At 34.2% G+C, this 70,034-nt stretch overlaps 7 protein-coding genes and 1 pseudogene across 7 annotated transcripts in view; 3 read left to right on the top strand and 5 right to left on the bottom strand.

Annotated features, from left to right (window-relative positions):
• Positions 1–113: 113 nt before the first annotated feature.
• Positions 114–6,908, bottom strand: LOC21387790 (uncharacterized protein At5g08430; the record flags this gene model as incomplete). The annotated part of the gene is made up of 6 exons (XM_024163215.1): positions 6,753–6,908; positions 6,098–6,573; positions 2,902–3,086; positions 1,245–2,174; positions 1,039–1,154; positions 114–173 (listed from the first exon to the last, which is right to left on the bottom strand). Coding segments are annotated over exons 4-6 (930 nt in total), but the record flags the coding sequence as incomplete, so codon positions are not given.
• Positions 6,909–22,866: 15,958 nt separating this feature from the next.
• On the bottom strand, positions 22,867–24,621 carry LOC112090897. The gene has a single exon (XM_024163214.1). It carries the CDS (start codon positions 24,619–24,621, stop codon positions 22,867–22,869), a length of 1,755 nt encoding a protein of 584 aa, XP_024018982.1.
• Positions 24,622–24,791: 170 nt separating this feature from the next.
• Positions 24,792–28,866, top strand: LOC21387788 (annotated as a pseudogene).
• A 4,294-nt stretch (positions 28,867–33,160) lies between these two features.
• On the bottom strand, positions 33,161–34,722 carry LOC21387787 (xyloglucan endotransglucosylase/hydrolase protein 15). Its single transcript, XM_010094471.2, has 3 exons — positions 34,492–34,722; positions 33,646–33,839; positions 33,161–33,275 (listed from the first exon to the last, which is right to left on the bottom strand). Exons 1-3 carry the CDS (start codon positions 34,720–34,722, stop codon positions 33,161–33,163), a joined length of 540 nt encoding a protein of 179 aa, XP_010092773.2.
• A 3,968-nt stretch (positions 34,723–38,690) lies between these two features.
• LOC21387785 (ATP-dependent Clp protease adapter protein CLPS1, chloroplastic) lies at positions 38,691–42,412 on the top strand. The gene is made up of 3 exons (XM_010094469.2): positions 38,691–38,999; positions 41,268–41,415; positions 41,980–42,412. Exons 1-3 carry the CDS (start codon positions 38,933–38,935, stop codon positions 42,239–42,241), a joined length of 477 nt encoding a protein of 158 aa, XP_010092771.1. The 5' UTR covers positions 38,691–38,932; the 3' UTR covers positions 42,242–42,412.
• A 970-nt stretch (positions 42,413–43,382) lies between these two features.
• On the bottom strand, positions 43,383–44,859 carry LOC21387784 (putative pentatricopeptide repeat-containing protein At1g53330). Its single transcript, XM_010094468.2, has one exon. The coding sequence runs from the start codon at positions 44,772–44,774 to the stop codon at positions 43,383–43,385; it is 1,392 nt and encodes a 463-aa protein (XP_010092770.1). The 5' UTR covers positions 44,775–44,859.
• A 6,434-nt stretch (positions 44,860–51,293) lies between these two features.
• Positions 51,294–53,281, top strand: LOC21387783 (protein ASPARTIC PROTEASE IN GUARD CELL 1). The gene has a single exon (XM_010094467.2). The coding sequence runs from the start codon at positions 51,340–51,342 to the stop codon at positions 52,822–52,824; it is 1,485 nt and encodes a 494-aa protein (XP_010092769.1). The 5' UTR covers positions 51,294–51,339; the 3' UTR covers positions 52,825–53,281.
• Positions 53,282–65,770: 12,489 nt separating this feature from the next.
• The window catches only part of LOC21387780 (protein CASP), a 38,990-nt gene continuing 34,726 nt past the window's right edge, over positions 65,771–70,034 (bottom strand). Inside the window, exons 13-19 of the mRNA XM_024163212.1 lie at positions 67,815–67,895; positions 67,423–67,530; positions 67,126–67,269; positions 66,930–67,031; positions 66,735–66,814; positions 66,261–66,353; positions 65,771–66,169 (exon numbers count right to left, since the gene is read on the bottom strand). Of these exons, the coding sequence (XP_024018980.1) occupies positions 66,115–66,169; positions 66,261–66,353; positions 66,735–66,814; positions 66,930–67,031; positions 67,126–67,269; positions 67,423–67,530; positions 67,815–67,895 (663 nt within the window). The 3' untranslated portion in view covers positions 65,771–66,114. The remainder of the gene's footprint in view (positions 66,170–66,260; positions 66,354–66,734; positions 66,815–66,929; positions 67,032–67,125; positions 67,270–67,422; positions 67,531–67,814; positions 67,896–70,034) is intronic.

Raw genomic sequence — 70,034 nt, 5'->3', positions numbered from 1 at the left:
GTTATTAGAAATTTCTTTTCAATTTCTGATGCTTCTAATGTCCTTGTACACACGAATACATGATTTATATGAAAGAGAGAAAAAAAAAAGAAATTGGGTTAAAAAATAATTACCACTTTAGGTCTTTCGAGAATACCATCTTTCACTCTTTGACGCAAATCCTCACATTCTTCCTTAACCCATTGCCATGACATTAGATGGTGTGCAGACAAAGAGATCTCAAAGTTAAATGGAAGCATGAAAAAAAAAAAAAGAAAAAAGAAAGCAGCGGAGTAGCAATATGTAACCACCATGACATCACTGCTCTCCCTATGTAACTTTGACCATATGCAAAGCAACCAATCATATCTGTAAATCTCAAACACACCTTCTAAATTTTACCCTGGACGTAAACTTACCACGAGCACAAAAATTAAATTTAACCTTTAAATGTTAATGAGGCCCAAGCCTCAAACGCATAGAGAGGTCAGAGGCTAAGCGTCAGCACTTAAACCTATATGCAAAAGGCAAATGAAGAATGCTACATAAATAAAACATTGATGTACTGTTAGAAGAATCATAAACACACCACACTTTCATGATTTTCATTTATGTCTTTAGAAACTCAATATAACACAGGACGTTTGGATCCAAAGACGAGTCTCAAAGTTCGGGAAAAAGAAAAAAGGGACAACAATTGAGGTGTCTCCCTCCAAGTGGCTTTATTCTTTCCACTCGACAACAGAAACAGCAAACAAATTACGTCCACTAACTCGGGAAGAAGATCCTCCAATAAGTCTTTTTTGTAACTTCTTACTGATTTCCATGTTAGCTTTGGAGTAAGTATCATCCTGGTTTTACATATAAAACCTTTCTAAGGTTTGTAAATTGTATAACTGTCGATTCCTAACTACTTCATAGTTAAAAAAACTAAAAGGATATTATTCTGAAAGCAGAACTTTTACCGAAATCAACAAACTACTCACTATTAAAGACCATTTCAGAAAGCCAAGAAACTGGGATTTGATAATTCACAAAGCTTTCTCATGTATAGATTACCTTAGAGAAATCTTCATCAGAAAGCATGCAAATAGGGACGTCCTTTATCACGCCGGAAACTTGAAGTAGAATCTCAGAATTATTACTACCACCAGTCCCAGAGGAGATCTTTACACCTAGAGAATGCAGAAATATTATACACATTTGCTATAATATTCAATCCACAACAGAGTTAAATGTCAAGCATTTATTGGAAAGTATATTACCTGCAACTAGGAGGAGGTTGTGAGAGTGTTTCTGACGATAGTCATTAGGATCAGACTTGGTCCTCACAAAGCTTCCCACTATTTTGGTTTCAATGGTTTTAGGGTCAACTTCCTGCTTCAAAATATTCTGAATTATACTCCTCTTCAAATAAATGAGCTTTATGTTTTCGGGAATTACAGCAGCAAAGCAACTTTTAGGTGTAGGATTAGCGTTACACGTTTCAACAACCAATCTCTTGTGTTTTTCCTGTTGTCCTTTAGCTTCTACTCCTTCATTGCCCCATGAAAGGTAGCCGTCTTCAGAATCACCTTGTTCATTGTCTGCAGCCAAGTGGGGTTCTAGCAACTTGTAAATCATTACTCGACTAAATGATTTTTTGCCAAAAAGGGCTCGCAACCTCTCATCACATACGACCCTCTTTTTCTTCTTCATATTTTCTTTATTCTTAACCATGTTCAGAAGATTATAGTGATTATTATTTGTGGTTGTTGGCTGGAGAAGATTTCTATTTATATACTCATTCACAATAGCGGTAATGTCGAACTGAGAGATGGGCTGGCTGGTGTCTCTACCGATGGACTCCAAGAACTCAATTAGGGGTCTTGATCCCCACCCTACAAACTCCATTTTCTTTCTTTTTCTTGTTAATGAAGTTTGTTGTTGATATTGCTGCTCTTGATTCCATCCATATCCAATTTCAGTATAGTCCTCAACCCACATGAAAGGTTCCAACGTTTTCTCTATTCCATCCATTTTCTTTTTTTTTTTTTTTTTTTTTTTGAATGAAACAAACTTTTTTAAGTAGAGGAAAAGGAAGAGAGTCCAGTCGAAAAACAAAAACTACAACAAGAAATTCCAATCCCTCGATAGCTCTGAAAGCACCATACAATCTGAATTCTTTTCACGAACAAATCCACAAAGCTACCCAACTGCATCAATTAACAACACCTTCCAAAATCACAAAAACTAGATGCGGAAACAGAGGCAAAAGCAGCAAAACAACAACATAGATAAGAGTCCCCCAGCTGTTTATTGGCCTTCCAAGCAATTAATTCTCTTTCAGTTCAACTTGTTAAATTTTGAGAAGCAAGATCACCAATGTCTTTTTTGAAACATAATTATGTTACTTTTGCATTGTCAAAAGGAAAAATTACACTGGAACCGGGTTGGGCAACGTTGTTCCTCCTACGGTCAGAAAACCCGCCCCCTCAAATCCCACCTCATCCTAAAATTCCGCTTGAAGGATAAAGATACATTTACAAACAATGTATGATCAATAACTACTCGGTGTACTTTGTAAAAATTAATTTGACTCAAATTTGTCAATCAAATGTGTGAGAAACTAACTCAACTTGGTGTATGATAATCGGCGTTCTATATACTTCTATCTAAATATGGTCGTCTAAGATTATACAGGCACTTAAATAAAATAGGTCGTTAAGAAACAATTAATATGAATTTCAATTAAACAGAAACAAGACACCCATTTTTCCAATTTGGAATAATTGAAAGAAAGAAAGTAAGAATTAGAAAATCACAAAAATAAGAGAAAGTAATCAGTGCCGAGTCTTACCTACTCGTTTTGAAATTGGAATTTGGATAATAGAAAGCGAAATGTCCAAAGTCTGAGAAGAGAAGAGAAAAGAAGAAACTTACATCACAGAGATTAGAGAGTTCTTTAAGCTCAAACAACGACGCACAATGAATGACAACTTTCACTTCATCTTCTTCGTCATCGTCGTCGTCGTCATTGTTATTTTGGGTTTTGGGTTTTGGGGATTCTTTCGCTTTGGAATTCACAGCATTTGCCACGTCCTAGAACTTGAAAAGATGCAATGTTCCTGCTTCAAATAAAAAAGTACACCATGTAACACCAGCATTTTAGGTTTTTATGTTTTGTACTTTAGTCTCTTCTTTTATTTGATAATTTAATCCCATAAACTAGATCATGTATTAAGACTTCTTTTATTTGATAATTTAATCCCATAAACTACATCATGTTTAATACATTGGATTCGAACTCAATATTGATTAGGAGCTCATCTTTAGCATCCAATTGCGAAATCATGAGTGAGATGACTCCTTGATTTAGCATTATGATGCTAAAGGTTTCTACTCTGTGCAAAGTGGGTACAGGTTGGCAATGGAGTTGAAGTCTGTGCACTTGCTCAAACATGTGGTCGTGGAATAAGCTGGGGAGGTTAAACTTGCCAAGTAAAATTAAAAACTTTTTGAGCAGCGGGCCTTTCATTCTATTATCCCAAGTTATAGTTTCTCTAAGTCGGCATGGAATCGACGTATCGACCACTTGCCCGAGATGTGGAGAAGGGGATGAACCATTTGGCATGCACTTTGGGCGTGCCCGAAGTCTACAGCAGTTTGGGATACTAGTGTTGTGTTGTCATTATTGAAAAAATCGAGGGTAAGGGCTGCTACTTTTGGTGGTTTGTTTTTGGAAGTAGCTAGGACGGGCTCAGTCTGTTATGGACTTGGAAGTCTTTATAATGATAGCTTGGTCATTATGGTGGGCGTGGAATGTAATGTACTGGTGTTTGACATGCGCGTACTAAGCTCTCTGGAATTTTTGGATATGGCGGGGAGATTCCTTAGGGACTTCTAGCAACGTAATGAATCAGAAACTGTTCGGAATCCCACTAGTTCCGGCGCTTTTTACTGAACTAGTTTGCTTTGCAACAGATGCTATTCCCATTTGTATTTTTTTTATTTATTTATTCTTTTTTGAGAAGAAAGTATCAAAAGATACAATCCATGGTGGAAAGAAATCCAACCAAATAATGTATTTTTCTATCCAAAGAGCATGTAAGTATAAATCACGTGATGTTAGGAAAACAACACATAAGATTTATTTAACTACCTAGAAGAAGAATAAAGACATAAACATCAGAAGATCAAGAGGCTATTGAATATACCATTTCGAACCTGCAACGTATGTAAATATATGAAAAAGTACAAAAAAAAAAGAAAAAGAAAAAAACTAGATTATTGAAATTTTAAGAAAACAAGACGGATGAACTTATCTTATATTGAGATAGGATTGCAATGACATGGGATATGAGTTAAGCAAGATTTTAATAAGGATATCGGGATTTATATTAAACCAAAGTTGAATGCTAAACCGCAGTAACATAGCAACGTATGTAGATAATTGCAGTATTCAACCAAGGTTGATATTGATTTTTTTATTTACTTTATATTAATATTTTCTTTCTTTATTATTCTTATTTTTATTTATGTAAGAGGAAGTAAGGAAGGAAGGCCTTCCTTACCAGCCTCTGTTTAACGCATAGCAAAGTAAAAAACATTTAGGGAATCAAATCCACTAAAAACCAGTAATAAAATTAAGACTAGTTGTGGTAAGATATAAGAGCCATTCAAGACTTTTGAAATATAAAAGTAACCAATAAAATGCAGTTATCCTAATGAGAGGGAAATTTTTCAAAATGATTAAGAATGAAACAGAAGGAAAATTTTTTAATAACTATTTAAAAGTAACTTTCTATATTAGCAAACATCTGTAATCAGGATGATAGTAATAAGATTTAACATTAAAAAGAAATTAAAATATATCTTTTGAAGAATGAGGAAAGTTATGTAATCTAGCATTTAAAAAATCATTAACTTTTCTGTTGTTTAATGATAAGAACTACATATAATTATAATATAATAAATTTTCATCATAATTACTAGATAATATGAATAAAACTTTAAGAAAAGAACTATTGAAACACCCATAAGGGAGACTATTTAAACTTTTACATGAAGAGACTAGTGAAACTCAAGAGAAAGAACATGATACAGACGAAAGAAAATTGTGATGTACGAGAATAATATCAGTTGCAACAAAACAGAGAGAAAATATAAGAGTAAAGTATAACTATGATACAAGACAATGGCATAGGTTATTACATACAGATAGACAGCTACTTGTGTAGCAGAATGTGAGTCAATTGGCAAAATCAATTAGGTAAAGGAACAAGCAAAAAACCTTGGCATAATGCAACAAATACAGAAACTAACTGAAGCAAAACCGAGATAAACAAGGATAAACTCAAAGATATTTCAAGAAAAAAAGCCATATAGTTGAAAATAGTCCGAATCTATACAAATCATCAAAAACCATTCACACAGTGCTTAATACAAACACTTGATCTATAACATATTCAGGTCAGTATCGATACTACTATACTATTATAGTACAAACATAAATTAGTAAGGAAAACATAAAAGAAATTGTAGAACTTCACTGCTTTCTAAAGTAACGGGAAGATAATCAATGCATCATACTAAAACCATCAAATTATGCAAACAATCAAATTTACATAAACAAATTTATACATATATATATATAGACACACACTTGTAAATCTCCATGAGATGAGACTCAAACCGAGAGGATCCAATTAGTGATTAAAGGCAAATGCTGCGTTAGAACAGTACAGAATCAACTTCCAATCAAACAGAGATCGGAGATATCAAACAAGAGTTGAACACAACTTTCAAGATGGGAGGTTCGTTGAACTCGTCGATTCAAATTAGAAAGCGGTTACAAATGATTCGACAAACAGAAAAACCATCACAAAGGTTATAAGAAAACGGTTATAAATGATTCCACAGACAGAAAAACCATCACGAAGGTTATAAGAAAACGGTTACAATTGATTCTACAGACAGGAAAACCATCACAATGGTTATAAGAAAACGGTTACAAATGATTCAAATATGAAAGAATTAAGGTTACATAATACACTTAAAAAGAGAGAATTTGTTAGATTTCCCAAACAAACATATAGAAAGTTTCAATAAAATCAGAGAGAGAGAGAGAGAGAGAGACCTTTTCGGAATAGAGGCAATCGAAGGAACGCAGGGACCAGAATGAGAGCAATCGAAGATGGCGTTACTCCCTCGGGGGTTTCTTTGAAACTCAGCAGAACTCTATCCCCAATTCTTCCGATTTGGGCGTGAACGGAAAGTATTATTCCGAGACCAAAGACGACAACTTTACCGGATTCTTAGACGAGAGAGAGAGCAGAGAAATCGAAGAAGAAGAAGATTTGCTGCTGCTGTATATGTAATGGGAACCTTTGTTGTTGTGTTTCTGAGTTTGGCTGTAAATGTAATGGAAACCCTAGCCCCACATCGAAAAAGGAAAACGCCAAACGGTAGTTAAAGTTCAAAACTTCAAACAAAATCCCCCCACCTCTGAACGCAATCTGGCTATTCTATAACCAAGAAAATGAATGTTTTTAGCTGATTTGCCTGCTTAATGAATGCCCTGAATTTCCAAAAAAATAAAATAAAATAATAAAACTAAATAAAAAAAGAGCAAAAAAAAAAAAAAACACCCGTCACTTCACCCATTTTTTTCAACCAAATCACTAATTAACGATTTATCAAACACATTGAAAATCACTAGAATGGGAACATGTCCAAAGCACGAGAATCTTGGGAATAAAATGATCAAGAAATAGTTAAGGTCTTAGGCATACCGCTGAGCACAATAGCGGCGATAGTGGGCAGAGCGCCAGCGACTTAAGCATGGAAACGACGGCGTGGGCAACGCAGAAGTGGCACGGTGAGTGGCCACAGCACTGATCGGTTAGCACAATGAAAGGACGCTAGGTGAATTGTGTTTTAATTTTGAGTTTTGATCGATATAAACCATAAAGATGGCTGAGTGAATATAAGTTTAGCTATTTGGTGTGCTAGGCTGTAGTTTATTAGTGTGGAACTGATTGGGTACATTTTATTTTTGCCTCTAAATTTTGGTCATTTTGTCCCTTTGTCCCCAAACTTTAAAAATTAGTTTGCACGTCCCCTAAACTTTGAAACATTATTCACTTTAAATATCCTATTTATTTTATTAACGGATTTAATGATTTGACAATTATTAGAGAGATAATTTAATGCATAAATACTCCTGAAATATGTATCATATTTCAAAATTCTCCATGATCTATCAAAACACATATATTAGATCTGTTTTAAGCCTCGTGTTGCAGTTAATAGTTAATTAAGCTCTTTAAATGTAGAAACGTAAATTAGCGTTCGGTTAAAAACCTACATCATGGGGTCATGCCTAGACATTGAATTGAACAATCCACTCAGTATCAATGATTGCAATCATCAATCGGACATATACACTCAAAAAGTCCCTCTTTGACAATGTTGTCGGTTAGTAAAATCTCATTAATGGCCTTGTTCAGTAAGCACCACTCATATTCAAAAACCGCACGACGAACTCTCTTCAGCTAATAGTGCGCTTCCTCCCGAAAGCTTCTAATTCTTCTGCCAAAGAACGATCTTTAATAAACTCTTCAAGGTTCTCAAAAACTGACATCCTCTCTTCTAAAAATATTCTACAAAACCCCATACTCCAAGTGAGCTACCTTGAGCTCTATTTATATAGAGCTTGTAAACCATCACTTATTCGCGTTAATCTCAACCTAAGTCAAACTCGGATAACTTCAAGTGTTCCAATGATTATCTCCTCTTTATTCAAACTGCTCATGGGATAAAACCTTTAGAATTTCAAATATCAAACTAAATCTGGATTTGCACTTTAACCTCTAATCCACTTCACGTACAAGCATATGTTATATATATATATATATATATATAGCAAAACAATCGTAATGCCTTTCAAATCTAAGTCAAACTTATAAATAATGATAAATCTTTACTTTTCGCTATATCAGATAATGTTTGTAATTATCCTTATTTTAATATTGCTGCCCTTCTAAGATAAACCCTCGTCATTCTCAAATCTTATTCATTTAGAATCTGGATATCTGTTGCACTTCTATGTTGATATTCAATTTTGAAATCTACACATCTTCACTTCAAAGAAACTAAATCAAGTGTCTCCAACTAGACTTCATCTTCCTCTGTGGCTTACTCTCCTTGTGTCTTCTCTGCATCTTACTCCCCTTAATGTAACATTCTCAAATGAGTTCTACTTTTATCACATGTCAAATGCTTAGAATAATCATTCACAAAGTGCCCAGAGCCAGTAAGTTCCGACTTCTTTATCCAAAATTTTTTACAAAATTTCATATCAATTTTCTTCTTAGGCATGCACCTTGATTTTGCAGAATATGGTGGATTAATATCCATACCACTATTTAGAGCATCTAAGTACATGTAGCATTGAGATCTAATGTGGCCTAATAAATGGCAATAGTGACACGTAGAAATGATCTTTTTACGTTGAGGATGTGAGGTAGTAAATTTCTTATCAGGGGTAGTCCAAGGCTTAAGGAAGTAGACTCCTTGACAAATATTGTTTTTGACATTGAACTTTCTCCGGTGTAACCTAGTCCATGATGATCACTACTTGCTTTTTCCATCAAAAGAATAGGATCCAATTTGGCGGTGCCAGAATTCATCATCTTCAGAATCTTTTAAGTGTTCTCCAATTTAGCCTTTATTTTTTGTAACTTCTTATCTTTCTTAGCAACAAGGGATTCATAATTAACAGCAGCTTTCTTCAACACAAAATTAAGGAGAGCGTGATTCACGTGCCTCGACGTCATCTTTGCCAATTTGGTTTTTCAAGTTTGGTAGAAGGTTGAATTTGTGTTGTAACAATTTTAAGACATTGTTCTTGCAATAAGTTGATATATATTGTTATTCTTTGTATTATCCATACTATAATACAAAGATGAAACTGTAAAAAAATTTACTCTCTACAAGCAAGAACTTAATAAAAAGATTAAGATGGTAAGAAGGGACCGAGGTGGTGAATATGTCGATCCATTTAGTGCATTATGTGCACAACATGGAATTATTTATGAAGTCACGCCGCCATATTCTCCTCAATTGAATGGCATTGCTGAACGGAAAAATCGTACCTTAACGAATATGATGAATGCAATGTTAATAAGTTATGGGTTGCCACTGAACATGTGGGGGGATGCCATCCTATCTGCTAATTACCTTTTAAATAAGGTTCCACGTAAGAAAGTCGATAAGTCCCCCTATGAATTGTGGAAAGGTAGGAAACCTTCCTACAAATACTTGAAAATATGGGGGTGTTTTGCAAAGGTAATGACACCAACACTAAAGAAGATGAAGATAGGTCCGAAAGCGGTTGATTGCATCTTTATTGGGTATGCTCATAACAGTATTGCATATCGGTTCCTTGTGCATGAGTCTAAAAACTCTGACATACACAAGAACACGATAATAAAGTCTAGGAATGCATCGTTCTTTGAACATGTATTTCCATGTAAGACCAAGGAGGATGAGCCAAGTTTGTTAAAACAAATTATTAAGACAATTGTAGAAGATAATAATCAAAACTCTGAAAATGATGAACTCGTGAAAATGGAGGAAAAGCCTAGATGAAGCAAAAGGGAAAGGATAGAAAGTCTTTCGGGTCAGGCTTTCTAACCTACTTGCTAAAGGCTGAACCTCAAATGTATAAAGAAGCTGTGAGCTCAACTGAGGGTCCTCTATGGAAAGAAGCCATAAAGAGTGAGATAGATTTCATCTTGCAAAATCATACTTGGGAACTAGTAGACTTTCCACCAGGAAATAAACTACTAGGTTCTAAATGGATTTTCAAATGAAAAATGAAAGCATATAGAACAATTGACAAGTATAAGGCCGGACTAGTAATAAAAGGTTATAGACAACGAGAGGGCCTTGATTACTTTGACACGTATTCTCCTATGACAAGAATAACATCTATAAGGATAATACTAGCAATTTTTGTGCTATGGAATCTTAAAGTTCATCAAATGGATGTGAAGACAGCCTTTCTAAATGGCGATCTAGAAGAAGAAATCTACATGGAACAACCTCAGCGTTGTGTAGCTCCAGGACAAGAGAAGAAAGTCTGCAAATTGATAAAGTCTTTATATAGTCTTAAACAAGCACCAAAACAATGGCATAAGAAATTTGACGATGTCATGATGTCAAATGGAATCAAAATCAACGAGTGTGACAAATGTGTTTATGTCAAGAATACAGAAGATGGTTATATAATTCTTTGATTGTATGTAGACGACATAATAATTGTGGGTAGTAATGATCAGCTGATGTAATTTTAGGAATCAAAATCAAAAGGTTGCCTGATGTTCTCATATTGACTCAGTCACATTACGTGGATAAGATACTTGACAAGTTTAACAAAGATGATTCTGATATAGCCAGAACTCCTATTGATGTAAGTCAACATCTGTCTAAAAACAGAGGAGAAATCATATTCAAGGTGGAGTATGGTAGAGTGATTGGCAGTCTGATGTAATTAATGAGTTATACAACACTAGAAATTGCATTCACTGTGAGTAGATTGAGCATATTCACAAGTAACCTAGGAGATGACCACTGAAAAACAATTGTGAGAGTACTGAGGTACTTAAGATATACTCGTGATTATAGACTGCATTACACAAGAGAACCTACTGTATTAGAAGGATACTCTGATGCAAGTTGGCTATCTGATACATAAGATTCTAAGGCTACCAGTGGATATGTGTTCTCCTTGGGTGGTGCAGCTATTTCATGAAAATCCTCTAAACAAACGGTAATAACCAGATGCACGATGGAAGCTGAGTTTGTTGCTTTGGAAAAATGTGGCGAAGAAGCTGAATGACTTAGACGTTTCTTGGAGGACATTCTGGATTGGCCAAAGCCTGTACCTGTAATTTGCATACACAATGATAGCCATTGGTAGAGCACATAATACGATGTACAATGGTAAGTCTTGACATATACGTTGTCGACATAATACCATTAGACAATTGATCTCAACGAGAGTCATGGTCATTGACTATATAAGGTCAAGAGACAATATTGCAGATCTGCTGACCAAAGGACTGAATAGAGATCAAGTTGAGAAAATATCGAGAGGAATGGAACTGAAGCCATGGAAAAAACATGTCGAAGCAGTGGAAACCCAACCTAGTTGACTAGAGATCCCAAGATCTAGGTTCAATGGGACAACTAAATTGTATAGACTAGTTGAGTTCACTGTGGGGGTTACCCCAGCTTATTCCTATGATGAAAACAGTGAAACCCGTACGATAAGAGGTTAAACATTTGTTTTTAATGATTCTTATGCGTCAGATGTGTTAGGATTCCGAGCGGAGTAATATGGGTTACTCTTCATTAAGAAATCACCTATGTGAGAGAGAAGTGGGGCCGCTTCAAAGGAGAATTGTAAGGGTTCAATTCTTTAGAAACTCTTGCAGAACGAGGTAGATGTTCATTACCAAAATGAACATGACCATGAGAACTGAACTGTGTTAGGAAGATGTCTGTGTGAGGTATATTAACATTTACACAATGGCATAACAGTTTAAGGACATTGCGTCTACTGGTGAGCCAGTAAAGTAAATGTATTCTCATAAGGGAAGGTTAAAGGGTTAACGCCTATCTATCATATGCTGGTATAGACCGCAGAACTCTATCATCGTGTTGAGTCTGTGTTTTTTCATCGTTGGTCAATTTTCATTCATGTGGTGCATTGCTGGAAAAATGGCTTAATAAGCCATGTTAAAGTCCCATTTTGGGGCCCATATTGGAATGCGACTTAATTGGATTTTGGGATGGGTCTCGATGGATTTACGTCTCCATCACGAGGAGATCAAAATTGGATATTCAAACACTCAAAATGGATATTGGGTGAGAAATTTATGCTCTAAGTATGCCACTCAGAATGGTTAAATTGGTTGGAAATTATAAAATCCCACATTGGCTAGGAATGAAGCCTTGGTGGTGTATATAAGTGATTGCATTTTGAAGCCTAGGTAAGCATGTATACCTGAGAGGTTCTCTTGCGTGCAAGGGGTGCAAATCACGGACCCGGTGGGTTGGAGGGCAATGTGTGTGCTTGCGGACACGAATGCTAGATCGAAAAGCTCACTCTGTGCGGGCCTTATTTTGCAATTTTTACTTTTATTTTTGCCGAAGACCTTCCACATTCTGCCAACCTTTTAGCCTGGTTAATGAGCTTAATGGTGTGTAATGGGGCTTAATAGTGACTAATGAAGGAAAACTGAATTTGCCATGGTTAATGAGCTTAATGGCTTTAGTTTTTCATCATCAAAATCTGAATCTAGTTGAGGAAATGTGGCGAGATTCATCTTGGAAAAATTAACAGTTCTTACTCCATTATGGTGTGTGTTTAAATCTCATGATTTCATGTCTTGTAACATCTTTTTAGAGAGCCTATGTAAGGCGTTCTTTACATGAAGAAAACACATAGAACACAGAAAATTAACACATTCTCCACTAGTTGTCTCTCGGTTTTTCGTGGGTTCTTTTGAAGTCTTAAGGTCAGTTTTGGTGATAGAGGGAAGGTGTAAGTTCTAGTTCGCCGGATAGTTCCAATAATGCTTCGTGCTACCGTCATTGTCATTGTATCCTGGGAGATGGACGTCTAATGTAACCTCAAGCACTCACCGGATGGGACAAATCTATTTTAAGGAGAGCGTGATTTACGTGCCTCGACATCATCCTTCCCAATTTGGTTTTCCAAGTTTAGTAAAAGGTTGAATTTGTGTTGTAACAATTTTAATGCATTGTTCTTGCAACAAGTTGATATATATTGTTATTCTTTGTATTATCCATATCATTGCCTAACATAAATTACTTCTCCTGAGTGCCTAACTAATATATCAAATCATCTAATTTATTACCAAATAAACTAGAAGCATTAAAAATAGGACAACACAAATAAACTATGAAAAATCTCTTAAAATAAATCAACACTTCATAATTAGGTAAAATCAAAACTCTAGTGAAACAACTACTCTATATCTAATATTAAACAAGTTAAAATTATGGGTTTCACGTACAAATCATAAAAATAAAAAGATGAGAATAAGAATGAAAAACCCATTTTAGAGTTGTCACATATTCTAAATTCTTCTTTCTTCTTCTCCTCTTCTTTTTTTTGATCTCCAAATGTTTTCTCCCTTGATGATTTATTGAAAGTAAAACATAAATCCAAACTAGAAATAAAATCCTAAATCAAAAGAAATAAAAACATAATATTTTTTTTTTGTATTTTTTCTCACTCCCAAAATATGACACAAAAGCCTTAGGGATTGTTCTTTTGCAACGAAACTCAGAAAAAATTTGAACTCGAGTTACAAATTTATTCAAGTTCATGTTCTTTTATAAAATTTGAGTTTGAACTCGAGTTTGAGGCTAAACTCAAGTTCAAGTTTCCTCTTCAACTCAAGTTCATAAACTCGAACTCAAATTAATGAACAATATTTTTTATATTCTTAAAAATGTTATAACTTTTTTGTTTTAATTTAGATTGAGATGATTTTTTTTTATGCATTCACAACGAAAAGACGAATAAAACTCTACCTATATACCCTATTAAATTTTTCATCACCATTGAGTTTTGATTAAAATATTATATAAATACAAATTTAAATTTTGACCCACCTAAACACAAACTCAAATAGATTCTCAATTTAAATCATAACTCAAATGTGCACATCTAAGCACAAACTCAAGTTACAACTTTAACTCAAGTTACAACTTTAACTCAAGTTATAACTCAAACTCAATTCAAGATCATCACTTAAGTCACCGTAACTCAAAAATGTAAAAGAACAACCCCTTATATATTTGCTCTCAAAATGCTTCCTTTTTTTGGTTTCAGTGCAGAGAGCTACGTTTGGTTGGACTGGTGGAATAGTAATGGTAATAATAATGGTAATGATAATGAAATGAAATAGGAATGCATTGAAAATAAAAACTGATTCATTTATTTGGTTGGAATAATGGAATGACTTCAGAATATAATGAAATTAATCATACTTTGACGAAAATACCCTTAAAGCAAATAAACTATCGTCTTCAACCAAACAAGCATATGTACTATCATATAACAACCCAAGTATGAACCAGGGAGAGTGAAAAAAAAAAAAATATGAAAAAACAATTACTTTTATCTAGAAAACCCCAAATCTAAAAATCATTGTTTCTGAGTTCTAACCATTATTCAAAGTTTATCCCAAATGTAAGAAAACCATCAATGAACAACCCCAAATCTTAAAAAAAAGAAAAATGTATATACATGCACGAACACAATATGAACGACACCAAATCTACAACTAAATAAATCCATATAGAAATCTGAAAAGCCCAATCAATAGAAGCAACCGGCTTCATGTGTTTCATCTCTTTCCATGTTTTCTTAGTTTTTGAAATTTGACGAATAGTGACAATAGAAACGAAGAATGGACAGAGGAAAGCTTTGATGGCGAGCGTCGATATTGATGGTGGACCGCCAACGGCGCACTATCCAGGCTTCGATGGTCTGGCAGGGCTTGAGAGCTCTATAAGGAAGCAAGCTCCGGCGATCTCTAGCCGCACTTGAGGTGGATTAGGAGGTGGACGTCAACTCCGATGATGGCCGGCGGCGCTTGACGGTAGCGTTAGAGATGGAATTTCAAGGTTAGCTTTGGCTGGATCTGAGAGAGATTCAGATGAGTTTTAATTTTCGTGGAGTGTTTAGAAGACAAAAAGGGTAGTTAGGAAAAAAATAATTCCACCAACATTAGAATAACAATTCCATTGCCCTGGATGAATGACTTTTCCACTAAAATAGGTGAATGAACTTTCCATTGGAAATACCTTTCTTAAGTGATTTTGTTAACCAAAAAAGAGATTTGAGTTTTAGGAAAAAAAATTGTCTTTTCTTTCTATAACGGAAATGGGGAGTCTGGTTCGTGGAGCTCAAGGAATGAGCTGATGAAGAATGGGAACAAAAACCCCAAAAATTCACCCTTTTAATTCACGCCTAATGGGAGAAAGAAATAAGGAAAAGCAGGTTTTGAGTGAGTTACCACGTGGCGAATTCCAGTTGGGGATGGGAGAGACTTGGAGACGTGGCAGTGTGCAATAGAAGAAAAGAAGGGGCACGAAAATCTCAATGAGCGCACGCGAGCAGAGAGAGGGAGATAGTGGGGAAGAGCCACGCGACGTGGCGCGCGCTAATTGGTTGTTCCGTGCTTCTTTGTCTGCTTGAACGCGTGGAGAGGCACATCCTGGTCCTCCGTTTGACAATCCTACGGCTCAGGTAGAGATTTGCTCGATTATTTCACTCGCGCACTTGGTGGTCTTTTTTATCCGGATCTGATCTTCAACTTTTTGTTGATAAATTTGACCCATTTAACTTTGTGACGGTACGCCTTGCCCGTCAGTAAATTTATTTATTTTTTAATTTTTATACAATTTTATATAAATTTAAAAAAAAAAAAATTAATTTATTAATATGTTAGTGTATAGAAAACGTCTCAAGTTTCAAAAATTATTAAAACTAAACTAAAAAACTAAAATAAATTCAATAAAATCTAAAGTAAAATAAAACTAATAAAATGAAATAAAAACAAATAAAATTAAATGAAATTAAATAAAACTAAAATGAAAAGTAAATTAACTCAAAATAAAATAAAATAAAATAAAAATTTCAAAAATTAGTCAATTTAATTAAATGCATAAAATAGTGAAAATAACTCTATTTGATAGAGTTATCGTAAACTTGTACCGCTAATCCTACACCTAAAAGTTTCTTTGCGGCTGTAATTCCCGAAACATAAATTGCTTGTTTATCTGAAGATCAGGAGTATAATTCAACATATTTTGAAGTAGCATGCTGACACTAAAAGTCTCGAAATAAAAATATTGGGAAGCTTTGTGAGGACCAAGTCTGATCCTAATGATTATCGTCAGAAACACTCTCAAAACCTCCTCCAAGTTACAGGTAATAATCTATTGCCCGATAGATGTTTTTGCGTTTTTAACACTGCTGTAAATTGAATATAACAACAAGTTGTATTGTTGATATTGTGCATTCTCTAGGTTTGAAGGTCTACCCTGAGATTGATAGTTAGTAGGCACGTTTAATTTGTTAATTTGAATTTTTAATTTGAATTAATATGTAATTTTATGTGAAAATTTTTTATTGTAGTAAAAAAATTAAATGTGACTGTTTCTGAGAATTTTTTACTATAATAAAATTAAAATTTTAAATTTAAATTGGTGAAATAAACGGGATCGTAGTAATAATACTGGGATTCTACTTCAAGTTTCTGGTGTGATAAAAGGACATCCCTAATTGCATGCTTTCTGATGAAGATTTCTGTATAGTAATCTATACATGAGAAAGCGGTCCCGTTCACTTTGTTGATTCGAGTTTAAAATTTAAGTTGAGATGTGACTTTATGTGAGAGCTTTTTATTGTAGTAAAAAAATTAAATATGATTATTTATAAAAAATTTTTATTGTAAAAAAATTTAAATTCTAAATTTAAATCAGCGAAGTGTACAAACCTTTTAAATCTATTGAATCCCAAAATTTTGGTTTTCGTAAAAGGCCTTTAATACCGAGTAATGGGTATGAAATTTTGACTGATCAATCTGACCATTAACATTTGACTGAGTCAAAAGGTAAAAGAGGACAAAAACTCCCACTTATTTAACGATTCCAGACAGAAACACTTTTCTTAAAAGAAAGAGAAATAATAATAATAATCACAACATTAAAGTCGATATAAATGACTCTTATTATAATATGGCCAATGTAGAAGGGATTTAAATAGTTCTTTGCAAAGTGATGAGTATTGAGGTAGCAAGTTTTTACTTCTATCCACGTTGAGCAAGTATTCGGTTTTTTTTCATTTTTTTTTTAAATACGAATCACAACTTAAATTTTTTATTATAGTGTTTCTCTTATATCAATTCAAATTCAACTATTTTTTACAATATTTTCTTTCTCATAAATTTATTTTTCAACTTAAATTCTTAAAAAAAAACAAACGCACTCTAACCTAATGTTATATTCATTTCATTCACACCCCTGAAGAAGGAAGAAGGACTTCAATAATGGCCGTTTCAGTGGCATTTCTCATGCATGCCTCTCCATTTTCAGCGCTTGACCCAAAAATTGGTCCACTAGTTAATCTAGCTAGTGTGAACATAAACCTTGGGAAGAGAAAATTTGATAAAAGAGACCGGAGCAAAACACAAATTGAGAAAGTAGACCAGTTTTTTTTATAACAAAAAAATCATGATGAGTATTTTACGTGGTAAAAAATGGGTCCTATTAGTCCAAGTGTATGGGTCATTTTCAAAAACTATCTCCTCACAAAACCGACTGCTCGACCCTCTCTCCACCCGAAACTGACCGCTCGACCCTCTCTCCCCCCGACTGAGCTCTCCTCACGACTGACCGACCCTCTCTTCGGTTTTTCTCTCCGATCTCCTCTTACCAACTGCCGGCTTTTCTCTCCGATCAGTCACCAACCTCACAACTGACCATCACCGACCGCCGGCTTTCCTCTCACCTGTTTCTCTCTCTCACCGAAGTTCTCTCACCGGCCGATCCACTCTCTCTGATCTCCCTCGTCGGCCGACCGACCAACTCACCAAAAACTGACCTTCCTTCCCACTAAAACAGACCAAAAATCGAGCCCGAGCACTCACCAAACACCCGACCACAAAAACCGACCACCTCTTCACCAAAATCTGACTAAAAATTGGTGACTTTTAGACTGAAATAGCATCACAAAACAGCTCTTCTTCCTCAACTAAAACGGCCATTTCCCGAACACTTGTCGACGAGGCAACAGAATCTGCTCAGGTAATATTCTTGTTTTACTTTTTCTTATACATTTTTGCAAGAACAAAAACTTAATATAAGCAACTTTGGTCTGTTCATAGTCGGTTCTTAGTCTGTTTTGGTTCTGGTCTATTCGAAGTCAGTTCTAGGTCAGTTTTTAGTCGGTTCTTATCGAGAGGAGTCGGTTCTGGTCGATTTTGGTCAGTTCTAGGTGAAGGTCGGTTCTTGGTCGGTCGTTGGTCGGTTCCTGTGTCGGTTCGGGTCGGTTTTTGGTCAGTTTTGGTTAGTTTTGGTCAGTTTTAGGGTCGGTTCTGTCGGGACATGGTCGGTTAAGTCAGTTCTTGTTTGGTTTCTTGGTTTCTAGTCAGTTCTGTCGTCTTGGTCGGTTCTGACCGATGTGTTTTTTCTTTTTTTTTTCAATATGACCTCCCGAAGTACAACACAGATGAACTTCCTGGGATTGGACATCTAAGGATGATCATGGATCCTATGCGGGAGTACTTCCCAGTGAAAGTCACTATGAAGTCAAAGATCGAGGCCCTGGAGGTAATAAGGTAGAATCTAGACCCCGAAACGGAAATGCCAATTTTCAAGGAATCTGCCTTCGGACATTTTATTTCGATGTCTGAAAATATGATCTATTTTGGAGTGTTGACACACTATCTGCTTTTGAGGCAGATAGAAACATAAAAGAGACATGAGTTGTGGTTCATGGTTAATGGAAACCTAACTAGGTTCGGAATGAGAGAATTTGCTTTAATCACTGGATTGAACTGCGGGGAAACACCAGAGTCGGACGTGGTGTTGAAAGCTTTGAAGAATATAAGATTGTTGGAGCATTTTAAGTCCCACGTAGTACTTGTTGCTGATTTAAAGAAATTGCTCACAGGGAAGAAGATAAAAGGTAGCGATAAAGCAAAGATCGCTATCATTTATTTTTTAGCACGAGTATTACTATCTGGGGACGAGAAGAAGACCGTCCCACTGGATTGACTGTCTTACGTCGACGATTTAGAATTCTTCAACAGCTATCCATGGGGCAGGGTGTCTTTTGAATGCATTCTGTGGGCTTTGAAGAAGAACTTGAAATAGAAATTCCAGAAATGGGTTCGGAAAGGATGTAATAAGAGCATCAAGGAAACTTACTCAATATGCGGGTTTCCTTGGGCCTTCCAGGTATGTCATACAGTTATATGCATAATTTTTCATGGCCTTATAGTAAATAATACCTTGTTTTTTGTTTTACTAGACTTAAAAAAATTAGTTTAACGCATGTTTGGGCATTCGAAACATTTCCAACCATCGGCACCACGTTTGCAAAGATGGTTGATGGACGTCTTCCCAAAATCCTCAAATGGGAGGCACGCGGGGTTTCATTGGTCGAGGTTAGACAGATAGACGACCTCATGCAAAGTGGCGAGGTAAGGGTTTAAATACAATATTTTTATAGGTATTTTTTTTATAAAATAGGCATATTTGTTTTTTTTACAATATGTTTCCACCTAAATAATCATTGAATGTATGTTCTTTTAATATAAAGGGAATGGCCATACCAATTCTTTATCCCACTGAGGAGGAAATAAATAGTATGTGCATGAGGTTGTATCTGCCTTATGCCGACCATGAAGATCCTGAGATTGACCAGTTTGCATCATTTTTGGACTCTGGTGCAAGAATGGTCCGTGTCCAGCAACCGAAGCCTCCCAAACAATTGGCTCGTCTCCAACTACTTCCCTAACAACAACAACAACTTCCCCAACAACAACAACAACAACAACAACAAATATAACAACAACAACAACAACAACAACAACAACAACAACAACAACAACCTCGTCCGCAGGATGGTATGTCTATTGATTACATACTTGACATACTCTATCACATGATGGTAGAGTACAATGGTAGACATTTTGAAGCCATCAACAAGAGGTTAGACTCGCTAGACCAATCTGTTAGAAAAATTAAGGACAATATAACATGTCTAGCAAAATAACAATAACAGCCACAGCCAGTGCCTGAGGAAGAACCTGAGATACAGGTTCAGCTAAAGCCTGAAGAACAACTTGAGCCACAGGTTCAGCCAGAGCCTGAGAAAGAACTTGAGCCACAGGTTCATCCAGAGCCTGAGGAACAACTTGAGCAACATGTTAATTCAGAGCCAAATTCTGAATCCAAGAATGAAAAGTGACTTAAAACGCCCAGTAAGTATTTTGAGTCACCTTACACAGATCCCCTGCGTAACGTGAGGAAGAAGATGTGGACCTTTAAAGATGCTGTCGAGGCCTTCAGCAAGTGGTTCGCTGATACTAGTACAGACTCTGAGCTGATTGAGTGCGGTTTTGGAGATTGGAAGAAAGACTTCTTCCGTATCATCTTGAAGCCAGGTGAATGGCTGTTAAATGATGTAAGTAATCACAACATATTTTCTAAATTTATAGTCTTATTTTTTATACCATTATCATTATACTGAATTTATTTTTTATGACTTACAGCAAATTGACGAGGCATGGGGTCTTCTATATATGAGAAGGTCACGGGCACCCGAAGGGTTCAATAACGATATTATCATCCTAGATGATGTATTTTGCTAAAAATTGAGAGGGCGATTCATCACCAACAAAAAGAACTTGGCAACGTATACATTTGACAACGACCTGGATGAATATGTTTGTGGAAAAAAGCGCATAATTGGCCAGAAATGGGATGGAGCGCAGGGCTTCACTATGCCTCTTAACATTGAGAGGAAGCATTGGGTTGCGCTTTATGTTGATTTATCTGAATTCAACATAAAGGTGTATGACTCAGCTGTTATGATGTACAGAGATCAACAGATGTAAAAACACGTGGAGCCAATCTCTGTCATGATGCCAAAGTTCTTGAAGTACACAAGCTTATTTAACCATCTGGGCAATAAACTTGACTGTGCGTGGCCAATTGTTCGTCCCAAGTGGTTGGTCCACAACCTTAGATCAGGTGACTGCGGACTTTACATATACAAATTTATCGAATACCTTGTCCGCAGAATCCCGTTAGAAGACCTCGCTGAAGAACAAGTAGAAACTTACCGGTTGGAACTTGCGGTCAGAATTTGGAGCGAGTACAAGCTTAAGAGGCCCGTGAGTAGTAGTATATGAAATGTTGGTTGTGTTGCTTGTTGTAAAATGTATACACAATATTATTAGTGTTGCAATATTTTTCTTATTGTCGTTGCAATGCATTTATACTTATTATCATTGTACAAGTTATTTTGGCTTTGGGGAAGCTTATATTTATGGGGAAATGCTGCCCAAATTTTTACACAATGACTTTTTTTTTTTTTGGAAAACTTCGACCAATCCCGAAGATGGCAAAACGCATGTTTCATTGTAAAATCGGGGGGCACTAGTGCACGGTAGGGGGGGTGGCACTGACGCGCACGCGCAGGGTGGCACGGGCGCACGGGGTGGGGCATTGGCACGCGCGCGCGGGGGTGGCATGCCGGGGCGGGCCTTGGGTCCAAAAAAGGGGCAGTGCCCTGCCTCCGATTCATGAAATAAGTTAAATAACGTTAAAATAACCAAGAACAGACCATTAACCGACCAAAAAGACCAAGAATTGATCAAGAACAGACCAGAACCGACCGAACAGACCAAGAACAGACCAAGAACAGACTAGACCGACCGAACAGACCAAGAACAGACCAAGAATAGACCATAAACAAATTGTAATAAAACATTAAAAACATACATTTTTTTACATATTTTTTGACTTTTTGGGTATTAATAACCATTGTAATTTATAAAAGAGAAAAAAATTGGTAAAAATAGAAAAAACCTAAAACAGACCAAGAACAGACCAATAACCAACTTTAATAAAACATTAAAAACATACATTTTTTTACATATTTTTTTTTACTTTTTGGGTATTAATAACAATTTTAATTTATCAAAGAGAAAAAAATTTGGTAAAAAAAAAAAATCCTAGAACATACCAAGAACAGACGAAGAACCATCTTTTTCTTTTCTTAGTCTGTTTTTTTTTCTTTTTTTACCAATTTTTTTCTCTTTTATAAATTACAATGGTTATTAATACCTAAAAAGTTAAAAAATATGTAAAAAATGTATGTTTTTAATATTTTATTAAAGTTTGTTATTAGTCTGTTCTTGGTCTATTTTAGGTTTTTTCTTTTTTTTTACCAATTTTTTTCTCTTTTATAAATTACAATGGTTATTAATACCCAAAAAGTCAAAAAATATGTAAAAAAAATGTATGTTTTTAATGTTCTATTAGAATTTGTTTATGGTCTGTTCTTGGTCTGTTCTTGGTCTGTTCGGTCAGTTCTAGTCTGTTCTTGGTCTGTTATTGGTCTGTTCGGTCGGTTCTAGTCTGTTCTTAGTTTGGGAGTCTGTTCTTGGTCTGTTCTTGGTCTGTTCTGTCGGTTCTGGTCTGTTCTTGGTCAATTCTTGGTCTTTTTGGTCGGTTAATGGTATGTTCTTGGTTATTTTAACGTTATTTAACTTATTCCGTGAATCGGAGGCAAGGCACTGCCCCTTTTTTGGACCCAAGGGCCGCCCCAGCATGCCACCCCCGCACGTACGCCAGTGCCACCCCCCGCGCGCTCGCTAGTGCCCCCCTCACGCGCGCGCCTGTGCCACCCCGCGCGCGCGTCAGTGCCACCCCGCGTGCGCGCGCCCGTGCCACCCCTACCGTGCACTAGTGCCCCCCCGATTTTACCCAATTTTACAATGAAACACGCGTTTTGCCATCTTTGGGATTGGTTCTAAGTTTTCCAAAAAAAAAAAAGTCATTGTGTACAAATTTGGGCAGCATTTCCCTATAAATATAAGCTTCCCCAAAGCCAAAATAACCTGTTGAATATAATAAGTGTAATTACATTGTAATGATGAAATTTTTTTTTCATGACTACATCGGTGCGTTTTTACATTTCTTCTGATAATGTCCATATTGCCCACACCTAGCACATTGGTTTTGTCTTCGTGTGAACTCACCTATGCTGGGAATGCGTTTTTACTTTGGCTTACCCCTCTTTGGTACAACTCGCGGTGGAAGAAGGTGAACTTCCTTTACGTGATTCAGAATATCCCATTGCGCCGTATCCGGCATAGGATAGATTGTCTCAGTATATGCAAGAGCCCAAACTTCTGTCCTGTAGTATTTTGAGCATAAATCATAGAGAGATATTCCTGCTTCTCTACAACATGATATTGCTTGTTCGCATTGTATCTGCTTAAGGTCGAACACACGACAAGTGCCATTCCTCGCTCCAATATTGACAATTGCAGTGGCCTCTCCACTTGTCACTTGGAACTCAACAGTATTAAGTCTTGTGGCCGTTAGAAATCCCGCTTTGTTGTGCCTCTCACGAAGAGTTTTTTTCACACTTGGCGTTAATAATGTTTTAGTTTTAGAAGCTTCGACCCGCCTGTTATTAAACCACTCTGACATCTTCGCTTGTATAAAATTAAAGAGGGTAATGACAGGGTAATCTCGAACATCTTTGAGCATTGTATTAACTGACTCAGACATGTTTGTGGTCATAATATTATATTGATTTCTTTTAAAATGAGCACGAAACCACATTTCAAAACGTACCTGCTCCTGTAGGTATCTGGCAATTCTAGGATATCTTGCAGACAACTCGTCAAACAAGACAAAAAACTCATCAATGCGGTAGGCCTCAGCGATTTTAAAGAACAATGGCAGAACACCGCTACATCTGAAATTACTCTTGATGTTTTGAGACACATGCCATGTGCAACAACCGTGATGTGCTAATGTATAAACTGTAGACAATGCATTACTTATACTTTGATTCCTATCAGAAATAAAAACTAATTCCTTAGAATCAGTGATAATTTCCTTCAAGTTCGAGAAGAACCATGTCCAGGATGCATCATTCTCTGAGTCTACAATGGCCCATACGATGGGATAACAATGACGTTCACTATCCTGTGTAGTGGCAACTAACAACGGACTAACTTTCCTCATGCAACCAAAACCTCGTATACAAGGTCCATATGCTAGGAAAAGATAGATAAACTGGTTATGTTCATCAAAATGAATATTGGTGATACTGTCGTGATTAGTAAGAGACACCATATGAAAGTATGATGGGAGCTTAGTGAAGCTTTCTTCGGCCGTACCCCTTAGGAGTTGAAATGCATGCTCATGAGCCTTCCATCCTTTGTAATAACCGAAGTCCGTCCCGAATTCGTCACGGGCATATTTCTGAATTGATTTGGGAACCGGACCTTGTTTGACGCCTATAAATTGGTTTTTCATGCAACTTCCAATAACGGAGTACGTTGCTTGCCTGTGCTTCGCTGAACGCTTTTCTAACGAGCAAGAGTGAACACTATTATACTTACGGATTACAAACATGTTCGATAGTCTCAGTTTGCAGGCTCGAATACGCCCCACACATTTCGGATCCACACACTCTACTACAAGCACGTCTTTATTTGATTTTGTTGTTCGAAATTCAAACTTCCCCTTCAAAGCTGTTAAATGCAGCTTTTCCTTCAAATCATTCTTACTTGTAAAGTACTGACCAACTTCTAAACTAGATCCGTCACTGAAGGTAGATCCATAAGATGATCCAAACTCAGCCTGGTCGATACAAACTAAAGGACCAGCAACTTGTACTTCATTTAAAATGGCAAGTGGTTGTGGCTCTAGCTGTGGCTGTGACTTTGGTTGTGATTGCGACTGTGGTGGAATATTATTACGAGTTGAAAACTCATCTGGAGCTACAATACCCATAAAATCACGATAAAAAAAATCGTCATGCAAAGGATTTCTCCTAATTTTGACAAAATCAATATGTTCTTCTGGATTTATAAACTTCTCATCCACTATCACGTGTAGCGGTACCTCATGGGCTATATCCCTGAAGAATAACAAATCATCATTGTCTTTTATTACAACGGGCAATGATTTCTGTTTCAAATTTGGTACCACGATAACTGCAAAGAATGTTTTTGTCCATCAATTCCACATTTTCTACAAATCTTATCAACGAAGGTTTCGAGGGTATCCTTCTCATCCATATATATGCTAATTAAATTACAGTCTGTATGCCACACCCAACAACTTTCATTCTCCTCCCATTTTCCTCCAATGTAAAAAAAAAATCCTCCACTGAGGCATTGTTTAGGTTTTAAAACTGCAAAAATTTAATCAACATAATAATATGTCATTAAAGCAAACCAAATATACCACGAACAGACTAAGAACATACCATAAAATGAGAACAGACCAAGAACAGACCTTAATTAATAAGAACAAACCAAGAACATACCAAGAACAGACTATTAACCGACCGAACAGACCAAGAACAGACAAAGAACCGACCTTCAGACCAAGAACAAACCATTAACCATCCGAACAGACCAAGAACAGAACAAGAACTGACCCCTAGACCAAGAACAGACCAGAACAGAGCAGAACTGACCGAACAGACCAGAACAGACCGAACAGACCAAGAACAGACAAAATTGACCATATTATAAGAACAGACCAAGAACAGACTAAGAACCGACCATATTATAAGAACAGACCAAGAACAGACCACGAACCGACCAAGAACAAACCTTTTTTTTTTTCTAAACCCAGCATATCTTCATCATATCAGACAATGTAAACTGGTCTTTTACCATGTAAAATTACTATTTGAATGGATTTTAAACATTTTTAACTACATTCTCATCTTAAAAACATATGAACAACTACGAAAAACACCATGAGAGATATAGAAAAAGAAAAACTTACTTAGTAACTCTTCTTCAAACTTCGTTTTTGACGAGAAAAAAATGCTGAATAGGCAATATAATAATGTTAATAGGTTATGCGACGACGATGTCTTGAGAAGAGGAGAGAAGAAATGGAAGGCTGATGGGAGAAGAAAATGACGCGAAATGGAAGAGGAGGAGAAAGAAAACCCTAAAACTATAATTAATGACGTGGAATGCTGATGTAGAAGTTGAGCTACTTATCCAATTTAATTTTTTGGTGGTTTATTTACTTAAAAATACTTTTTACTTAAACTATTTATACAAAGTGCCCCCTTGGGAAGGATATACCTTTTCTGATCAACAAGGGCAAACGACGTGTGGAAAGAATATAAAAGTCCATACGCTTCTACATTTCCCCAGATACAATTTGTTTTTTAATCTAAAGCACAAAATAAGAGGAGAAAAAAAAAGGTCCCTTACGTACGACTTAGAAAACTAACATTGAATTTGATGCGACAAAATTGAATAAAGAATGTGGTGGCCTGTGGCTTAAGCTAAACAAAATTGGAATTAGTCCTAGGTATAATTAATATAAGGTGCGTTTGATAGATGGATTTAAAATTATAATTCTAGATCATGATTCATCATGATTCAGAATTAATATTTAGTTTGGATGATTCTGAATCATGATTCATAATTTGATGTGATGTTTTAAACTAGCTTCAATCATGATTCTAAAACCACTCCCTCTTGATTCAAGGTGATTCAAACCCCTGATTCTAAATCATAGTTTTAGAATCATGATTTAAACCTAAAATCACGAATCATGGTCCTGGTTCTAAAATCATAATTAGAATCATCCTAGTTTGAATTCTCATATCAAATGAATCCATAATTGTCCTTATTTTATGTATTATTTCTGCTTTATATAAAATTACTCGCCCGTGTGGGTTAGACAATCAGTAATTGTATGGATAGATATTAATTAGAATACTCAACACATAAATATTAAACTATAAACACGAAAATAGAATGTGGATGGTGTGACTCAAGCTAACAAAATTGAAAGAGTCATTACAACAATTTGTCTTCTGAGTTCCCAGTATAAACTAGAAGCATATATATAATTGGCCTCAAATTTATGTTACTTGTTATTTGTTTTATATTATAAAACTAACACTCCCCTGTATGTGTGTAATGGGACATGGACAATTACATGAGTAAATATTAATTAAAATATTCAATATATAAATATTGAACCACATGAAACATATTAATTAATACCCCAACAATTTCATTGATACGATATTAGTTTACTAATTTTTCTAAAAACTTAAGTTGTTTGAAGCAAAATAATTTTATATTCTAACATTAATTAAAAAAAAAGAAAAAGAAAAATATGTTTACTTGATAAGGAATTAGTGACACATTTAAAATCTAACATCTAACTCATGTGACTATTAAGGTCTTGTTCGTTTCGCTTGTTTGAATTGAGAATTTGAGTTCAAGAGTAAATTTATACAAAAGAAAATAATGTAACAGAAAAAGTTGAGTTTGAATTTTTATGAGATTGAAAATAATGTCACAAAATATTTGAGTTGTAATTCGAATGGTGAAACAAACGAAGCTTAAATGTGTAAAAATAACGACGATGCAAATATAGACAATATTCTTGGGGCAGTTGATGTGTATAGAGATATATAGATCATAATATCAATCATTCAATAATTCAACTCTTAGACCGCATAATGCATTAACGAGCGACAATTGTACAGTTAATAATCCTATCTATCAAAATTCAGTTAAAAGAGACGCAAAAAGAGGGGGTTATTTAGAAGTAATTTTTAAATGTGGTGACATGATATTTTCATTTTATTTTAACAGAAATTCAGGAAAACCGCGTAACAATACTTAACTCGTTAGGGGAGCAAATTATGAGAGCTAGATACTTTATTGGAGATTAACGTAACAACACTGACGGAAATTCTAACAATTTGTCTCATAATTTGGGGGAGAAAAGTAGAAGTTTTTAAATTTCACGGGCAAAGTAGAAATGACTAATATTTGAAGGGTAGGTGTGGAAATAATCCTTTATCGGTTTGTGCTCAATTCTATGTAGTCTTAAAATTATATATATGTATATGTATAAATATACATATATATGCGTAGAGGAATAAGCATAGGTTTCAACGATGTGTAACTCCATGACGCAATGTTTTAGAACTTATATGGCAGCATGAAGCAGCACGGTAAGCTGACCAAGAAGATTTATTAGGATCGCATCAACATCATGTAGTAATATTATTACGTACCCTAAAGTACTAAAATCCAATATCTTAAATCTATAAATAGGCAGAAAAAAAACTAAACATTTCGACGACAGCGAAAACAAGCACAAAAACCAACTAGCTATTCATTTCTCATCCACACAACACACATTCTCACAACCTTCAACAGACTTTTCACCAATGGCTTCCCTCCGACCTTCTCGTAGCTCGCGTCATGCAACTCCATGCAAGCATCTTGAAACTCGAGTCGCTTCGACCTTCGAAGCAAGTCAACACCCTCTTCACCCAGCTCGTCAACTTGTGCACTCTTCCTTGTTCAATAGACGTCAAGGACTTGCCCCAAGAGCTCCAAGCCAAGCGTGAGTCTCATTATTCTATGCGGCCAAGCCGAGGGGCTTTTGGAGCTTGAATTCTAAACTCCAAAAGCTATCAACAATCTCAACCTCTTTCCTTACTATAACAACTACGTCAAGCTAGCAAATTTGGAGCACAACATTTTGGTCAAGAACGGAGTGTTGAAGCCCAAGAATGTGGCCTTTGTGGGCTCAGGCCCAATGCCACTAACTTCCCTTGTCTTGGCCATGAACCACATGAAATTCACTCACTTTGACAACTATGACTTTGACGAGAAGGCCAACTCTTTGGCTAGGAAGATTGTTGCCTCGGATGTTGAGCTAGAGAAGAGGATGAAATTTGTTACTAAAGATGTTATGGAAGTGAAAGAGAAGCTTGGGGAATATGATTGCATATTTTTGGCTGCTCTTGTGGGGATGAACAAGGAAAAGAAAGTGAAGGTTCTTGGGAATGTGAGGAAGTACATGAAGGAAGGAGGGATTTTGCTTGTTAGGAGTGTTAAAGGGCCTAGGGCTTTTCTGTACCCAGTTGTTGAAGAGCATGCGTTCGTCGGGTTTGAGGTTCTTGACATCTTCCATCCCTCGGATGAAGTGGTCAACTCCATTATTTTGGTGCGAAAGCCTATCTTTTAAGTAATTTTTCGGGTACCGACCTAGTTGGCATGCGAATTTCAACCTCGATGCTATTTGTCCTTGCTCACCACTTTGTATTACTTTTTTATTAGCTTCATCCCTCTGCATAAGTGGGATTAATGTGAGCCTACGAGGGTTTTATATTTGTGTAAGGAACTTGATAAAACTTACTCTAGTTGTGTCTGTCATGATTGGAAAATTTGTCGAAAAAATTATTGTATAAGATAAAATTTCTTAGAGTTCTCTGCATTATAAATATGAATACTTTTATGATAAGTATTTGTTGATATTGATATTGAATAGCAAAGTATAAGTTAAAAGTCGGAAATTTATGAACTATGATATAATTACCGAATTTCAGATTGTAATCAAGAAAGAGGCAGGGAACGCTGTGTTATTCTCACAAGGGGACAAACACATGAAAAGGAATTGAAAAACATCAATTCTAAGTTTTTAGAAACAATCAGAACGAAGAACGAACAAAAAAAGGGTTCGGAAAGCCGAACCGAGAAAATTAGAATTTTTGACCGATTAGGGTTGACCGAGTTGAAATTTGTTGGCGAAGAGTCGACTAATACGTCACTCTTGAAAATTCAGTCAAGGTTGAGTAAATTTGACCAAGTTGACCAACCGTCTGAAAAACGCGGGTAAAACGCGCACCGGATAGAAATTAAACTAAACCGAAATAAGATAGTTATTAAAAATGAATGGTTGAGATTTAAGGTTATTAAATGGATGGAGGGATGAGATTAGGACACCAAGAAAGAGAGGATATGCCCAGCCAAGACTTAGGGGAGAAGCCAAATAGATATTTTGAGCTTTTTTTTTTATAAAAAAGACCCTAGAAAGTGTCCAAATTGCACCTAGGTCTCTCCTCTCTTTTTGTGAACAGTTTTAGAAGGGAAAAATACAAGAAAAATGTCAATTTTCATGCAAGAAAATAGAGAGAACTCAGTCAAAGAAAGAGAGGAAAAAAAATTTCCTAAAGTGAGAAAACCGAGTTCAAATCGAAATCAGCGGAAAACTATCGTTGATTAGCGTCACCGGAACTTGTTCTTCATTCTTCTAAGGTAAAATTTCAATTTTTCTCCTCATTTTTCACCATGGCTGCATGTCCATGAACAGAAGAAACTATGAAATTTTTTTTGCTAAGGATGATGATTGCTTATGGTTATTAATAGTATCAAAAACCTAATGTTTAGAGGATAAATTTTCGGTTATTGGGTTATGTTTTAAAAATTTTTATTTAGGGAGAAATCTTGTGAGAATATTGAAGAAATCATAGAGATTATGATGATAAAAAGGAATGAGAATGATTGTGGTATGTGGTTTAAAGGTTGAAATAACAAATAAAATGAGCTATGGTTAGCTCGGGAAACACGAAAATTAGGAGAAACTCTGTCAAAATTTAGTTTGAGAATTGAACTAAATCCGGTTGTAATGAAGAATAGGAGGAATGTGATGTGTAAAATAAGTTGATTAGGTGATTGAAGATGTGTAGGAACCTAAAATGATGAAAATTCTCAGTTTCAGACCAAAATATAAAACTAGGATAATGACCCGAAACTTGTACCCGAATTTGCTTAAGCTAGAGGACTAAGATAGAAGCTTAATTTTAAAAAGTCACTAACATCAACTTGAAGGAAATTTCATTCCAAACAACTTTTGTGAAATTGCTATTTCCTCAAAAACGACCCTATATGTCAGTTTCGAGCTGATTTCTGAAACAGGTTAAAAATGGTGATTTTAGGCCAAATATGCACGGCTTTGGTGCACATTGGTAATATAGAAGATGTTTTAGTCCAAATACCGAACGTAAAAATCATAGATCTTTTCAAGAATTTTAGACACGACACGCACATTCCGTGAAAATGACATTTATGAAACCACGAACTCGAGTCAAATTGTATTGCAATTTCTGATCTTAGATTGTGAATCTAACAATCGGGAATTTATATGATAGGATCAGTAGGCGATCAATGAAATAAGTTTGTGGAGACTCAAAAGTCGTAATTTTAGCAGAACTTCTGTAAGTACATCAGTCTTCCTTTGTCTATATCACGAACAAGCATATTTCTCTGTGTTGCACAAAATTGTGCATATTATAAATTCAATGTATGTTATTATGTGAAAGATGTTTCCTGAATCTTATTTGTTGCATTGAATGTGCTTATGGCCTTAGAGTAGCAGTAGAATTTTAATCTGTGAAAAATTGAAAGTCAAAGTCAACAAAAGTCAAACATTTGAATAAAGCCCAATTTCATAAGAAATTGATAGAAATGCTTAAAGATGCAAAAATATGACTAAAATTACTGTCATAATAAGAAAGAAAATGACAATAAAAAGATAAGATTAAAATTACTATCATGATAAAAAATGAGGACAGTAAAATGATGTATAAAGTAAAGATGACAAATGACAAAAGTTAATAAAACTGTTTGTACTAGTCTTCGCAAGGGAGGTTATTATGAATAAAACCATGGGTGAGTTGGTTTTGGGTAGCTCCCCCACTTCTCATTGGGTATGTGAGCAACGGTACAACATGTATGGGGCCCATAAGAAGTAAAAGTTAAAAATTAAGATTAAAATTACTTCATGATAAAAAAGATGATAGTAAGACGATGTATAAAGTAAAAATGATGAATGTCAGAAAGTTAATAAAATTGTTTATACCGGCCTTCACAAGGGAGGTTATTATGATTAAAACCATGGGTAAGTTGGTTTTTGGTAGCTCCTCCACTCCTCATTGGGTATGTGCGCAATAGTACAACAGGTACGTGTCCCATAAGAAGTAATTATGAGAAACGAATGACACAAGAACGAAAGTTGTAAAGAAGCATGAAATGAAAGAAAAGAAAGCATATATAGCATGATAAAATGAAAGAAAAGAAAGCATGACACGATAAAATGATAGAAAAGAAAGCATAACACGATAAAATGAAAGAAAAGAAAGCAAAACACAATAAATGAAAAGAAAGAAAGCATAAAACGATAAATGCTTTACATGTTTAGAAAATGTGTTAGGGTGTATGACATGAATGCATATATGGGTATGCATTATTGATTGCACTTGTTGTGGTCTGTTGTTCCTTGCTGAGCGAAAGCTCATCCCGTTTGTATGTGTTGTAGGAAGCTCAGGTAAGGTACCAGTTCTCTGAAACCTGTTTGATGGGCGCGCATAAAAGAATGAAGCAGTGGGATGTGGGCAGGTGGGTGATGGATGCACCATGTGTTTTGAAAACGCTACAATGTGTATAAAGTAAGAAGTATTTATGGATGTAAAAGTAAATAAATCATGTAATGAAAGTAAAGTATATGAGACAACAAGGCTATGCTTAGCAACCTCAAATCACAAAGGATGTTGATGTACCTAAAAGTATATCATGTTAATGGCATGTGAACGACAATGGTATGCAAATGGTAAGTCGAATGTATGACCGCGCCTAGAAATAGATTTTGAAGTTTTAAAAGAATTTTATCTACAAATTATTCAACGTGAAGAAGTTGAAAATATTTTCGAAAAAGTATTTTTAATATTCAAGTTTTACTATGGAATAATAATCGAAGTTTTATCCCGACAAACTATATTAGTACTTATTTCACTATTGAAGGAAAAAAAGTAGCCTAAATTTTAAGAGTCTATAATTTTAAAGTAGTAGAAATTAAGAATATAAGTTAAGTATGAACATAATAGTGATGACAAAAAGTAAGTATTGTCATAGTCTCCACTTCTTTCTCTATGTGTTTGAATTTGTAAGATGAATAACAAATATTGTACTATCTCATGAATTATATATATGTGTGTGCGTGCAAAATTAATCATGGCCGTATCGTTGAACTTCTTGTTTGATGGTTTAAAGTATGCACATTTATTGTAAGAGCAAGGTGGAAATGCGAAGTGGATAAGTAGCTTTTGGTTTTGAGGTTGTACTTTTGTTATCATTAAAGCTGTTAGTTTAGCTTTGAATTAGCAATGGGATAATCTATGTTTGAGCTAGATTGACTCATGTTAATAACCTCTACTGTAAGTTATTCCACAAAATTTTTTCATGACCACCAGATACACATAAATATTTTCCAATAAAAAGCCCATATGGAAGCAAGGCACGGATCAAATGTATCATCAATTCATGACTGTAAAGGGAAATCTTTTTGTTTCGTTACAAAATAGACACTTGATCAAAAGGAAAAAAAAAATGGCAAATAGAGAAGACAAAAAAAAAAAAAAAATCTTGCGAATTAACGAAATAAATGAAGAATCGTCGACATTGGCAATGGACGGTGTTTGTTCCTTCTAATATTTGAGATCATCGTTCAGGTAGCATTCCTTGGGGAGGCCTTGAGGGAACCGCTTTGTGTCTTTGCAATAATCACAAGGCAAAACGTTTTTTTGATTTGCCACGGTGAATCTGACCACATTTTTAATGATTTATGATTTGAACCCAAACGTTTTTTTAATTTTAGAACTAAAATTATGATTTATGATTTGAATTTGGGGTCCAAACCATAGTTCTGGAGCCGGAATCAGAACCAGAGGTTTGAACTATCCAAAATTAAGGGGGAGGTGGTTTTATTTTTTGGAGTGGTTTTGGTTTAAAACATCACATCAAGATTCAAATCTTGAACCACATAAGGATTCAAATCTTGAACCAGAACCATTCAAACCAAATACTGATTTTCAAAAACTATATTTTACTTTTTACAAACAAATAATGGTTTGAACCACAATTATAGTTATGGTTCTAAAATACTCATATGAAACGCAACCTATATACTTACAGAATGTGCTTGGGATTCCAGAGGATGGAGTAAGTATGGAAATCGGCAGCCGGGTCGAACCAAAGGCGGAATTGCTGCTCTCTGCTGCCCTTTCCTTGGCAGAAAACATTAGTATGAAGCGTGTACGGATGACCGGTTTCATTCCCCAAGAATTCAAAGTCTATCTCATCATGGTATTCCCCTTTGGATGATAACTGATTATAAAAAATATACAGGCTATTTTTGCATGGATATCTCTCTAACTTTGCGAGTTTGGCAATTTAGTTCCTTAACTTCTTTATTGACAATTCAATTCTTAAACTTTGAAATTTATTACAATATTGGTCAAATTGAAAACAAATTTAAAAATTTAGATGATATATCTTCCATGTGAGTATTTAATAAGGGTAATTAATATCTTTCTGCATCAAATTTATCCTCATATACTCATCACGAGTGAAATTTTCTTTTGAAATTAGGAATTAATCGTTTTGGGAGAAAAATTAGAGGTCCCCCGATTTCAAAAAAAAAAAATCATTTATGATGTGTGTAAAGGTTTCAATTCGATGCAAAACAATTAGAATTATCCTTAATAAACACCCACGTAGAAGATACTGTCTAAATTTTTAACTTTATTTTCAATTTAACTAAAAATGCAACAAATTTTCAAATTTAAGTGATGAATTGCTAAGAAAAAAAGTTAAGAGACCAATTTACTAAACTCGTGAAGTTGAGGTGGTATCCGTGAAAAAAAGACAAATGTACAAGAGTCAGAATTTGGATTGTAAAAGCTAATATTACATTAAAGACGACTAAAATTTAAGGCAAAGTCACAAACTATAATCAATAATATCGTTTTAAACTCACATAAAATGCCGTGACAGTGCCAGCGGAGTTTCCAGCGACGAGCTTGATTTGCATTTCTATCTTTGCATACAGGTATGTTTTCTTTGACTCAAATCCTGAGCCTGAAACTTTGTCAAGTGTGACCTTCAGAAGCTCTCCATTGTTGACTATCTTACATCGATTATCGCCCCATGCAAGGCGGATATCATCGTAGAGGTTGCCGGCAGAGACGACGATAAAAATGCTAAGCATAAGAGAGAAAAGCAGCGAAGCGGTCGAAACATTGAAGGAAGGAAAAGTAGAAAAGCTGAGAGGTTGGTTCTTCATGGTTGGGAAATAAAACATACACAGAAATAAACACTTAATTTGCTGTTTTTGTTTATACGTTTGAGTATCTTTTATGCATATTAATTAGCCTGTAAAGTATAATATTGGAACGTCCAGGACTTTAATGTTGGAACGTCTATGTCTAGAGTTTTGTTTTCGTTTTTGTTTTTGTTTTTGTTTTTTCTGGTGATTGAATGTCTATGTCTAGTTGGAGGGCATAAAATGGAACCAAAAATTGACTTTTATTTTGTTATATTTTTTTAAAATAGTTTTGCCACCCAAAAATGCACGACCTTGGGATTCATTCCCTTAATATCCAGCTATGTAATTCCTTTGGAATCAAATTTGTGATTTAAGATATACCAACATTAGGCAATAAAGGACATGGCAAAAAATTTCAAAATTAATAATATCCTATTTTGTCCGCAAGTTAAGTGTCAACTTGAGAGGAAAAAAAAAAAAAAAAACAAATGTTTGACTTGATTTCACAAGTTCATGAACTGGTAAACTCAAACTCAATACCAAATAATAAAACTCTCAACGTGATGGACACCCAACTCAAGAGTCGGAAGAGGAAACTTCCACCTTGCTAGGCACCCACCAACTTTTCTATAACAGCTCATTTGATTGTATGCAATTACAACTATATGGGTTACTTGGTCTTTGTTTCCTTTACCACTTAGCTATTTTGGTCTTTAAAATTTTCTTATAGTATTAAAAGCAGTCCTTTTAAAGTGAGTTTTGAACTCAATTCAACTTCTTGGGATTTTAGCACAAATGGTTGCAAAAGGTGCAAAGACGATGACAAACGTTAAAAATTAGACAGAAAAGCGCATTGAGTCTTAATTTTTTTAACCGAATTCAATAAGCCAACGCGGATACAACACATTTTGCATTTGGATGATAAGAACTTTAGGACGCTACTAGTCTTTTTCTATCTAAATTTCTTTTTTTTTTTTTTTTTTCTTTTTTTTCCTGTTGATCCACTGAATCACTCTTAATCCATCTGCAATTAGTTGCCGCATGACCAATTCATTTGCAAGAGTAACAAAATAATGGAAGTTGCTCATTCTATGAAGAGAAGAATGAGAAATCTTGACACGAGCTCGAATAGAATTGAATTAGGTAAATGAGATGCCGAATCAATATCACTTAATACTCAAGCAAAGTGTCTCTAATATCCCTCACTAGTGACTTTTACGCCAGTGTTTTTGCGTGCCGGTACTATTTCATACCAAGGCCACAAAATTCAACACGTACTTGAGTGCTTGTTGTTTTTTGCTTGTATGAATTAAAATCTTGTTACTTTGTTACCATGATGTAAGGGCGGTAGCCCCATTGACCTTTAATTTGAAATCTCATTACCTAAGGGCGAAATGAAAACGTAGAGGAGTATCTTGTAGCAGGAGATTCGATGGATGTGCAAGTAAGCCCACGAAACCGGAATGGCGATGTTGAGGTCGACAAACATAGTATCCTAGGTAGCCACGTACGAGAGCTTGCGGTGAAGTTAGCGGCGACCACAAAGGGAAGCACACTCTGTGGGAGTAAAACCTTTGTAGAGTTTGTTACAGGCTTACAACGTATTGGGCTTGGAATTGAATAGGTACCTTAATTGTAAAAAGGTTAAACGGAAATAGTAAAAAATAGGCCAATATGAAAAGTTTAAGAAAATATATAGGTCAACTTTTAGATATAGAAATTAATAGGTCATAACTTATCAAGTTATGGTTCATAACCAGACAAGTTATGGACAAAAATGGATAATAACTTGAAAAGTTATGGTTCGTAATCAGACAAGTTATGGACAAAAACAGTAATTTGACCTATTTATTAATTTATGTAAACTATTGGCCTATTAATTTTAATTCATCTCAAGTCTTGGCCTATTTCTCTCTTTCTCCCAAAAGTTAATTACATAATACATGAAAAAATTTGATATCTTATTGAACCTCAACAAAATTTTTAGAATATTACAAAAATAACAAAAATGACTGTAATTATCAAAATGAGTCACATTTTGTACTATATAATAATATAGTCATAACTGATATCAAATTTTGTTATTATTCGTGTCATATTCTAAAAGTTTTGCTACATTAAAACTTCACTTTATGTGTAAAGAGGCCCTAATTCTAAGATCAATCTTTAACGAGCTTACGTAAGTACTATGAAACTTCTCTCCGCACTCAGCTCAAATTCACCATTAGCAACACCATCAGCATTGGCACATTTGGCATTGCTTTCGTTTTTGCTATTAAATAGTAAAGAAAAGAAATAAAAGTTGTCACATTTTAGTTAATTGTTTGAACTATATTTTTCAAAAAGCTTAAAAGAAATAAAAATATTGAATTGTAAAACTATGATATTGCCTTTTTCCATTGAGATGTGAATATTTATATAAAAATTACAAGATGAGATTGGGTAGGTTTTCCAACCTAATTCAAATCAAAGAATCTTCCTAAACTAGATAATTGCACTTTTTACAATTTAAATAAAGATAAAATATAATCTAGGAAACTAATAATTTAGTAAATATAAAATTTAAATTTCCCTTATACGCCCCCGCACGATGGAGCGTAGGAAGCGAGTCCAATCTTCTCCTGAAGAAGAAGAAATCGCATGCTAGGGAGAGGCGATTTCTCAAAATACCTTGAAGCAATTAAAATTTTGAGAAAATAGTAAGTGTTGTTTTAGATATATATCAAGTGTTGTTTTAGATATAATTTAACTAAAAGGTTAAATAAAAAAAATTAAAATGTTTAAATAAATATTCCAACTAAACAAATATTTTGATTTCATAATGTTTTAAATTGTATTTAAGAAAGAGAGGGAAGAAAATCTCAGTATTTTTAAAAAAAATAATAATTGTTTTAGTTTAAGTATGATTTTATAAACAAAAAAGGTATTTTAGATATTTGCATAACATAGGCCTATTGAAATAGTATTTAGACAAAACACTCAAAACACTCTCATGCTTTGTGTTTCGTATTTTATTTTTATTTTTATTTTTATGGTACGGGTGTAGCTGTTGTCCAACTTCAAAATATTTTGTGATCAATGGTAGTACTAGACTCCCCTTTAAGACACCTTCTAACTTCTCCTTACTTTACTTTCTTTCTGCGTTGGCACCGTAATAGACGAACATAACAAGTTGGGCGAATACGAACGCACAGGGTAAAATTATTTTGGTTACTTTACTCTTGTAGATTTCCATACGAGAGACTTGCATGTTTTATTAATATATAATTTTTAGGAATTAGTGCAACAAGCGGTACTATTTTTTTGATGAATGTTCTATTTTTTATGATTTTTTTTATTTTTCGTCTTTAAAAAATATAATAAAATAAAAATTAGATAAAAAAATAATAAAATTTTGCAGACACAATCCTTACATTTTTCTAGGCACGCCAGAAAAACATGGCTACCAGAAATGGTAAACAAAATATTAAAACATTGTCAAAAAGCCCCTGCCCACGTAGTGGGGCATACAAGGGCCACCTTAGGGGCCGGGATGGGTCTAAAATTTACATTTTTATTTATATTTTGTATTCTAAAATTAATATATGATTTTTAGAAATTAATGCCACATGTAGCACCATTTTTTAATGAATATTCTATTTTTTATGATTTTCTTTATTTTTCGTCTTTAAAAAATGTAATAAAATAAAATTGACGTAAAAAAATAATGAAATTTTACAGACACGATCCTTACATTTTTCTAGGCATGTAAGAAAACAATGGCCTCAAAAAATGGCAAAAATAAGTAAAATACTGTCAAGTTGGCCGGCGTACCCAAAAAATAACCTTTTTCTTTGACGAAACTCTTTCAAGAGTAAAGGGCAGCAAGCAAGCAAAAAAAAAAAAAAAAAAAAAAAAAAAAAAAAAAAAAAAAAAAATCTTGTAAATTGCGACTGAAAATGTCTTACCACCACAAGATTTTTATTTTTAAGGAAAAACAGAAAACACAGTAGAGAGTTAAACTGACTGACTCAGTAGCCAAATTATAAATTAAAAAAAAAAAAATCTCAGTAGCCAAATTTGGTAATTGGTAAGAGAGAGAAGTAAGAGAGAAAGGTGTGGCTTTGGTTTTCTGGGTTTCAATTGGTGGTAGCAGAGAGAGAGAGAGAGAGTCATGGCAACTGCGATACGCGGTCGAGTCCCTCTTTCTCCCAATCACGCTTTCAATCCTCCCAAATCAGGTATGTTTTCCTTTTTCTTAGGATTCTGTCAACAGATTTAAGTACTGAAGGTCTATAAATTATTGTATCTTGTGATTGTTTAATTACTTATCATTCGGTATTGTGATTATTGGGTAATTCTGTTTGTAATTTGGGTTCTAAATGAACTCGCTGTGCTTTGTTGATATAATTGTAGAACAAGGATTCTTATTTCTCAGAGAATTTTCTGCAACTATAAATTAAAAAAAAAAAAAAAAAAAAAACAGTGAAAAATAGTATTAGACGAAATATTGAAAGAGTTCAAGTTTTCTCTTTGATAGCAGTATGTAAAATCTCTAAATTAAAATGGGGGTCATTATAGCAAACAAATGGGCATCATTTAAATTTGCTAATTAATTTTTTGATTATTTTGGAATTCAGCATGTTTTAGATCCTTTAGGTGGTGAAGACTTACAAAATTCTATCATATCATGCAATTTGTGAGAAGGAATCGATTATTTATTTTTTTTGTTTATCAAATAATCATGTATACGCCCTTTGTGGTCGATCTGTCCATAGGTTTTGTAAGTTTAATTAAAAAAATAATAATAACCATATAGATAGAAATAAAAATAATGTTTCTTTGCTTATCAGATTTTAATTTAGTTTTTTCCTCCTTTTGTTGTAGATTACACAGTAAAAAAAAGTTTAAAACATTTCTGGTAAACCATCAGGCGTTTGGTTTTGTTGCATTATGTCTTTTAGATTATTTTCCTGAAAAAGCAAATCAGTGTATCAAATGCATTTGATAGAAATTCGAGGGAGAATTTTGTTTTCGTTGCTAATGGAGGCTCATGAACATTAACAAACTAGGCTCTTAAACTTCTCTCTTTGTTTGGTTATTACCAGAAATACCCTTCAAAATCATTTCTATGTTTGTGTAGTATCTTGGATCCACAGCATTTAGATCATTGCGACTAACATGTACTATAAGTCAATAACATGAGAACTGGAATTTTTCCTCCAAGTAGAATATGTTGAAGATGAATCCTTACTGTTTGTGTTCCTGACATCCCTTGCATGTTCATTACACCGAGCTTTCTTTCCTACACTTAGCAAGCATGTCATAAGAGTTCGAATGAGTGACAACACAAAGATGTACTAGAGTAACATTACATGCAAAATCATGCCTTTGCTCAAAGTTTGTTGCTTCAAAGTCATTTAAAAGTGTTGAATTTGTGGAGCGTAGTTATTTCCTTCACATATAGTCAGCACGCATATCGGCCTTAGGTATAGGTCGTGGGATTTTTTGGAAATTTTTTTTGGGCATCATAGTGAAATTTTTGCAGCAGCTAAAAGTGGATGTAGCTATCTTGTTGTTAAGGAGCAACTTCCCTGTAGGCTCGATTTGTTGGGGGGAGTGTGGGTGTGGGGTCTCCCCGACTAGATGACCTGGGCCTAAAGAAGGGCATCCCAAAAACATCTGGGTCAAAATTTGTGTGTGCTTGTTTGTTTGTTTGTTTTTGTTTTTGTTTTTTTTTTTGTTTTTGTGTTTTTATATTTTATTTTATGGAGAGGAATTCCAGAATTTTTTAGGAGAAGGAAATGGGGTTGATGGACATTTTTGAAAGGCTAAATTCTTATCCTCCTTACAGGCTTTGACGTGGGGTGGTGGGGGGAACCCCCTCCCGACTAGATGACCTGCGCCTAAAGAAGGGCATTCCAAAAACATCTGGGTCAAAATTTGTGTGTGCTTGTTTGTTTGTTTGTTTGTTTTTGTTTTTGTTTTTGTTTTTTTTTATTTTATTTTATGGAGAGGAATTCCAGAATTTTTTAGAAGGAAATGGGGTTGATGGGCATTTTTGAAAAGGCTAAATTCTTATCCTCCTTATGGGCTTCGACGTATTAGGCATTTAGAGATATTTTCTTCTATTTGACCATTTTAAATTGAAAGGATGTGATGGGAAAATAGCTAGTCTGTGTTGTTTAGACTGATTACATTCCTTTGTTTTTGAGGTTCTTTTGAGACTTTTGTCTCAGTTTTGTGTTTTGTGCTTGAGTCTTTCTTGAGGATGTGTCATGCTCTTTTCCTTGTAATTGATTAAATTATCAATGAAAGGGTGTATTAAAAAAAATAATTGTTGCTCTCAGTAGTAAAGGATTAGGGCATCTAATTCTGAACAGAAATTATTGGAGTTTAATTTAATGTATACATTCCCAATTTTTTTTATGAATGAATTGATCATTTTACGCCTTTCAAATACTTAAGTGGTCTATTTTGATTCCCTGTTTTACTGTAATTTGTCACAGGGGACAGATCCTATTTTCATAAACAATGCTCAATCCGGAACTTCTTAATGACATTATCAACCACGGCCCTCGGGAAAGGTGGCGGGTTGTTGGAGAAGCCAACCATAGAGAAAACAAAACCAGGCCGCAAGTCTGAGTTTGACAAAAGGTAGTAACTCAATAGTTTCTGGAAAAGTTTTGGGATAATCACCCCTTTGAAATTTCTGGTTTACTAATTTACTTTGGCTCCTTAGAACTATGGGAAGCCTGGATATTGTGAGCCATAACCTTGTTCTACACTAAATTTGAATTGTATTAGACCACGGTCTTTTCCAATGTCATTGTGTCTTGTCTTGTTCACGTTGGAGTTCTTGGGTTATCAGGACTCCACAATGTTAAAGTGACAATAACATTAAATATCAAACTAAGAAATCAGTTTATAATTGGAACAGGCACATTCATTGAGTCCTTTTTTGACCAATACCTTCTTCACTCTTCTGACTCCGCAATTTTGATTGGAATTTGGAAACTGGAAAGGATTGTCCATCCCTGCCGACATGATAATTAAATAACGAGTATGGATGTAATAAAGTATGCAATTGCATGTGGGAAAATAGGAAGATTAGAAGACTAGAAAATATGTCCACTGAAAGGGGATTTTCTTTTACTATTATTTTTTTTTTTTCTGTTATTTGCTGGAGAAAATTGAACTCTATGATTTCTTGGATTTCAGGAGATCAAGGAAAATGTCACCACCTTACTGCGTGCTGCTGCACAATGACAACTTCAATAAACGGGAGTATGTTGTGCAAGTTCTGATGAAAGTAATCCCTGAAATGACCCTTGACAACGCAGTTAACATCATGCAAGAGGCACATTACAATGGCATGTCAGTCGTGATTATCTGTGCGCAAGTCGACGCAGAAGAGCATTGTATGCAGTTGAGGGGTAATGGCCTCCTTAGCTCGATAGAGCCTGCAAGCGACGGTTGTTGACATTTATGTAGAATGAGTGAATCATAGGTAACAGCAGCAGCTGTTGTTCCAAGTATAGATTTATGCTTATATGTACATAACTCATAGAATTATCAATGTGAAAATGTACTTTATTACAATGTCTGCTCACTAAGATGTGCGAAGTAGCATAGTTGTGGCCCATTGTGTTTCTCCCCCTATATCTTTTTGTTTTGTTTTTGTTTTTGTTTTTGTTGTGTTTTGTCTTTCTTTTTGTTTTTTTTTTTTGTTTTTGTTTTTGTTTTTTTTTTGTTTTTGTTTTTGTTTTTTTGTTTTTTTTTTGTAAATCTTCTCTTTCTGCATTAGCTGCAGGAAAAGCAAGATATACCTTTATAAGCCTTTTTTTTCCCCCTGAAACAGATACAAATTTCATTAACGGAAAAAGTATATATTATTGGTCTTAGTTGTTTTGGTTAATACGCTTTGGTTTTAAATTGAAAAATAAGGTTTTAAAGGACTTTGGTTTGTTAATTAAGGAGGATTCATAAATGGGAACTTTCCATGATCATCCACGGATTACTTGAGTTCCAATTTGTCCCGATAAAAATGTTGCATTGGTCAAGTCTTCTTACTAACGAACCTCTACCTAAAGCTACCTTGTTTTTATTAGCATTTATTAGTTTACGTTGAAGACAGAACAAAAGGTAGAAAGCAAAATAATTGAAATTTTACTAGGACCTCTTTGTTTTTACGGTACAATAAAATTCTCCTGAAACGTAGCATGCAAATAATCAAGTGCTCATTGGAGATGTAAACACCAAATGAGCTTTACCTACTTTGGGTACCTTCAGAAACTGGGTTCAAATTAAGTATTTTTGAATCAGAATTTAAATTTTCTAAGAGAAAATACTGTAACACAACTTTTTTCAATTTAAATTTTTTAAGAGAGAAAAAACTACTTAAACCAAAATTAAGGCAGTTTGAATCCGCGTAACAAACAAGACCTTTATGTGTAGAATTTTCGGGCAATAGAAACACGAGCAAATAAATAATCAATTCTTATTCTTGTTTTCATTAGGTTTTCTCCGTTGAACTTCTTGGAGCGCCAAGACTTAAAGGTCCCAAATTATTGACACAAAACTTTTCTCCATGCAATACAATGCATGGAGATAAATGTCATAACTCACAGCACAATCAAATTATCAGCCAGCTCACAGACATTTGATAGCATATGTCTATGGCATGCCTTTAAAATTACCAAATCCCAGATATTCGCAACGACAAGATTTGCTTTTCCCAAGCTAGTCAAAACCTTCCATAACAACTCCTCATTATCTTCTTGACTCAACTCACCAACAAGTTTATGAGCACTCGCAGCAGAAGGCGCATAACCCTTGAAGACCATCTCATCTAAAATTAGTGCTGCTTCTTTAAACCTCCGACAACCACAAAACCCGTCGAAAATCGTTCGATAGGACAGCACATCAGGCTTGCAACCGCGTCTCGGTAAATCTTCAAACAAATCATTTGCCTCAACCCATTTTCCCTCCTTACATAATCCACCAATAATGATATTGTAAGTGATAATATCCGGTTTACACCCTTCCTCCACCATCTGGTTCAACATTTCGTTGGCTGCTTCAAAGTCTTTTTCCACACAAAACCCATGAATCACCGCATTGTAAGTTACGGTATCGGGTTTACAGCCAGAAACTTTCATCTCCTCCAGAATCCGAAAAGCCTCCTCTTTCCTACCAGCCTTGAAATTTGCGCTGATCAAAGTGCTGTAAACTCTGGCATCTAATTCTATTCTGTTTCTTTCCATCTCCTCCCTCAGCCGAAATGCCAAACTCAACTCGCCGGCCCTAGAAAGTTCTTTCATCAAAGAAGCATACAACGACGCATTAGGCTTAATCCCATAAACTCTAATCATATCCTCTTTCAACTTCAAAGCCTCGTCTAACTTGAAATTCGCGCAAAACCCGTGAACCAAAGTTCCGAAAGTCACGGCATTTGGACGAACACCGTTCCACCGCATTTCATCAAACACCTTCCAAGCATCATCCAAACAACCACGTTTACACCAAGCATTGATCAAAATATTATAAGTACACACATCAGGGGTAACTTTTTTGCGGAAATTTGCGTAAAACTGCATCATCTTCTCAAACTCACCGCACTTCGAAAGCGAGTCCATCACCGAATTGTAGGATTTCACGGTACGCAAAACACGAAAAAACGGCATTTCGTCGAACAATTTGAGAGCACGGTCGGGAAGACAAGCCCTGCCATAGAAAGAAATCACGTTGCAGAAGATGATCTCGTTGGGAACAAAGCGGGATTCTTTATTCAATTGACGGAGGATTTGCTCCATTTGATCGAACATTTTGGCGCGTCCGAGCTTGGTGATGATAATGTCGTAGGAGAGAAGGGAATAGCGAAATCGTTTTTGGGGTTCGGAAGATTGGATTTGGGGGTTAGGGTTTTGGAAGAGTTGGAGAGCGAGGTTTGGGTCCTTCAGGCGACGGAGGAGATTGGAAAGCCTGTAAGGCGAGATGGGTTTTAAAACAAGCATTTTCTTTCTCTGCGTTGTGTGATTTTCCTTTTCAGTTTCTCAGTCGCCAAACGGAAATCTTTTAGTCAGTCGGTTGGTTGGTATGTTTTCTACATTCCCGCCAAAATTGAATGTCGACCAATTGATCTTTAGGCCACGCTGAAAGCACAACAAGGCTGAAAGCTCAGTTAATTGATCTTTGGGAAATAGTAGAAAATAGACCAATATAAAAAGCTTAAGAAAGTATATAAGCTAATTTTTAATTATAAAAATTAATATACCATAACTTGTCAAGTTATGATTTATAACCAGATAAGTTATGAACAAACTTGTCAAGTTATGGTTCATAGTTAGACAAGTTATGGACAATTATGGACAATAACTTGTCAAGTTATGGTTCATAACCAGACAAGTTATTGACGAAAACAGTAATTTAGCCTATTTATTAACTTATGTAAACTATTGGTCTATTAATTTTAATTCATCTCAAATCTTGGCCTATTTTCTTCTTTCTCTCTTAATCTTTAGGCCAGGCTAACAACAACAACAACAACAACACAATTGATCTTTAGGCCAGGCTAACAACAACAACAACAATAATTGGTTGGAAATTTTGATTTTCATAAATTACTTTATAAATTTTTGTTTTTGTAATTTTAGTTCCTGATATTAAAATTAAACAAAGGATTTATGAAATTTAACATGATAATCACATCCCAGTCACCTAACAAGTGAAAATTTTATAAGAGAATTACTTAACTCATCTTTAATGCACGAATTTTAATTCTTATCCTTTGATTAATATCCTTTAAACTAATATAGTTGTTTGAGTTAAAAAGTATTAATCAAAGATAAAGAATAAAAATTTAGACTATGCACTCTAAAAAAATATATGTTTCCTTTTTAAAGTTGGCAATCATATAATTAATTCTGTAAAATTTAAAGTTGTTGCAACAAATCTTGTAACACTAATAATCATTAAAGTTCCCTGAGAAAGAAATGGCTAACCAAATTAATAAAACTGCGAAAACAATAAATAAATAAGAACATTAAAATTTTTACGTGGTTCGGCAAATAGATAAGCACAGGTAAATTTTTACACAATAGTTTATGCGCGTTTAGAATTCGTTTTAAAATAATTTTATTTTTTGTATAAAAATAAAAATGAAAACTTTTTCAATCTCAACAAAAATCATTTTTAAAAATGCGTTTGATAGTTTTATCAAGAGATTATTTTTAGTATAAAAAAACTCATTAATGTCTCTCTCTCTACTCGAAAGAGGAAAAAACAAAAACAAAAAATGAAAAACGACTAAAAAACTTTTTTCATTTCTCTCTCATTTTATATTAAACTAAAAAATTATTTTTATTTTTTTTTATCTTTATTACGTTAAACGTCGTTTTAAAACGTTTTATTTTTTCTTTAAAAAATGTAAAAAATAAAAACATGAACAATTCTAAACGTGAACTTTATTTTTCTAAAAATGGAAAAAGTACAACGCGACCTTGAGCTTGGATCGGTCTCGAAACCGACAGCTTGAGATAGCTCAGGACCGTTTCTTAGCTTTGGAGGAGTAGTGCGACGCGCGCAAATTGGGCTTGGCAAGGATTTTGAGTGATTCATAACCTTACTCAACCACATCCACATGTAACTCAAGTTAACTCCTAGTTGGATTATGATTGCTCCCTCTAGTTAGATGTAGAACGGAAGTGTCTATAAATAGGATATTACAAGGCTAGGAGAAGAATCAAGATTTTTGAGGGTGTCCACACACCTATCAAATATAGGCAAAGAAAAATCACAGGAAAGATGGTTGGAATGTTATTAGAAGAAGAATTATTGCATGTAATATCATTAGCATCGACAACAATTATAAAAAATTTAAAACCAAATTCCATTGTCTTTCTATGATTTTTATACAAATATTTTTCCACCACGTTATTCTAAAATGTGATTATTTTGTTTAAGAACAAAGAACTGGCAACTTATCGTGTATGTATTAGGGATTGGTATTGATTATTTCTTATTATGTTTCCTTAAAAAAATAAAAAAAAAATAAAAAAGAAAGGAGAAAAAGAAGATTCTGATCAAGATGATACTTTTTCACAACTTCTAGTTATGAATGAGAGCCAATGAGACAGGAATATGTCTAATCCTTGCTTTATTAAGTGCAACAAACTAATCACGATCCCACCAAACAGATAAAGGCCGCATTAATAAACACATGCACTTCAAAGAGACAGAACCGTATAGGCGATGAGAGTGTTGGCGCCCTAGTTGATTATTAATGATATTAATGATATGAGAAAATACAAGCGGAACTGAGAAGAAAATCAAATGATATTAATTAGCTTGTTAAAAGTTCAAATTAATTAGCAACATTTTTTTTCCTTGAGAAATAATTAGCAGCAGTTTTTGTTTAACAAAAGTTATATGTAGACCTGAGAATAAAGCATGAAGGACCTCAGATTAGCAACTCTGTGTTTAAGACTTAAACACAGAGTTGCTAATCTCAGGTCCCTCATAAATGGACTCAAAAAGCGAGAGAGAGTTAGGAGCCGTTCATCTCACTGATTCGAGTTTTGTTATCAGAAACAGTCACATCTAACTTTTTTATTATAGTAAAAAACTCTCACATAAAGTCACATCTCAACTCGAATTAAAAACTCGAATCAGCGAACTAAACGGTATGTGTAGAAATTAGTGTAAAATCCCGAGAAAAGGATTCTCCACTTACGCAACGGAAGTGAATAAAAAAATAGAAAAAAGAAATAAATTTTTATTATCTTTTGATTCACGTATAATATTGAAAAACCCTTTGATTCAATCGGAATACTAAAAAATAAGACTTTTATAAACCTATTGATTCGCTCGCGAATATCAAGAAAATATGCATCAATCATTCGTTGATTCAATAGCATACCGAGAAAATTAAAGTAGATATGTTGAGAGAATCTCAAAGCACATAATTTTATTAATCTCTCAAAGAACTAAAATAACAAACTAAGCTCTCCTATTTATAGAACACTACAATTCAAAATAGAAAAGAAAACTAATTTGAAAAGAAAATTAATTTGAAAAAAAAAGGAAACTGAAACTAATCCTATATACTCCTAATTTAAAATTCATAATAATTCAAAAATAAAACTAGAAGATAGACCTGAATACATCGGGAAACAACTAAAATAAATTTAAATTTAAATTTAAATTAAATCGGCAACTTCTATCTTCAACCCCTCGTCCCATCTCTTCACACTGCATCACCCAACTCTATTTTATAGAACTTAAAGATAGACCGATAAATTAAATAGTTGGTTATTTCTGCACTTAAATTTAAAACGGTTAAAAATTGTGTCCCTCATTCTTTGACATTACTCCCATCTCTCGGGATCAATCCCGGTAACAGCTACTTGAGTATAAGACGGCGCTGAGTGGTCTGTAAATCGAAAAAGATGAGATTCTTACGTAACTAAGGATTAGGGATAGAAACTCCTACTTTCCGTTTGATCGCTAAAGTAACTAAAGGACAAGGAGTTGTGACCCTCTATTGACCTTTAGTTATTTAACAGCTATACTTGACCGACGTTGTCTTCATACAGTAAGATTTAGATTTGATTGGATTATTAATTTATGTTGAAACAAGAAAAACACTTTTTTTTTGGTATTAAAAAAACTATGTCCTAATACCATTAATTTAATATTATTTTTGCTATAAGAATATATATACAATATATAATCATCATATACATATACATATATATATATATATATATACATTTACTTATTTATTATCAATTCAGCATGCGAACTTGAGAATGCAGTCATGCACTAAGCAACAACTAGACTGCTCAAAATAATGTCAGGAATTTATAAAATAAGTTGAAACTATAGCAAATAAATAAATAAATAAAATAAGTTGACGTGACTGTAGTGTATACTTGTGGAGTTCAATCACTAAAAAGTACCAAGCATTTTTCAAAGCGATTGAAGAGACGATTGGAGTAAGAATCAACAAACCGCACGTGAGCAGGCTATTTTATTGCACTAATAGAAACATTTTATTCTTAACTATTTAAATAATTTTTTAATGGTTAAATTTATCCATATGGGCAATAAAAATTTACAAAATGTGACTCATAATTACTCTCATGATAAATTAAATGATAAATCAAACTGTTAAAAAATTAATTTAACGGCTCAAACACAATTCTAAACAGTTGAAAAAATAATCTTCTCTAATTATTTCCATAAGAAAATTTTCTAACCCAATTACTACTTCAACTAATTATATAATTGATGTGTTTGCCTAATATGGGTGCATGTTTTTATGTTTTGTCTACCAAGTATTGGTGACTATATATTTTGAGGTAATTATATACGCCGTTCAGTTGATCAAAGTGGATTCTCAAAACAACAATAATAATAAAACCTTGAACAAAGTGGCTTGTTCAAATAATGAATTATATATGTATATTAGAGATGCCAGCTGTGCTGACCAATTAAATTAAAAACCTTTTTTCCATCAAAAAATTAAATCAATCACTTTATTGAAAATATATCAGTCCCACGATAGATAACAGTAAAATTGTTAATAAAATGTGATACTACAAGTACTTTGTGTAATTACTTCAATCATTGGCGCAGTAACACAACTTGAGGTTAAGGGAAAGGTAAATTGCAAGTGGAGTAGGCCAATTATCGTTAGTAGGCGAAGTGAAACGAATAATTTACTTTATTCGATGAGGTTAAAGCAATTGAAAAATAATATTAAAATGAAATTATTAACAAAATGACTTGTGCATTTTTTAGGTGGATGGTTCCTTTATATATATATATATATATATATATATATATAATTATTTGACCTCGTAGGATCTGGTGTGTGTTGTTCTAAACTGTAAAGAACTTTGGCTTTTAGAATTTATCTGAAATTTTTAATATGAAAACTAATTCATTTAACGGAAATTATTATGTTGTCTAATAGTATTGTGTGCATTGACTAATGATTAATGGTGATGTATTGTTGTTTTGGGACCCCATCCCATAATTTTTAAGACCTAACAACATTAAAGCTTACCTACTTTTCATCGCAGAAAATTAGTGTGGTTACTCTATATGTACTTGATAACAAAAAAATGTTATAAGAAAATTGTCACACATAACTTTATTATCTCACACACAACTATATTTATGTGTGTGTGTATATATTCTGTATGCATATATAGGGATACATACAATATACATCCATAAAGACAAATTATGTGTTGTTTAAGATCATAGCTAGGAAATTATACAAATTAGTTTTGCTAATTCTACTATATCACGAGAATCACAAGATGTTTTAATTAACAATTACTAGATGCAAAAAGAAAAGGAGATTTTTTTTTTTTGAAAACCAAATAAAGAATTAATTATCTACTTCGGACGAGATATTTAAGCTTTTATGAAAAAAGAATCTAACTATGCATTCTAAAAAAGAAAGGAAGAAAAGGAGATGGCCAGTCTCATCATGCACGTATGTGTAGATCGATACATGGATTTGCTAGAAAGGGTTAGTCTCATCCTTGTAGTTCAAGATGTTAACTATAATCATACAAACATGCATGAAATGCGTCAATCCTTGTCCCAGTCTTGACTTCAATTATTAGCACACTTTAACTTTTTGCTTTTTTTTTTTCCTTCATTGTTTTTTTCTCTGAAAATAATTTCTTCAATCTAAAATAAAGTTAGCATAATATTACTTCCACACTTTTCTAAAACATAGTAAATCACTAAAGAACAAAAGAGAAACAAAAATATCTATTTTTCAAAAAAAGAAATCAGCAGAAAAGAACGAAATTTTATTGGTGGCCGTGGCCGTGGCCCTGTCTATAATCAAAGCCCCCGGTCCAACCCGAATGACATAGATTTTTTTTTTTTATAAATTTAATAAGAAAAGTCACAATTTTTTTTTAAAAAATTAGAGTAAAAATAAATTATTAATAATCTTTTATTTTTCAGTTATTATATTTATATTAAAGTTTATATATTTTATATATTTTTTAATTTAATGTGATTTTTATTAAACTTAACGATAAAAAAAATTAAGTTACTAGTAAAACGTATCAACGAAAAAATTTCAAGTTGTTCTTTTGAAATGTAATTTGAGTGTAGTTTTTGAGTTATAACTTGAGTTGAAGTTAAAATTTAAATAAAGTTGAATAAAATTAAATAAAATTAAAACTTAAAAAAATGTGAACTTAAATAAAATTAAAATTTAAGTTGTCTTTTTTTGAGTTTTATAGAAAAAGAACATTCCCTTCATTTTTTCTTTTCATCTAATCAACAAATTTTATTAATATAAAATTTGTTTAAATATATATCAAAATCAATACAAAAATATAAATAATTTTAGTTTTTATTATATTTTATATTCCAACGTATATTTAAACCAAAAATCAATAAAATTACCAAAACACCCCTAGCACCCAAAACGTGAAGACCTCTCTCCCTGTCCTAAATAAAAAGCCAAACCCCTCACACTCCCACTTTACCACTCCATTTCTCTCCTCTTCTCCTCCCCAAAATCTCTGCTTACAAACAAAAATGGCGCTAAACCCACTCCTCTTCTCCGCCGCAATCACCATTCTCATCTTCTCCTCTTTCTCTCCCACACTCTGCCGCGACATACCAACCAACCACCACAGCACGCAGCTCCTCGACGTCTCCGCTTCTCTCAAACTCGCCCAAGACGTCCTCTCGTTCAACCCCCAATCCCTCAAACCCGCCATTATTCTCGACCAGGATGAATCCTTAATCCCCGCCATAGCCAACCACTCTCAGCCCTTCTCTCTCCCTCTCCACTCCCGCGACTCGCTCCTCAACTCCAACCACAAGGACTACCGCAGCCTTGTCCTCTCCCGACTCGACCGCGACTCCGCCCGAGTCGACTCTCTCAATCTCAAGCACCAGCTCGCTTTGAACGGTCTCAAGCGGTCGGACCTCCGGCCTACTGAGGATCAGCTTCTCCGACCGGAGGATCTCTCCACCCCAATCGTCTCCGGCACCAGCCAGGGCAGCGGGGAGTTCTTCGCCCGCATCGGAGTCGGACAGCCAGCGAAGCAATTCTACATGGTGATCGACACCGGCAGCGATGTCAACTGGCTCCAGTGCCAGCCCTGCTCCGACTGCTACTCCCAGACCGATCCGATCTTCGACCCGAGTTCATCATCTTCGTACTCCCCTCTCTCCTGCGAATCCTCCCAATGTGGCGCTCTCGAGACTTCCGGCTGCCGGTCGGGGAGATGCCTCTACCAGGTCGCCTACGGTGACGGATCCTACACCGTCGGCGATTTTGTCACCGAAACGGTGTCGTTCGGAGGCTCCGGCGGATCCGTCAGAAACCTTGCCTTGGGATGCGGGCACGACAACGAGGGTTTGTTCACGGGCTCTGCCGGTCTGGTCGGACTCGGCGGTGGTCCTCTGTCGTTGACTTCGCAGATCAAAGCGACATCGTTCTCCTACTGCTTGGTCGACCGCGACTCGTCCGCGTCGTCTGCTCTCGAGTTCAACTCGGCCTCCCCTAGCGACTCGGTTTTCGCGCAGATTCTCAAGAACGGCAAGACGAAGACGTTCTACTTCGTCGAGCTCACCGGAATGAGCGTCGGAGGAGTTACGATCTCGTTCTCGCCGTCGCAGGGGTCTGGCGAAGGGGGGTACATCGTCGACTCAGGGACGGCGGTGACTCGGTTGCGGACTCAGATCTACGAGCCGCTACGCGACGAGTTCAAGAGGGGGACTCAGGATTTACCCGCTGCAAACGGCGTTGCTTTGTTCGACACGTGCTACGACCTGTCGTCGAGGACGAGCGTACGAGTCCCGACGGTGTCGTTTTTGTTCGCCGGAGGGAAGGCGTGGCATTTGCCGGCGAAGAATTACCTCATCCCCGTCGACAACTCCGGCACTTTCTGCTTCGCATTTGCCCCAACGACGTCGTCTTTGTCCATCGTCGGCAATGTCCAACAGCAAGGGACACGTGTCAGTTATGACTTGGCGAACTCACGTGTCGGGTTCTCGCCCAACAAATGTTAGAAGAGAGAAATTGCTAAATGTGTTTATTTACGTATCTATCCCTGATAAAAATAGTAATTTCACTAAATAGGATTGGACAAGACAGTACTTTAAATGTAAAAGGTTTCTTGGACCGACTATTTACTGCTAGGTGGGTGTTTGGATAAAAGTTGGGCCCGGCTATTATAAATTATTAATTTTTAAAAAATTGCTACTAAAGTGTAAAGGTTTTTTCGGCAGGTCATAATTAATATTTAATACTCATAAATGTGTACTGTTGTGTATTTGTAAGTCAGTGGCATGTATAGTAATTTAGTTTCAACTCGAGGGTTGTAAGATTAGAGAGATGAAAGAAGAAGGAAAATCTAATTACGTAAAGGCTTGCATGTACGCCATGTGGGATAAAACGGTGGCGGTGATTTCGAATTTTGCGACTGTAAACATGGAGGTAGAATGGAAATCTTTGCTTATTATTTTATCTCCAATGTTATTTTCTTTTCTAATTCTAATTTTTTTTATAAATTTGTTTCCTTGTCCAATTCTTTTGAACATAGCATATAACATGTCTATTATTCAAGAAAATAAAGAATATATATATGTAATTCAAATTATTCGCGGGTCTTATTAGTAATTTTTAAAATTTTGATTTGGGAAATTTGGGTGGTGGTGGGGAACAGATCACGTGGACTAATCAGTGGGTTGGCGATTGGGAAGAAGACAATAATAGTAGAGGTCGGGTCTGTGTTTGTGTAGATTTCATGGTATTGGTGTGAACACAGACTTTTGTGATTGTGGTCATTTTGGGTCCCACTTTTTCTTTTGCAAGTGGGTCCTACGGTCTACCGTGATTGTCGGCATGCTTCGTGACCCTCGGATATTCTTTTTTCTTATAACCTTTGCTTTGCGTTTAGTATGACACGTACCAATAAAAATGGCGGATGGATGAACGTTTAGAGAGAGGATTTGAATCATGATTTGTGACTAATTATAGTATTTTTTTTATAAAAAATATACGTAAATTAAAAATGATTATAATCTCATAATTTTAATTTATGAACCAAACGTTAAGACGGTGTTTATTTTAAAAATTTTGCATGTTTCGAATTATAGTTATTAATTCTTAAGAAATTTAAATTTTAAAAATCATAATTAAAATTATTGATTTAAACTCACAAATTAAACGGAATCTTAAGGCTCTACGAAAGTGAGTTTTAGAATAATGTTGTTCTAAGTATAAAAGATTTATTTATTAATTTTTTTGAGAATAGTTGTGGAATCATGTCGAAAGCGAGTTTAGAATATCTTCGAAGAAATATGTTGATCAATTCAATGTTCATATATACACTGCTTCTTAATAGTTGGGGTTGATGTGAAGTAATCCACACTAAAATAAAATTACATAATGTGGAAATTTATAAATTGTTCCCAAAGATATTTAATCTTGCGGCTATATCATTTTAAGTCCTTAATCATTAATAAGGACATAATTCTTACATATCATCAAATTTCCTGATAATATTAATTACTTGTTAATCATGAATATTCTTTATTTAGAGAAAAAAATGATAAACTTAATATTATAAAACTAATTAATAAACGAATTTTAGGATCACATAGTAGCCTAAAATATCCTGCTTCAACTATAAGCAACAAATATTGATCCAAAAAAAACAAAAAAAACAAAAGAAACTATAAGCAACAAATATAATCCCACTGAAACAAATATTTCAAAAAAAAAAAAAAAAAAGAAAAGCAATACACGTATATTAGATTTCTCTTTTGAGTTGACATTACAATAATAACTTTACTAATAAGATTTATAATAAAGGGATACTTTTGACATTTGAATAATGATATGAAAAATATATGCCTTAAATATAAATAAATTAATCATTCATTTGTTTCATAAGTTCAACTACTGTTTAAACTTTTTGTTACATTTTCTCTTATAAAATTTAAATTTCTATTTAAATTTTTCTGTTCAAATCTATCAACTAAATGAGACATAAGTTTGTGATAAGGTTGATTCAAATAATAGTAACTATAAGGGATATTTTTGTAATTAATTACAAAAAGAAATGATGGATGCCTCATGTCCCCACGTAACGATTCATCCTTGCTACTATCCATCAGCGACCACAATTAATAATGTATCATATATATATGTATATATATATATATGCGTGCATTTTGTCTTCAAAAACATGTCTTCTTCATAATAATCTTCTTTGTTTGCTGAGATCGTGTCAAGATTAGAATGTAACTTTTAATTATTAGTATATCACTAGTTCATAGCCTTACTAAGATTGTAAGACCTGTATATATGGTATGACTTATCAAATATAGTAATTCTAAAAAGGTTCGATAAAAATTCAAGTTATATATATATATATATATATATTTTCAACTGTAGTACCATTAAAATGGGTTTTTGTTTAATGATTCACGGGCTTCACTTTGATGGTAGATGTTGAGCCAATCTCTTTCAACTCTCGTTCACTCTTTTTCTCTATAAATATTATTTCTTGAAAATGATATATGAGGGTTACAGCTTATAATGCTTTTAATATCTAAAGTTGATAGTAAAGTTGATTAATTACGTACAAGGAGGTCATTTTGCATGTGAGAGTGGAGGTGCATAAAGATTGCTTATTTAGGTAAGGACTAGTTTACCATCATAATACGAGGCACATTGGTTTGTTGAAGTAGGTTTTACGTAAACACATTGGTGATGCATATATGCAAAAACTTAGCGCAACAAATAGATATCATTAGGCAAGAGTACTTTGTTGAAGTTGCGTTTGCTGATGCACATCAACGGCCTTGTATGATTTTGTTCCAATACTAGAAGACATTTCCTGCTTTTTATTTGTCATCTAATTAGAAAAAAGAGGCTACACTTTATGTGTCCACTACATGTATATATTAAACATTAACAACTTTCCCGATCTAGCTATTCTTACTTGATCTTTGCCCTTTTTAGGACTTAGCTTATACCTGAAGAAGGCGAATTAAACAGGCCGTGGTCCCATCAGTTTTGACCTAATTTTTTTATTCTTCCGATCTTCCGACTTCCGATCACTTACCAAAACAAACATTAGGGCACTTATAGACTTGAATCTTAAGTTTATATTGCATATCACCTCCTTGGTAATTCTATTCCCAACATTACGAGGGAAAACATTTTGTTTCTTTTCAAGCTTCCCTTCCCTTCTCTTTTTTATTTTTTTAAATACAATTAACAACCTATTTCTTTAAATTCTTCAAAGAAAATATTATGTATTTTTTTTTTCTTTTTGCAAAGGTGGAAAGAACCACTACTTCTGAAAATATTATTAATAATTACGATAAATTATTAAATAAATTAAGTGTACCATGTCATTTTATTTACATGGTATACCAAGCTAATTAAAAATTTACATGTCGATGCTAATTAAGTGTACCATGTCTATTATCATCCCCTTGGTATTTTGTTGCATTTTGCTTGTGTGGTACACTCAACTAATAAAAAATTGACATTTGGATGATAAAAAAGAATTGACATGAAAAAGTCATCTAAATGTCAATTTTTAATTAGCTGGATGTATCACATAAGCAAAATGATGTGGTACATCTGTTTTATTAAATAATTTATCGTATTTAACTTTTTTTTATAACTTTTTTAGTTTTTAGATGGGTTTAACTAACTACTAATTCTTAGTTTATGACACATCCTAAATTACCTGTTACCTCATTGAACATACAAACATATTTTAAGTTGGGGTAGAGTAGGTATAGATGGTAGCATTTCTCTTAGGTATAAAATATTGCCCAAAAGCTTATAATTGATCAACTATAATTAACTTATTCCTGTTAGTAGGTGAGGCTTTAAAAACATGGCAGAGCATTAAACGGAGCTGATGTAGGACATAATTTGAATTAAAAGATTACCATTACAAAAGCTCTACTTCCCTCAAACAGTCTGGTTGATTAATTTAATACTGATGTTGGATAACAAATGACTTAATAAGAAAATTTTATTAGTAAAATAAGCCTTTAAAAGTTTTTATTTGCAAAATTGATTGTGGAACGATTACTTTTTATGAAGAACAATCGAGTGATCATTCTTATAAAAAATGAAAAAAAAAGGTTATTTTATCAATTTCAATTTGTTAGATAATTATTTTAGCAAATTTCATGATCAGGTACTTGATAAATCATCAAATATTGTGAATCAAAATTAAAACTATACGGTTAAAGTAATAATAATAATAATAATAATAATAATAATAATAATAAAGAAAATTAACTATGAAAAACACAAATATAATATACATACAGAAATGTTAGTCAATCACAATTCACAAAGCAATCTTTTGAGAGACTATTTGATGCAAGTAAGCTTGTTTGAAGTCAAAACTAAAACCGTCACACAATTTGTTTGAAGTCAAAACTAACCGTCACGCAATTGCTTTTAAGACCCAACAAAAGTAGACACCTTGAAACAGTTTATTTCCATCAACAAAGTGGGTTGGTGATGCTGGTGGCTATAATACTACCTTTTTTTCCATCAAGTGAGCGTTTCAAAAGCTTTTGAGGGACAAACTTTATGCCTCAAAATTTGCATGCAGCTATTCAAGCAATAATAAGTTGGGTCAAACTCAACTGGATATTAAAGAAACTTGCCTAGCTACCCTATAAATGTAACTGCCCCTAGCCTTGAAAAAAAAAAATCACCGAAAAACTATGGGTGCGTTTAGAATTGGTTCCAAAATGATTTTGTTTTCTGTATAAAAATGAAAATGAAAACGTTTTCATTTTCATTTTGGAATTATTTCTGAAAATGCGTTTGGTAGTTTTATTCAGAGATTGATTTCAGTTTAAAAAAAAACTGAAACTACGTTTGGTGGTTTAATTTTTAAAAACATGTAATAATATTTAAAATAATAATATAGCAGTCGGAGAAGAGTTGGGGGCCGCCGCAAGCCCAATGCTCTCTGGTGCTCGCCGTCGTCATTCTCCTAGCGGCACTACGCTAGCTTGCTGAAGTCAGACGATGTCGTGGAGCTCCCGCTTTTTCCTCTCCCTCTCGGGTGGGCTGCCGCCGCCACCGCTTCGGCGTCATCTACTCCGGCGCCGTCTCCGGTACCGTTGACGTCGGCTGCGTCGGCGAGGTCGTCGAGCACGCTTCTTCCTAATCTGCAAAGGCCATGAGGAGGATACACGTTCATGTATGAGGTGGAGTCGAGGGTCTCTGGTGGGCTGAAGAGAAAAAAGGAAAACGAGGAGAAAATGAAAACAAGTTTTTTTCGTTTTCAGATTTTTAGAAAACGACAAAAACTATTTTGTTTTTGTTTTGTAAAATTTTTTACGCCAAACGCGTTTTTTATACACGTTTTCAGTTTTTAGCCTTGAAAAATGTGAAAAATGAAAACGGAAACAGAAACAAATAGGGCCTATGTATGTTGAAACTTTGTCACAAATTATGGAGGAAAATGCTGTAAAAAGATGTGCGTTATACGTTTTACATATGCCACAAATACAATCTCAAGTTCATCCAACTAAAAATAGTATGAGCATGAAATAAATAATGCTCGGAGTCAACATTTTAGTATTAGGGACTTTATATGGTGTTTTTTTTTTGGTTGAAAACGCTGGTCTTCTCTGCTTATTAGCTGTCAGATATGTATTAAATCTAGTTAAAAGTTAAATCAAATTGAAAAAATAATACAGATCTGATGACTGATAAATAGAGAATACTTATATTTTTTTTAAAAATGAAACACTAGAGAAATTTTCTTAGTTTTAACTCTTAAAATGATATTTTAAAGGAGTAGTCATTCCAAAAAAAAAAAAAAAAAGGACTCGTCACTTTTGAATAGTTGCCATACAACTTTTTTATAAAAAAAGATGGAGTTGTCTATAGTCCCCCAATTTAAAAATAGAGGACAAGTCCCCCATTTATCATCGTAGCAGGTCCATGTGCCAATCGTAATTGGCTTAAAACCTATTGTAATTCTCTTATTATTGAGTCGTAATAGCAACTGTTTTAAAATTAGAAGTCATTTTTAAACATATAGTAATAAACGACTGTCGTTTTTACTGTTAATATCAGTCATTCCGTCGTAACCGATTGTCATTTTAAATTTGAATAATATTGTCATGAGAATTACATCTTCATGTTCTTTTTTTGATAGACACATCTGGTCATGCATGAACACTTTTGTTTGGAGTAGTACATCACAGTATTTCATTTGCCATATGCTAAAAAATAATTTCTAGTTTCTAAAATAGTAACTATTACAACTGAATATAAGAGAATTACACTAATTATTTAACCGGTAATGTTAATCCTTTAACCTTTTATGAAGGGAAATCTCCCCATAAAAATGGTGAGGGACTACAGCAAAAGCTAAAAAAAATATAGTGACGTTCATCAATTAATTTTGCACACCAATAGTACCAAAAAATTGCTAAAGTAATTGGTAAATCCACCGTTATATGAAAACTTCAAAAGTTGACACTTCCAAGAAAAACTTCAAAAGTTGATTATGAAAGAATGATAGTTCGAATTGTAATGATATTTTTTTTAGACCTTCTCTAATATATCGGTATGTCATGTTTTTTCTATTAGATCTGTATAAAATCACGTAAAAATAAAAAAAGTACAAATTTAACGGTTAAAAAAATTTAACCTACTAATATGCCATGCGTATAAAAAAAATCTCTATTTTTCTTTAATTAAGAGAGGAAGTTGGAAAACAAGCCGTAGAAATCTAAATGCTAATGCCATATATAAATTTTCACCAGCAATGGCTTTATTATCACAAGAAGGAAAATATTTAGTATAAAACAAGGCATGTGTTTTAGAAATGTATAAATTGTATGCGTGCCGCTAAAAGTATAGGTGTAACGTGAACTATAAAACATACCCGGTAAAGTAGGCGAGTTAGAAGGAGTGTAATCTAAAACATGCTTGGACCATACTCACATGTCATGCCTTTGAATAAGGCCTGAATGCTGGGAATGTTCTCCACAACACTTTTGTTCACTAGTTGAAGATTAGAATGCAATAAAGGGCCTACCTTAAAAAAATAAAGCGTTTTGTAATATAATCATACCTTAATCTTACCGTATGGAGCCGACGTCGGTCAAGTATAGCAACTAAGTACCTAAAGGCCAATAGAGGTTCATCACTTCTTGTCCTTTAGGTACTTTAGCGATCAAACGAAAAATAGGAGTTGCTCTCCCCAATCCTTCATTAAACAAATCCGGACCTCATATTTTCCGATTTACAAACGCACTGCCGTCTTGTACTCAAGTAGTTGTAACCAGAATTGTTCTCGAGGGATGGGAATAATGTCAGAGACAGGGTTTTGAAACTTTCAATAACTGGGTATTATGTGAGTGAGTAATCGTGTGTTAAGTTTTAATTACCGTACTATTAAAAGTATATATCATCTAAATATGAAAATATAAAAAAAATTAAAATTAAAAAAACAAAGTTTTAGGGCAACTCAAAGAAAAGATAAAAAAGAATTAAAATAAACAAATAAATAAATGTTAGCACAAAATAAACCAAAATGGCAACAAAAATAAAGTTTCCGGCAAAAATTTAAAAATGAGTCAAAAAAAGACTAAAATGAAGAGATATAAGTTTTAGGGCTAAAGGAACCAAAATGGAAAAAAAAAAAAAATTGAAGGGAAAATAATAAAAAAGAGTAAAAAATGGAATAAAATGAATAAAGTTTGAGGGCAAAAATAAATAACTTTTAAGACAAAAAGAATTAAAATGGAAAAATAAAATTTTAGGACTAAATAAAAAAGATTAAAAATGACTAAAATGAAGAAATAAATAAGTTTTTTTAAGGAAGAAATAAATAAGTTTTAAGACAAAAAGAACTAAAATAAAAAAAAAGTTTCAGTGAAAAATAAAAAGAACTAAAATGAAGAAATAAGTATATTTGAGGGCAAAAGGAACCAAAACGAAAGAAAAAATTGAGGACAAAAATAAAAAAGATAAAAAAAAGATTAAAATGAAAGAATAAATAAATTTTAAGACATTACTAAAAAGAAATATCTAAGTATGCTAACATATGTAAGAAAAACTAATTTAGGTAAATGAAAAAAAAATAAAAAGAAGGCCAACAGCGAAAAGATATAAATTCTGGAGAAAAAACAAAAGAAAAAGAGAAAATGCAAAGAAAAAAAAAAGCATCAAAAGCAAAAAAAAAAAAAAAAAAAAGACAGTGAAAACACTGTTAATTTAACTGTGTTTTAAAGTTTGAAAAATTGTTCATTTAAACGGTATTTTAACTTAAATATATATATATGTATATATATATGTATAGATACATATATGTATATGTATATATTTTTTCAGAAAATGTCCCTTTTCACATATATATTTTCAGAAAATGTATATATATTTTCAGATAAAAAATAACTAAAATGAAGAAATAAATAAGTTTTTTTTAAGGGAAAAATAAATAAGTTTTAAGATAAAAAGAACTAAAACAAAAAAAAATAAAGTTTCAGTGAAAAATAAAAAGAACTAAAATGAAAAAATAAGTATATTTGAGGGCAAAAGGAACCAAAATGAAAGAAAAAATTGAGGTCAAAAATAAAAAAGATAAAAAAAAAGAGACTAAAATGAAGGAATAAATAAATTTTAAGACATTACTAAAAAGAAATATCTAAGTATGCTGACATATGTAAGAAAAATAATTTAGGTAAATGAAAAAAAAATAAAAAGAAGGCCAACAGCGAAAAGATATAAATTTCTGGAGAAAAAACAAAAGAAAAAGAGAAAATGAAAAGAAAAAAAAGCATCAAAAGCAAAAAAAACAAAAAAAACAAAAAAAAAAAAGACAGTGAAAACAGTGTTAATTTAACAGTGTTTTCAAGTTTGAAAAATTGTTCATTTAAACGGTATTTTTAACTTATATACATGTATAGATACATATATGTATATGTATATATATTTTCAGAAAATGTCCCTTTTTCCATTGGCACTTTGGGTCTGTTATTTTGGAATGTGACTTGAGTGTAATTTTTGAGTTAAATTTAGAGCCCGTTTAATTCGCTGATTCGAGTTTTTAATTCGAGTTGAGATGTGATTTTATGTAAGAGCTTTTTACTGTAGCAAAAAAGTTAAATTTGATTGTTTGTGAGAGCTTTTTACTGTAGCAAAACTCGAATTCTAAACTCGAATCAGGAAAATGAATAATTTGAGTCGAAGTTGTAACTTGAGTTTGTGTTTAGTTGTGTACATTTGGGTTGTAGTTTGAGATAAGAATCTTTTTGAGTTTGTGTTTAAGTGAGTCAAAACTTGAATTTGTATTTAGATAGTATTTTAATAAAAACTCAATGGTGATGAAAAATTTTAATAGGGTATATGGGTGAGGTTTTATTCGTCTTTTCGTTGTCAACGCATAGAAAAAAATCATCTCAATCAGGATTAAAACGAAAAAATTCTAGCATTTTTAAGAATAGAAAAAATACTATTTATTAATTTGAGTTCGAGTTTCTGAACTCGAGTTGAAGGGAAAACTTGAACTCGAATTTTAGTCCCAAACTCAAGTTCAAACTCGAATTCAAACTTAAAAGAACATGAATTTAAATAAAGTTTTAATTGAAGTTGCTTTTTTTTTTTATTTTTTTATTTTTGAGGCTGCTGCCTTCCCTTTCCAGTTTTTTTTTTTGAATGGTTCTAATTTCTTTTTTCTGTTTGGATAATTGACACAGATGATAGTGGTGACAATTTAATTCTTTTTTTAATTTTAATAAAACGCTCTCTCAACTCTCAAAACATTAATAATTAAGTCCTTTTCGTTAGATTCCATCAACTTTTTAAATAGATCACGTGACTCATCGCGTGACATTATTTTTAGTAAAATTACCTTATTGACCCTCAAAAAGCTAAAATCTTCATGAAAAAGGGAAAAAAAAAAAAAATCAGAGGCACGCATACTCAGATTGCGTTCACTTATGGACTAAAACTCGAGTAAGCCCAACTCGAATTGGATTTTGGGCTGAAATAAGCGTTTGGGGCAAACTCAAATTTGAAATTTGAGTACTAATTTGAGCAGGTGAATATCACCCCCTCGAATTCTAAGTACTCGAATGCCTTTTTCTGAGATTTTTCTTTCCGTTAGTCTTCTTTTCTATCCGTTGGTTTGCTTCCTCTCTCACGAGAAAGCTTCCACTATGCGAAAAGCCTTCACGATCGTTCTTGGGTTGTTCCTGGCAGCAGTCCAAAAAGTTAAGCTTGTTTTGTTAGTTTATTTTCCCATGATAGGAAAAAGAAAGAACTCTTCCCTAACCTTGTCCATCTAATCAAATCTAATTTCTGAAGAAATTACTTAATTGTTTTTCTCAACCAATCAAATATTCAGACCCATCGTGATTAATCATTCAAGAACATAAATAAACATTGACTGAGCACTATCCAACATTAACTACAAATCACTCAAAAATGGATAAAATCCGTCAAATGCATGAATTTCAAAGCTTTCTCAACTTGATTTTTTTTTCAATTTTCCTTACATTCTCGACTGCCAACGAAGAAGAAGAAGAAGAAGAAAAGTCAAAACAATTTTCCTTAACATTCTCGACTGCCAACAATGGAGGTTTTCATCGACAACGGATAAGAGAACTCAGATCTGGATGATCGTTGAAGGTGGGTCGCGAATACCGTCAATGTTGCTACGTTTCAGATTCCTTTTTTTTTTCATATTTGTTTCGTCAAAGTGCATGGAAAATGAAGCTTTTTATTTGGTTGAGTGAAGGAGGAGATGAGGTTAGATTCCATGGTTGAATTCATAATTTGAAGAAAAAGTTCAAGAACCGTAACCCTTTTTCACGTTTGTTTTTTTTTTTTTGAAGAATTTCAGCCTCTTGTAATCGAGTCACGCAAAGGTCACGCCTAAACGAAAAAGACTTAATTGTATTAATTTAATAATGTTGAGGATCATTTTTTAAATTAAAAAATTAATAACTAAACCATATAAATTACTCTTTTCATTTTGTTTGAAAAACAAGAACGCCGTTGCCGGGGATCAAACCAGGGTCACGCGTGACAGGAGGGAATACTCAACACTATACTACAACGACTTGGTTGTTTATTCATGCTACTCTATTGTATTAGGTAAGAAAAATTTTCCTGGGGACTTCCCCACTTTCTTGCCAAATGACATTTTTGCCAGCAATTTCTCTATGTTCCATAATTCCATTCATTCTTTTATTTTGAAGAGGAAAAGAAAAATCAGCCCCCCAAAAAAAAAGAGGAAGAGAAATGAGGGACCTAATAGGAATAATTTAATTGGCATGCAATATGCTCATGTATAGAGATGTCAATCGTGCCGACCCGACTAATTTAAATTGGGTCCAAACGTACCTCGTGCCATGTCTCGGCTGACCCATTTATTTATCGTGTCATGTTGGGCCTGGCCCATTTAATTTTTATGACGTCAAGCCCGGCTCACAACCCATTTATATATGGGTCATGCCCTTTACATACTTTAGCATATTTAAAACAAATACAAGGAAATAACCTTTTTAACATAATGAAAACATTAAAGTCTTAACAAAAGAAAGCATATCATTAATTAAAAAAATTACCTCATTAAAAATTTTACCAAGCAAAACCCACTAGGATAAAATCTTAAAAAAGAAAACTTCTTAATTAAAAAATAGTTTTATGACATGTAAAATATATTAATAAAATTAGTTTTATACTTTATCTTCATTAATTGGGCCTTTATCGTGCTTTTAACGTGCCCGTACCCGTGTTTGTGCCGTGCTTTTAGCGTGTCGTGCTCTTAACATGCTTCATGTCTAAAAGTTGCATCAAACTCAACCCATTTAATAAACGAGACGGGCAAAGCCCATTTAATAATCATATCGTATCGTGCCGTGCATAGTTTTTAACGTGCCGTGCTCATGTCGGCCCGTCAGACCCGGTCTATTTTAACATCTCTACTCATGTAACAGCGAGAGTACATAAACCAAATGATCTTAGTTTGTCAGATTTTCCTTCCAAATTCCAATTAATCTTCATCTTAATCCTCAAGTTCTAGGGGTATTTAAAAAGAAGAAGGTAGGGTATTACTACGGATAGTGCATGTTTGTAAAAGTTAAATCAAGTCAAAGTCTTCTTTATCTAGTTTCGATGGCACAATACATAATCCTATTTGTAAGATAATTTTACACCCCATATTATAAAATTCTAGTTAAAAGGAAGGGGAAAATTTTTTTTGATACTCGAGTTTAAGTACCTTTAATTATTTAAATTCCGTTGTCCTTCAATTTGAAACTACACACTATAGCTCTCCCTAAAATTAAAAAATAAAAATACTATTCAACGTCATGAAAAGGAAAAGTGAAAAATCAAATATGCAAGATTTTCCCATTTCATATGTCATAGATCTTTCTAGAGGACAAAACATGAATGCAATTTGATTTTGCTGTGACAACCAAGAAAACCCGATATTCTTCTTTTAAAAAAAAAGAGACAGTACACTAATTGAAATATTGTTTGTTTCATGATATGTTAGGATTAGCAAAATCACCTAGTAATTAGTACAATGATTTTTACGTTTCATATTACAAAATTACACAGTGATCATTACAATGATTAATTTTTGTTATTTGTGAAATATTTATCTCTATTTTTTTTTAAAACTTGACATTCGTGAAATACAGTTCCTTTTTTTTTTTTTTTTGGCATTTCACATGCAAATTTTGTGCATTTCTTTTTCCGTATCACAATAAGATGATCAAGCTTATGTGCCACTGTCAATATCCCTAACAGCTCAAGATTTTTACATTTTGCTCTTGATTCATAACTTTTTTAATTAAATAATTACACTAATAAAAAAATATTTAATAAGAATAAAGAGTAAAAATCTAAACTCATACACTCTTAAAGATAAATTCTCTATTTTGTTATTTAATTTAATAAAAAGGAAACAGATAGTTGAGGCAATTGGCCAGTCCAAAGTAAAATAAAAAAAGACTTCAAATTTGGTCGTATTCTTCTCTAGCCATGATAGAAACAAAAAGGGCATGTTTTTATGATTTGATCAAAATGCTAGTTAATGCATCAAAAGCATAGACATTGAATCGACTGAATGATCCAAACGAATTACACTAAATTTGAATTCCCAAGAGTTCTTTTGCAACGCCTGGACATGCATTAAAGCTTCAACACGATTTAAGTTTAGTATGGCCACTATATGCATTGAGCAGTCCGAGTTTGACAGAGAACCACAGAGATGATCTTTTGTCATATTTACACTGTATAGGAAACTTATATGTTTTGCATCAATCCTAGAGGGCATGTGGGAGGTTCAAGTGTTTGTCTCCAACATCCTCCGCACCGTTGCTGCAGAAAAATAAAAAAAAAAGTGTCAACAATGCTGAGAGGATAAAGAGCAATAATGGCTGCCACAGCGCGTAGATAAGTAGATGAATACCCTAGGTAGCTCAAAGCCGACATTCTGTAGAGGCAGGTGAAAACTAGTACGTGCAACCCGATGGTGTAGAAAAATGCAAAAGTTCTAGCATACCTGCAAGGATAAAACAAAACTAAATTTATATAGACTCTAGAAAATTAACTTGTACAATGATAGAGGACATTAAAAAGAAAAATATTGGGAAAAATTAAGAACACGAAAAAGCATCTGATGTAAAGAAAACGACAGACTAAATCAATGCAATGGATTTACAAATGGACATGAGACGTTTATTTTCCTGCAGGACGAGGGCCATGGCCCATGGTCTTGAAACTTAAGTAGGTAGGTCAAATTTGTTAAGAGGTCTCATGAAAAGGGGGATAGTTGTGATTGAGGATGCCTTATCGTAGATGTAGATAATTCATGGAATGAATAACGGAGCAAATAATTTATTCAGCACATTCTGAGCCATCATAACAAAAAAGTACATCTTACTTGTTTCCCAGAAGAAACCGTCCACTGCTAAGTGTGATTCTATCCCTGAAACCCAACTCCTTGTACCTTTGATCCCTTTCCTAAGAACAAGAAGTTAAAGTATTCTCTCTTACGCAACATTAAAAAAGGTAAAGGCTAAGAACGCATAGTTCAATATCACAAGCTTTCCAAATTCGCCGAAGGAAAAGAATAAACCTTTTTGGAGAAAGCTGCAAATGGATTTATGTCATCCTCGTAGATCTTCTTGTACTTTGATTCAACATCTGAGGTGAAACCACTTTCAAGATCCTCCACATGCTGAATACCAAACAAGAAAAGAGGGGGGAACAAAAGACGTAGCTTAAATAAAAATCACTAGCTGTAATTTAAAAGATAATATAAAGAAAAATACCTTCTTTGATCCTCTAGAAACTACTTTCTCAAGATTGTAGTCCTGAACGTAACGAATCTTTCCATAAAGTTTGACATTATCAGCTTTTGTCTTTTCCAGTTCAGCTGTCAGCTCCCCAATCTTCTCCTTCAACCTTCTTGTTTCCTAGTGCATTAGAATTAAGAAATGTTACAATAGTGAACCTTGATATCAAATTCGGCAAAAGTTCAAAAAAAAAACAAAAAAACAAAAACGAAAGTGATGTTTTCCGTAACATTAAGCAAGCGGAAAAAATTCTAACCATTTTGGAAGACATACCTCCTCTGTCTCTCGCAACCGTGCCCTAAATCGATCTCGCTGATTACAAATAACCTTAAGCATGGAGCTTTGGTCTTGATCTGATGGAACGTGTTTTTGATCTGTGCTCTGATCCAAAAGAGGTATTAGGAACTTGTTAATGAGAAAGGAGAACAATCAAATAAACAAGTATAGTAACCAATTGTGCAAGAACAAGACAATCAGTTAAACTATAACCTTAAACAGAACGTTCCTAAAACCTATGTACAATTACCAAATAAATACTTTGCCATTTGGAGGAGTAAATTGTCATGACATTCAGCATCAATCAGATGTTTGTTAGTGTCAATGCTTATTCTTATTACTAAAAGCTAGGGATTAAACATGGCAAAAGACTCTGAAAGGAAATATACCTCAGATAGCTCACTGCCCCTTGCCTCTGAAAGATCCCAATCTTCAAAAAGAGTGCTCTTTTGATCTTTGGAGTTATAACCCTGCATCAGAGGTGTGGAAGAATGTGTTTTACACGTGTATAGACTAAATTAGGAAAGTTTGAATATAATAGTTAGTTTCCTATTTTAGTGTGATATCCCACATGTTATGGGATGTGATTGCCGTTTCTATAGGCTAGGGGTTCTGTCGAGAGGGATTTTAGGCTGTTAATCAATTATGAAAATTAGTTTTAACAATTCCTGATTTTCAGGGATTGTGGTAGATATCCTTTCCTATTTTCTCTCTATGTAAACTCTATAAATACTTAGCCATGTAATTATTCAATATACGAAATATTAACAGATAATTTTTCATCCCTAGTTTGCGTCATGGTATCAGAGCCCTAGGACGACTCTCTGGGATTTCACGCCGCCGCCAAGCAGCCTTTATTGCTGCCGTTCATCCACGCCGCCAAGCAGCCTTCATTGCTGCCGGTCATCACAGCATCATTCTATTTTTTTTTTCCTCTTCTTTCCTATCTTTGAAATCTGCTTGAGCAGCCTTCATTGCTGCTTTTCTTCCCCTTTATTCAATCATGTCCGATTCTGAACCCAAGACCACCAGCCCTTCCTTGACTACTGAGGATGTTTCTCCTACCCAGAAAACCGGAGACTTGCAGAATATTAGAGCCTCTTATCGACTCAATGGGAGGAACTATCTCAAGTGGTCACAAGTCGTTCGCACATACCTCAAAGGAAAGGGAAAAAATAGCCACCTGCTTGGGATTGGACCAGCAAAAACAAACCCCGGATTTGTGGCATGGGATGAGGAGGATTCAATGATTATGTCATGGCTGTGGGATTCAATGGAACCATCCATTAGTGATACTTGTATGTTTCTGACTAGTGCGAAGGGGATATGGGATTACATTCAACGTACCTATTCAAAGGCACATGATGCAGCCCAGGTGTATGAGATAAAGATCAAGACAAATGGAATGAAGTAAGGAGACAAGACTGTCACAGAGTATGCCAATTTTCTGCGGATCATGTGGCAGGAATTGGATCACTATCGAGTGTTCGAGATGAAATGCCCGGAGGATGCAGCAATTCTCAAGAAATATATTGAAGGTGACAGAGTGTGACTTCTTGGCTGGATTGAATTCCGAATTTGATCAAGTTCGGTTACAAATACTCAGTAAGGAGGAGGTTCCTTCACTGGAAGAGACCATCTCAATTATTCGTGGAGAGGAGAGCCGAAGGAATGTGATGCTAGAAAAACCAGGTGGTATGGAAGGGTCTGCTCTGGTGACTAAATTGGAACATCAGGAGAAGAATAAGGATGACCAGCCAAGGAATTCAGGAAGGGAGAACCAGAGAAGGGAAAATCGAGATACTTTGTGGTGCACCTACTGCAAGAAGTCGAGGCATACCAAGGAAAATTGCTAGAAGTTGAATGGCAAACCTCCAAGGCTGAAGAAGGACCGGACAACAAGGGATTCAAGGGAGATGAGATAGGGTTCAAAAGGGATGAGATTGAAAAATTACGGAGTCTATTGAGTTCTCTTGAAAAACCATCTGGAGCTAGTTCCTTAGTTCTCTCAGGTAAACCAGTGATTTCTTATGGATTGCACACTTCTGACAAGTTTTTTGATGATTCTTGGATATTAGATTCCGGAGCCACGGACCACATGACACATTCCTCACATTTTATCCGTACATATACTCCTTGTCCGAGTAATAGGAAGATTATTGTTGCAAATGGAGAATTAGCTACAGTGGCAGGTTTATGAGACGTTTATATTAATCCCTCTGTGGTCCTTAAAAATGTCTTGCAAGTGCCGAAGTTATCAGCTAATCTTATTTCCATTCAAAAACTTACAACTGATCTTAAGTGTTGTGCAATATTTTTCTTGTCTCATTGTGTTCTTCAGGATCAGGCCTCGGGGAGGAAGATTGGACTTGCTAAGGAAATAAATGGTCTCTACCACCTGGAAATTTCAAGGAAAACCGCCAGTAACTTGCATGCGTCTCTTCTCAGTTCTTCCAATAAAGATGCCATTTGGCTTCACCATTATCGTCTTGGTCACCCGTCCTTTAGAGTCCTATAAATTATGTTTCCACAATTGTTCATAGGATTTGATATTTCTAAGTTCCATTGCGATGTTTGTGAACTAGCAAAACATACTCGTGTTTCTTTCC

The sequence above is a fragment of the Morus notabilis genome, unplaced genomic scaffold (genome assembly GCF_000414095.1).
Source record: "Morus notabilis unplaced genomic scaffold, ASM41409v2 Scaffold899, whole genome shotgun sequence".
NCBI lineage: Eukaryota > Viridiplantae > Streptophyta > Magnoliopsida > Rosales > Moraceae > Morus > Morus notabilis.
The sequence above is the reverse complement of the archived record's forward strand: the minus strand, read 5'-3'. Positions and strand labels throughout refer to the sequence as shown.

Excerpts from the sequence above, each read along its gene's own strand:
- LOC112090897 (XM_024163214.1), bottom strand. The coding sequence starts at position 24,621 with ATGGGTATTGTAGCTCCAGATGAGTTTTCAACTCGTAATAATATTCCA.
- LOC21387784 (XM_010094468.2), bottom strand. The coding sequence starts at position 44,774 with ATGCTTGTTTTAAAACCCATCTCGCCTTACAGGCTTTCCAATCTCCTC.
- LOC21387787 (XM_010094471.2), bottom strand. The coding sequence starts at position 34,722 with ATGCTTAGCATTTTTATCGTCGTCTCTGCCGGCAACCTCTACGATGAT. Across the intron at positions 33,840-34,491 it reads GCACTGTCACGGCATTTTAT|TTATCATCCAAAGGGGAATA; the intron begins GTGAGTTTAAAA and ends TTTTATAATCAG. Across the intron at positions 33,276-33,645 it reads TGGAATCCCAAGCACATTCT|ATTCACCGTGGCAAATCAAA; the intron begins GTAAGTATATAG and ends AAATGTGGTCAG.
- LOC21387785 (XM_010094469.2), top strand. The coding sequence starts at position 38,933 with ATGGCAACTGCGATACGCGGTCGAGTCCCTCTTTCTCCCAATCACGCT. Across the intron at positions 39,000-41,267 it reads TTTCAATCCTCCCAAATCAG|GGGACAGATCCTATTTTCAT; the intron begins GTATGTTTTCCT and ends AATTTGTCACAG. Across the intron at positions 41,416-41,979 it reads AAGTCTGAGTTTGACAAAAG|GAGATCAAGGAAAATGTCAC; the intron begins GTAGTAACTCAA and ends CTTGGATTTCAG.
- LOC21387783 (XM_010094467.2), top strand. The coding sequence starts at position 51,340 with ATGGCGCTAAACCCACTCCTCTTCTCCGCCGCAATCACCATTCTCATC.